A 72,089-nucleotide genomic window follows, 5' to 3' on the forward strand; every position below is an offset into this window, starting at 1 on the left:
ACTTGTGATTCAAGGAGGCTGTGCATCCTTCTCTATGTATTTTTTCATAAAGAACCAATGTTCAAAAGAGTATTGGTGGAAAATAGCTGTTCTCAGGCATTTATTGCATCACTTTGTGTATAGATCAAGTGTTGTAAGCAACAATGGTTTCATTTTTTCAAGCATGAACACTTCCTACTTTTCCTAGATGCCCTATATAATGCTCAGTTTTCTGCAATTACATCGTCTTCTGCTTTTACAAAAACTGCATGGAATGGGGTTTTGAAATTGATAATACATCAGCCTTCTGTGAAATGTGAAATACTTGTAAGCCAAGGAAATTTTCCATGGAAAATATTCTATATGCTTGCCTTGCCTATAGGCATATAGACTAGAAGATGCCAGACAACATTTCTCTTCTGCAGTCCTTGACTGCAAAGCAGTGTGAAATCAGGCTAATTTATCAAGAATTATCTTGAAGTGTGAGTTCATTGATTGCCAGAAGTACTGGAAGTATTTTAAGAATAGAATTTAAGAAGAAAATAACTCCTTTTAAGAATAGAACTTTTATATATAATCCTGCACTATTTACTCCAACTGAACAAGCAAACAGAGCAATTAAAGATAGATGTTGCTTACCGAAGACACCCTCCTGACTAAAAGATCATAATGTAGCCGCTCTGTTTTTGCCAGGAAAGCCTATACCCAGATTCCTCAACCCTCATCTTTTCTGCTTTGCCTGCCTTTTTCCTCTTGTTGCACACAGGCCACACTGAAGAAAACCTTTCTTGTTTACAGCAAATATGTTGATTTCAAATAGCACAAAGGGTTTAGACTAAAACAACTGCAGATCATTTTTTAAAATAGCTGGGGAAATTCTTCTTTCAGTTACAGAAGAGGGAAGGATTCATAATAAAACCAGATATTTTCAATGTAGAAAAACAAATGCTTCAGGGATCTCTTTCCTCTTTCTCTCTGTAAAAAGGTTTTAAAACAAGAAATGTTTTCAATAGTTTGGACAATATAATAAAGAGACATTAATTTTAAAACCTTTTGATGTGTCAGGTTAATAATCTGTTCCTTGTTAGCACAGAGATGCTTCAGGGGGTGTGTTAGTAAGCTATTGATTTTTTTTCTTCAGGTTGTCAAAAGCATTGCCATTCTGGCCTCTTGTCTCCCACCTTAGGTGTGCTCCGATAGCGTACTACAGCAGCCAGCCACTTCAGGGCTGGAAACAGGCTGGCTTCGTATGACACTCCGTGGGATTTAAAGGTGATCCTTCACAGAACGCTGTTAAAGGAAACCAGCTACCCAATGTCTGGAGGAAATGTGGGTCAGGCAAAGATGATACCATCTTATCAAGCAAATCAAGTAGGTCAGTAATCACACTTTCCTCTTGAAGATGAAAGGATATTTCTTTTGTTTTCTTTCCCTTTTTTCTTTTTTTTTTTTTTTTTAATACTAAAGTATAAAGAAAAGTATCTGTTGTCCAGTAGAATGATGGTAAGTTGTCCAATTGAAATAGGGCTGAGAGGAAGGAGGGCAGGCTTGGAAAGATTTCTTCCAGTACAGGACATAAAATTATCACAGCAAGCAAATTATGTCACTTCTATGCAAATTCAAATCTAAAGCAGCCAGATCAAATACACAAAATCTTGATTTTGATAACTAATTCCTGTTTTCAACAGTATTGCTGTAAGAAGGTTCTACCATGATCAGTTGAGGCAGAAAGGTGCACAAGAGTACCCTGTTGCTTTGGCTGGAGAGTACATCTCCTGCAACAATACCAAATACTGCACTGTTTCAAGATGGCACTGTTCTGTAGTTTCTCATGCTTCTTCTAAAATAAAATCTGCATTTACGTGACTAGGAGCAGAAAGGATTCTAAAAAAAAATATCCCTTCACCAAATACTACAGGGTGGAGGAATCCCAAAGCAACTCGTTCTCCTTTCTTTTATCCACTCCTGAGCTACTAAGTACTGCATTGATGTTTATCTAATAACTCCATTCTCCTTGAGGCATATTTTCTATTAATAGTAATTAAGTATGACTTATAATTTGTCTTGAATTCTCCTTACTAGTGCAGCACTTGAACTGATTATGTACTCCCACTATTAGAATAAAAAATGATGTGACTGCATTCTTAATAACAGCTGCATATAAGTGTGTGCATAAAAATATCGTATCTTCTGAAAGTGAGAGGTGTTTCTACCCACAGTGAGGTGGATGAATGTTCACCAATTGCAGAATAAGCAGATGAAGAGGCTCCTGACATTCTCTTTAACAAGATAGAATGTCTCCTGACATCAACTTTCATGATGTGGAATACTCAAATTATTCTTAGTGTATTTATATATTGTGGTAACTCAGAGAACAATGATGGTTTTGGTACTTAATTGGGGATTTTTGATGTAATAAACGTGTAATAAAGCAGACCCTGATTTGAAGAGTTTACGATATATACAGAAAAGACAGAAATCATTATTGTGTAGAGTCCCAGATGTAAATTCCAGAGAGATCATGAACTTCTCAAGGTCATATGTGATACTTTTGACAGAATCAGGAAACAAATTTAAATACCCTCAATCTTGGTTTAGTACATGTACTGTAATGTTCTATATCTTACTGAAAACTGGGTCCACATTGTTATGCCTGTATGTGGACTGTGGTTGAAAACTGTATGTTAGCTCTTCACTACTTTGAATGTTTGAGCAAATCCTTCTATCAGGTAGGTGAGTCCTATCCTTTGCCTCTTTAAAATAGGAATTCAGGTTTTGCTGAATACATAAAAGTAGGTTGGAAAATTACAGCTAATAGAAGAGCAGGTGGACTTTATCCCTCTGCAAGATGTACTACTTTGCAGTTGTACAGCTCTTAGTTCTTTGTATGGTTATTGCTAGTCTATCAGTAATTATAAAACATGCCACAGAGGAGGAAACATGAATTCTCATTTTGTTCTGTCTTGACACATCTGACATTGGGAAGTTGCACTGAGATCCTTAAAAGCAGTCTGTAATTTGAATGTCTTTTGTCAGCTAAGTTGTACATACAACCTTAAATGAAATTAATGAGAGTTAGAATTTTCTAGTGCATCTGGTGCTGAATGTCATATTGAGCTGGTGACCCTGCCATCTTAGTTTTCTCATCAATTTAAAAAAAATCTAACCAAAACAAAAAACCCCCAACACATCTGCACTCACCTCACAGAAATGATGTAAAATCAAGTAGTCTACCTTGAAAAGTCTTCTAAAAAATCTATTATTAAAAATAATTACTGTTGTAAAAAAGAACAATTGCTCTAATTTTAAGCATTCTTTAAAAATACATATTAGGAAAAAGTACTTTGGACCTAAATCTTTCAAGTTTTATATTTTTAAAGCCCCTTGTTTCCAAAATAGATACGAATTTGCATTCCTACATCTGATTTATAGGCACAATCAATGCCATATTTACAAAGAGCATTGCTTATTCTCATTCATTGCAGCTACAGGTGTGGCAGTGGTTGAAGAAAACTCAATATTTGGATATGCTGAATGAGGTGAGGGGTGAACAATGCAAGCCTATTTGAATATCAATAGGTATAGTATTCTCATGGGGAGAGAATTCAGTGATGTTGAGCCCACCCAGCAAATTAAACCAAAGAGCATGAATTTGCACAAAACTGTCTTGAACAGATGTTCATCAACACACTGCAGGCATAGCTTTTTTTAATCAATAAGTATAGTACAAACATTAGTTTATTGGCTTGGGGGAAGCAGGGATGCAACTCCATACCAAGACTTACACCCACTAAAAAGGGAGAGACAACAAATCAGACAACACTTCTTTTTCTTTTGAAACAAGTGACCAGTAGAATCTGGACAGCAACAAACAAAATTACATTTTATTTTGTTAAAGTAAATAGATAATTCATAAATGAAAGTGAACTAGTAATACTACCTGTAACTGCACCATCTGGTGCTACCTGTCATTACAGTATGTTCAAATTACTATTATATTCAATACATGTATAATCTTGCATGGAACATTGTATTCTCATTGATAGCCTCATCTTAAAAAAGTTTTAACAGAAAGGCAGGTTTTCAGAATTACATAACAAAAGCTATGTCAGGTGGAGAAAGAAACAGAAAGACTGGAGCCTATTACAAGAGAGATCATAATTACTTAAAAGTAATTCAATAGCATGCAGAATTTAGGTTTGAAAACTTTCACAATTTTCTCTTGTGCCATTGGAAACAAGATGGTGATCTATACAGCCAGCTTCCTCCAACTCATTTGGAGTTCTTATGCTCTAGGTATATGAGTGAACAGCACTTGACATTGCTGAAGCCTTTGGAAAATCCCTCCTAAATATACAGTGAAAGTGGCCTATGTCACATTAGAATTTATTGGTGAATATACAAATATTTTTTTTTTCTTCTAACCCTTGAAAAATTTATCAGTTAAATCTCAGAACTGCTGAATACAACTAGCAGATAGGTGCTCACCTTAGTCTTTGCACCTCTTTACTAATAATAGTGGTACCTAACATTTTAATAAGGCCACTAAGTGAAAATTTATCTGCAAGGTATGTTTATATATGAGTTTCCATAATTATCTTTTCAAGTTAACAAGCACCTCTGTCAATTTTTTATATTTAGAAAAATGAGTGAAGCCCCCTGAGCTCTGTGAACATTGTTTTCTGTTAATTAAAGTAGGACTTTCATAGCAGATTTTAGCTTTTAGTAGGCAACTGCAAATTTTGCACACCTTGCAAGGAAGTAATGAGATGGAAATATAAGACCAAAAAGCCTAAAGCAGGAACACTATTCTCTTTACAAAACTCTGTAAAGTATAGTAACCTGAGTTGCTTAGAATCCTTGGGAATTTCTTGAGAATTATTTTCCCAAATAGTCTTTGTTTGGTTTTGGTTTGGTTTGCTTTGGAAATTTTGAATATGGGCTGATTTCCTTAGAAATACTGGATATTGTACCCTCTTTGTCTCATTCCAAATGGCAAAACAATGCTGCCAAGAGGGTCTCTATAGTTAGTTTAGGATTACCATACAGCTCATTGCCTGCTCCATTCCTGCAATGGTGGGGAAAGTCACCCTTCAGAAGCATTATGTGAGATGCTAAATTGTGAAGTAATTCTGCAATGCTATTGATCCTCAAATCAGACTTTTATGAAGTTGGCCTGTTTGGTTTTGGTGGTTTTGTTTGGGTTTTTTTTTTTCATGTGTGTGTGATGATGACCACATCCTCCCTCCATTTGCTGCCCCCCCTCCCCCCAATCCTGAAGTAAGACTTCAGGAATTAATGTGAAAATACTGAATTTTCACTGTCCTTGTGTCCTCAAATTGGGAATGAAATGTCCCATGTTTAATTTCTGCTTAAAGATGTAGAATTAGAAAATGATGGCTGCAGAAAATTTATTTTCTGCCAGTTTTTTAGCACTATGGAGACAGTTTAAGTGTACCTAAACAGAAGCAGGAAAAATGTGTGTCCAGTTAGTTTTGCAATTCAAGTGAATTGACTATAAATATGCTTATATTTAGAAATTATCCCATCGCACAAAGGCTATAGCAATTTAACAGGTTTAGAAAGGAAAATAAACACATGATATTTTTAAGAAATTAGGTTTACTTGCTAGAACTGGTTTTGGTTAGTGATGAACTGCAGGGTTAAGCTGTCACAGTACTCATAACTAGAATAATAAGTTCAACTTAAAAAGTGCTGATAAACTGGAGACACAGAAGTGCTTTCTCTAGAATTACAATTACACTTAAAGTATCAAGCAGTTTAGTTAAGAAATGTGCAAAATGTATGCCAAGTAGATCAAAATAAGATATAACAGATATGTTTAAGGAAATGCTTTCTTGGATCTTCTTCAAAGTGACCTTTGCAGCCAGTAAGTTACCAAAGGCTCTTTCTGAAGGAAGACATTTTGCTCTTAGCAATAGAAAATGACAATTACATTTTGAAATTTCTTGAAATATTTCCAGTGAGAATATACGGTCATAAAGAGACCAAGTAAAGTTAACGAGTGTTATTTAGACCCAATTTATCTCAGTCTAATCTGATAGCTAACTGGGAGCTCAACAAGACTGAAAATCAGGTGATATCTTAGTGCTGAACTTTGACTCACTGGTGTTTCATGATGGACTTGAATACACTTTTATATCTTGCATTATATATATGATATAACATACAATCACAGTAATAAAACTAGATAGCCTTGGTATGTTTAAAATTTACAAATATGTTTCTGACAATCTTGTAACCAGTTATTTTTTACAGTAAATATGCATTCAAATTTTTGCTCTTTGTTGAAAATTACTCTTTTTTCTACCAGCTATCTTCTCCTCAACCTGTTCATCACAGATTAGTCTACATTTTTTATATACACAGTATTTAGATAAACAGTATTGGAGAGTTTAAATACAATTGTTAATCCAGCTGAGCACAATGAAGCATATTTGCCTGTGCAACTGTTCTGACTGAAACATCTCCTTAAATACTACATTTTCTGCTTAATTACTTTGTTATGGGATTAATTAATCTGTGTGTTTGCCTGGCACACACAGTACAGAAAACAACTCTAGCATCATTTTATTACTTAAGTGCACCAACTCTTATTGACCTGAAAGACTGTCTGGGTTCCAGCAAACAACTGACATTTTAGTCAATAAACCATGCATTATGGGTGCTTAATTGTGTACACTGAAACAACAGATGAAGACAAGTGTGTCTATAAGGTAAATAAAGGTTCTATAAATTACAGGGACATCATAAGCATTTTAATCAAAGCATTTAAAAGTGAAAAGGTAGAAATGAGCTCTTGAAGAAACTGTTGTGGGAAAGTATCTTTAAGCCATTTGTACTGTATTGCAAGACAAAGTGCCAACATCCACCTGATCTGAGACATGTACAAGGTTATGCAATAGTGAATGTACTATAAATGTCAGTATTTGGAGCTGATCAGTAAGTGACTTTCACAGACTTCTCGTTTTCTGTAATAGATATGCATTCAATTGACACTTGTTTATAATCTTGGGATTTTTAAGTGGCCACTTCCTATTTTAGATAATCTTGAAATATCTTTGCCTACTATCTTCTTTTAAGTTGCCTATCTCCTATTTAGAATTTGCTATGAGATTCAGTAAAGGTAAGGGCTGAAACAGTGCGAAAACTGAGGGTGTACGGTGCTAATGGAGAAAGTTCATTGGCACTATCACAGGTACCATATGATAGAGTTTCTAGTAGCAGATAATGCATGTTTTAACAGTTAATATAGTGATAGAGATTAAATAAATGATGCAGCACTTTTTATTTCTATACTGCGTGCCATAAAAAGTAAGGACTCACCTCACTCTCCCCAGGGAAAATAGCACTATATTTAAATAATACCAAAGAGGTAAATTGTCTTTTCCTAAGGTGTGTAGTCTAAGGTGGACATAAACCACTGTTTATGTGTTTTATGTCCTATTGTACTATTAAAACCATGTTAATAACCTTGGATGCAAATTGTAATTAAATTAGTAGTAAGATGATAAAAGGCTTGTTTAAGATCTCAAAGTAATTGTTGTTAATTTAGCTTATGCTGGTATTACATACCATCACGCTTTTGCAAAAACATGCGTCCATAGTACTTACAGTAAATTAATGGTTTGACTGAATTGTGTGCCCAAAAAGGACTGTAGGATTTAGGCCCAGGGTGATCACTTGCCTGCCCTTAACTACATGGGTGGCATTATATTCTTGAATACTTTCTTTCGACCTTTAGAATAGCCGACAGGAGGTATGATAGTCTTCCAGCCTCCTCATGGGAATGCATCTATGAAAGTGCTTTGTAACAAGAATATATTGCTCCTAAAATGAACACAGCATATTGGATTAAAAAAGTAATATACTCCCAAATTATTTTGCTTTAGAAAAATAAAAGGCACGATAAAACTGTTTAGTGGACCTTGTTTCACTATTTGTAGAGCTGGTTCAGCAGTAATAAATATGTATTCATTAATAATATATTCTGCAGTTGACAAAAATGTCATAAAGTAGTGATTTGTATTACTCAGCCACGTGTAGAAAGACTTTTTAATGTGAAAGGTAGTTGGTAATAGGTAGTTGGTAATAGGTAATTGTATAGAGCAAGTTTAGGTTTTCAACATTATGAAGAAAATAGCCTTGATATTTTGGAAGAAAATTCTGTGAGTGCTCTTTGAAATAATGAGAACAAGATTGTGGGAACCACACTTCACAGAAATGAGAAAAAAATGCAGATACTGACTGCCATGGGCTTGAGTGGATGGTAGTGGGTGATGGCTACAGTCTTGTCATAAAAGCCACAGCAATATCTCATATAACTCAATGAGTTGCAAGTGGGGTTTGCTATTTTTATCATTTTATTTGAATGAACCAGAAAAACAAAAAATAACCAACTGCTGTGATCTTCAGCAACCAAAGAATCTGTGAACCAGTTCATTTCACAGGATTGGGACTTTCCTGGACACCTTCTAAGCACAAACTTTTTGGCAGATTCAGCAAGATAATGTGATGACTGAAATAGTCGAGGCTGTTTCTTTCACAGTTGTGAGAGTTGTGAGAGAGTTGCAGAGCCCTGCCCCTCTTGTCCCAGCTAGCAGCAGCTCATCACCTATAATGGAGCATTCTGGGAGTGTCTGGAACAGAAGACCTTTGGCTGTGTAAGTCAGGCTATAGCCATTCTCTGAAATTAGGTCATAATTCCCTACTGTTGTGCATGAATATCTGCCCTGCTTCCTTTTATCCTTGGACCAACCAGATTACATTGCTGGCACGTTCATGGTATTTTGTTTACTCAGTTCGTCCCCTTCCTGGAAGTCGCTTGACAGTCCTGAATGTATTTTGTATCTGTATCTTTGGCAGTATCTGGGATGTCTGCCATGGTCCTCTAAGTGTACACTCTTCTTTTAGAGGCCACGTGCATTTTTGCATTACAGTTGGTGCACTAAGTCTGGTATGTGGAGACTGTATTTAATGTTGAGAGTGCTGTCAGTTTTCTTTGTTTCTTCTTCAAATTTACTGAGGGAACTGTTGCATTCTCACGAGAGAGTGAAAACTCCTCCCAAAGTAAAGGAGTTCCTACCCTCTGAAGTTCTTCATAATAAAAGGCATGTCATCCAAGGGATAGTATTCTGGAGTTGTGTCCTGCATTCCACTGTGAACTGATCTTTGTACAATTAGGAAAGAAGTAACTTCCTTGAATGTCACTTTTTCACTTTCCCAACTCTTTTCCATCTGGGATACATTATAGACAACTAAATTCTGATGAATTTCTGTTGAGACTGTTTTTCAGTGAAAAATTGGTTTCTTCAACAAACAACACTAGAAAATGTTTGGGGTTTGGTTTTTTTTTTCAGTGGAAAATCATCCACCTTCTTTAGGGAAGGTGCGGTGGGGATGGGGATACAGTTTAGACCCAAGCCTAAAACATTTTAGCAAGAAGGGTTAAAATGAAGAAAAAAAGATAGTTTGGAAAACTAATGCTCTGATTCTAATAAAACCACAAAATAACTTATACGAATTTTCTGGTTTGATCTGTAATGATCAAAATCTCACAGGGAGGGAAAGTAGGATCATTTTTCTGTCTAGTTCTCCAGTTAAGCTTCCTAGTGCAAGAATCACTTTTGCTATGAGTCTGATCCATAGCCTTTTTCTACTGGAGAATCCATCCAGCAGCCTATGTCCCTTCATACAGATCTAAAGTGAGCCTTGACATGCGACACACTGTACTTCACAGAAATAAAAACCCTACTCAGAATTCCTCCTAGACAGAAGAACCTGCACTCCATCTAAGGAGTTTTTCTATTAATAATAGTTTAAGTGGGGATAACACATCAGTGGTGTCACTACTGGTGGCCATATATTGATCTAACCTATCAAGTTTTTATTTAACTATCTAGAAATATATGCAGAACTGACAGAGGAAAACCATTCCCTGATAATCTCTGAAGACATTTTTTATTGTCTCTAGAGTGAAACTTTTTTTTCCCTGAAAACAGTGTAAAGCAGAGTTGTTCTGCTTACCAATTTTGTTGATGCTAATTTTCATGTGCCATTTTGGCTTTCATGAACCATGACATGTCAGATAAAGTACATTTAGCAGCAAGTGTTTGGATTGCACTCAAGTCCAAGTATTACTCAATTTTTGCTGATCTGAAGGAACTAGAAGGCCCACTGTCCTTCAACATCATAAAAAAATTGCTCTTTGATCCGTACTTTCTCTGTAATCATGCCAACAGCTTTACCATCTCTTCAGCCTTTAAGGCAATGTTAGTAGTGTGGCCAATAAGGAATATGGCCCAGGTGGTGAATGTGGGTCTTAATTTGTCTGTTATTGTCAGTGTGCCTTCTCAGAGACCATTACAAATGACATTTATTTGAATAATCTTAATAGCCAAACTGTCCCTTGCAGAAATATGTAAGCAATAAAATCCAGTTTTGCCTTCTCCTTTTAGTACTAAAATCAGAACAGTTTCCAATTACTTTTTTCAATTTAGGGTCTCCCAGAAATTATTTTTTCCTTGTGAGGGTGTCATGGGAGATGTTTTGAGATTGCTGCACCTTTAAACGGAGCTTGTAGAGAGAAAAAATGTTAGTTTGCACATCAGTGACCTGAATATTTCCTGGTGATTTCAGAACATAAAGGTGATCACTTATGAAAGTCATGATTCCTTGATCAGTCCCCAATGAAACGATACCTTGTGAGTGATGAATAAATTACTTTCCAATCTTAAAATAAAGGTAGGATGTTGGAGTCATGCGGATCTTAACTTCTAGTACAGCTGGAATTAGAGTTTTAAACTTGTTTAGCTTTGTTTGCTGCTTACTGGTCCTTAATAGTGCACATTTACCCAGTGGTTTTAATTTATTTCAAGCACACAATAACTCTCCTGTGACTGCTCTGTAAAGAGCTCCTGTGACTGCTCTGTGAAGAGCTGTTAATGAACAGATCTCAAACACAGAAAGTGATTTTCTGATACAGAATTTTTGTATGCCTGCAGAATAGCAATACAAATAGGTACACTGTATATAGAGCTTTTTATAAAGACATCAGTGGTCTTACTGGCTTCAAAATTCCTGCACCCCTGAGGGTTTTGTCCCTTATTCACTGTTATAATCTCCTCATGTTGCCTTCACAGGGCACATAAAGGATGGTTTATTTTTTGTTTTCATTCTTTAAAAAAAGGATTATAATAGCCATTCCTAAATATAACATTTCAGGATACATTTGCCTTAATTCATGTAATTACGGAAACTTGTAGACACTCTACTTTTCTTTAGCTGGTCTTTTAAAGACATCTTAATATATGGTAAATGGATTTATGTGATTTTTTTGTAATAGGTTGGTCCATATTAAATTTAAGTAATATAGTACTATTACAACAGAGCTATCACATAGGCTTAAAACCTGATATTTAAAACAGCTTCTTAAATATGGCCCCAGTTAGTCTCAGTTATTTCTTTTCATTTTGGTCTTACTCAATTCTGTTTCAGTAGAATTACTCCACTTTTATGGTGTTGGAAGTAACATCACAGAATCACAGAATCATCTAGGTTGGAAAGGACCCTGGAGATCATCTAGTCCAACCGTTCGCCTAGCACAGTTCCCACCTACAGCATATCCTTAAGCTCTAAATCGACCCTACTCTTGAACACCTCCAGGGATGGGGACTCCACCACCTCCCTGGGCAGCCCATTCCAACGCCCAACAACCCCTTCTGTAAAGAAATGCTTCCTAATATCTAGTCTGAACTTTCCCTGGCGCAACTTGAGGGCATTCCCTCTTGTTCTGTCACTTTCTACCAGGCTAAAGAGACTCATCCCCAGCTCTCTGCAACTGCCTTTCAGGCAGCTGTAGAGGGCGATGAGGTCTCCCCTCAGCCTCCTCTTCTCCAGGCTAAACCCCCCCAGTTCCCTCAGCCGCTCCCAGTACGACCTGTGCTCCAGACCCTGCACCAGCTCTGTTGCCCTTCTCTGGACACGCTCAAGTCATTCAATGGCCTTTTTGTAGTGAGGGGCCCAAAACACAGGAATCAAGGTGCGGCCTCACCAGCGCCAAGTACAGGGGCAAGATCCCTTCCCTGTCCCTGCTGGCCACACTATTGCTGACACAAGCCAGGATGCCATTGGCCTTCTTGGCCACCTGGGCACACTGCTGGCTCCTGTTCAGCCGGCTGTCAATCACCCCCCCAGGTCCCTCTCTGACAGGCAGCTCTCCAGCCACTCCTCCCCAAGCCTGTAGCGCTGCTGGGGGTTGTTGTGGCCCAAGGGCAGCCCCCGGCATTTGGCCTTATTGAAACTCCTCCAGTTGGCCTCAGCCCATGGCTCCAGCCTGTCCAGGTCTCTCTGCAGAGCCTCCCTACCCTCGAGCAGATCAACACTCCCACCCAACTGGGTGTCATCTGCAAACTGACTGAGGGTGCCCTCGATCCCCTCGTCTAGATCATCAATAAAGATGTTAAACAGGAGTGGCCCCAAAACCGAGCCCTGGGGGACACCACTCGTAACTGGCCGCCAGCTGGATTTAATTCTGTTTACCACAAATCTCTGGGCCCGGTCGTCCAGCCAGTTTTTTACCCAGCAAAGTGTGCGATTGTCCAAACCTCGAGCAGTCATTTTTGCCAGGAAAATGCTGTGGGAAATGGTGTCAGAATAAAGCCCTTAAAGTAGTAAGGGCAAAACTTACTGACTTATCATACTGACTTAAAAATCTACCTGAAAACTCCTCTAGTTACTATTAAAAGCATGAAGTCTGACTCCAGCTGACAGACATGTACACTGACTTCTGTCAGCAAAGTCTCTGTCTGCCTTATCAGAAAAGGACATTTCTAGGGGGAGGCAGATGTATAAATGTCCAAAGCTTTTCAAATCCAAGACTAGACAGGTGATATGCTTGTTATGCCTTAAGTAATAATCTGAAGTAATAATTTGAAAACAGGAATACTATGGTGTCTGCACCATGAAGTGTTTTGAACTATTTGAGAGACCATGTTCAGTGTTATTAAGGCCTGTGACTGTTTCAGCAGTTTACTCCTTAAAACAAAACCTGCCTAGAAATGTAACTAAAGAAAGTAAGATTCAGAAAAATCCAAAAGTAACACTAAATGTACTGATTTTCCATGCTGGGTCTGCATTTTACAGGTACGAAGATGAGGTAATTTCTTGCCCTCAGTCCATGTTTTGAGCCCTGGCTGCCATTAGTGGAATCCATTTCAATCATGGATGGCACCATATACCAATCACATAGCACTCTGGTCATAAGCTTTTGTTCACATTGAGAGGTTTAATGCCATTTTTTCTTTTTTTTTTGTACTGTTGTAATAATGTTTTCTTTTTTCTGTTTTGAATTAAATTGCTTAACAAAAGAGAAATCGTGCTCTTGGCAGCATGTAGTACAGGAATCAATTCAGTAGATCATGCAGTAATTCAGAGGCTGCACTCTGAGTTTCTCATGTATGTATTCATAATATTAAAACTACTCTTTATTAATACTTATTCAGGTACTCCTTCAGGGCTGTGTAGCTAATCTGGTGTACCTGAGTAACACCTTACAAACTTCAGTTATTCAGATAGTTTACTGCTTGGTTCTAAAAGGCCCCTGTCCAGGTAGGTTCATTTAGTTCACAAAAATCTGTAAGAAAACAAAAGAGAAGGCTGAAAGAGTGTGTCAAAATAAAGTGTGCTTGGGTAAAACCCCAAACTGATGAAGCTTTAAAAAAAACCCTTATTTTTAATTGTGAATAATTTGAGTTGTAAGCAGATATCTCATACTAAGCAATTGGCTTTTATGTGGAGACTGGATCAGAAAGGAAATACAAGCTTTTACTCATATAAAATGGGGGGGGGGGGGGGGGGGCAGAAGCATACCAAGTTTTAGCCCATAAGGAATGTATAACTTATTAAAAATTGAGAGTGCACATTGATTACATTTATTGACCCAAACCCATGGTTTTGTTCACACAAAGCTTTTTATAATAAATTCAATCCAGTGAAAGTCAAATATTTAGATAAACTAGTCTATTGCTGATCATTTCTAGTCTGTCTCACCATCACAATCCAGTCTTTACCAAAGACTCATCTATGGAGCTAACAATTCTTTAACTTCCTGATGAGATTGCAATTGTTATGCATTGACTTAAATACTGGTTGAGTCGGATCACTTGGAAGACACAAGGAAGATGAAAGCAAACAATAAAGGGCATAATTTGAGCTTTAGTATTTGTCTTTTACTATGATTTATTTCACATGCAGATAGAACCTGTGACTTCTTTGGTGAAAACCCACTTTTAAATCTCACTTTTAAATCCCACAGCTCCCTCTGGGAACACCATGTCTCCATGGAGTTTAAATCAGCACACTGAGTTTAAAGACCTTAGAAAAGTCAGCTTCTAACATTTGCTATTGCCAAGTCAGCTTCTAACAGTTGATATCTCCTAACTTTAACCAAAGCAAAGCTGGCATTGTTATAGTAACTATGTTTTTTTAATGTACAGGAATAGCAGACATAAGTATTCCAGTAAAGAGTTTTAAGCTGTTTTTATTTAAAAGTAAATAAAACTTATTTCTATCTGCTCTATGAAAGCATTATAAACAAAACAAGTGTGACATGGGGAGAAAAACCTTTGCAGTATTGCTTGAATACGTAACTATCTATGGCCTAAAGAAGGCTTATTTGCTCCTTAAGGCAAGTAAAGAATTTAGTATCTTATAACTATTAGAGATTACTCTTATTTATGGAGTAAAAAATATAGTCATAATTGAGGTCACATCATGCTTTCATGAACTAATGATCTCTTTATTAATGACCCAAATGTGTTGCACAGTGATTTAGCAAAAATGCATGTTACATGGTTTATGAAGTTCTGCAATGACTTGTGTTGTCATACTTTTATATAGCTACATTATATATACAATTTAGGGATTTTTCCTCAGCTGTGTTTGAAAGATCACATATATTTTGGTTTTGGACAGGATTAAGAATAGTTTGGTTTGTTGGGTTTTTTTAAGGGCTCTTAAGATGCATGGAATTTTGTGTCCTACTTTACAACTGTGTGCATGGTACTGGTTTCTTTGGATTTTTTCATTTCTCTTGGTCAAATTTTGTTTTAAGACTTGCATCTCAGAAAGCGCGGCTGAGTCTCATTCATGTTCTGTCACTAACTTCTGCTTCCAATATACTTTGCTGACACTCAATTGCTATCACTTGCATCAAACTGCTGTCTGGAAATGAACTGTGGATCTTTATTCTTTGTACACAAGCACCATTCCAGCCGTGGCTGACTGATGATTTTGTTGAAGTAGAGATGCAGAACAGTTTACTCCCCAAGTCTCTTCTCATTCTGACTGTGGATAAGGACTTTTTTCTTCACAGGTTTCTCCACAAAGCCAGGTGACAGACAGCATTTATGTGGAGAGTTGAAAGGCTTTGATTGCTTACTGATTAGAGGAAAATCCAGCAAGAATGACTTCTGTAAAGAAGGCAGATGAGGAATGATGCTCTTGTCATGAGCTGGAAGACAAACAAGAATGTAATGAACTAAGCAATAATGAAGTCACCTCTGAATTTTGTTTGCCTATGTACAAGAGAAAGGCCTTGCATCAGTAACATGACAGGATGCATCAAAATATCAAAACACTGGACAGCACACTGTATCAAAAGAGTGGAGGACTTTGATCTTCACATTTCTGGGGTTTATTCAACTCTTGCTTTAGCTTCTGGTGAGAGCTATTCTTTGAACACAGTAGCAGATGATCTCAGGGCTGATCTAGTGTGCCATTGCATAGTTTCTGTATCTTAAAACCAATTTTTATTTGGTTTAGAAATCATGAAAAAACAATGTAGGGGGAAGGGAGTAGAAAAACCCAGATCAATAATAAAGACTAATATATAATTGAGGTTTCTATTATAGTATGACATAATTCTGTAATTGTGTTCTTAGTTCTATTTTTTGCACCTCTGATCAAGCAGAACATGCTAAAGATGAATTTAAGCTACACTCTGTCCCTTTGAGGGGTTTGTGGGCTAAAACCAGAGCATCCTTTCTACCAGAATACATAGAAAGTTAGGTCAGTGTTGAATAATGTATTACCAGAGTATGATAGCTCAAGGTAACTGCCTATCTTCTCCCCCCCAGTGTCCTGTTTTGCATGTACAAATTCTCATCTTATAGCAACTTTAGCTCCTCCTCTTCCAATTGCAATACAGTCAGAAATACTGGAAGAAACCCATATCTCCTAATTTCCTTTAAATTTGAATTAAGTAGAGAAATATTTATATTTTCTACAGAGATACATATGTATATATGCATACATAAATACATACATATAAAGGAACCTTTTCTATTTATCTATTCTTTTTACTGTATTGTTTGTTGGTTAGTGTTTGACCATAATCAGGACTGTTAAGAACTGACATTATTTGTAAGTATTTACATTTATCCTAAGATATAACTTGACATTATTAACATTATTGTTGGCTACACCTGTGTCTCTACAAAGCAGGTAATAGGAAAAAATACATATTCCCTTCCTACCATTCAAACAGATGTGGAGAACCAACCCTTATCTTCTCTACAAAAAAAGCTCCTTTAAAAAAAGATAAGCAGTCTTTGTGGTCATGTTGAAGTATGCTGTTGACTACCAAGAGCTGCTAAGCAAATTTTTAAGGTGCTGATATAGTTTCCTAATCACTATTTTATACCTTGAAATACTCCAAGGAAATAGTGACTATTTAGTAACTCTCTGCATCTGCTATAAAATGCATGTTTAGATTTCTTTTAAACAAAGATCAGATACAAAATTTAGCTTCTTCAGTGTTGTTTACCCATAGCTTTTAAACATTTTCATTTTGTGCATAAACCAATTTTAAAGTACCCTGAAAACTACAGATATTACTGTACTCAAAATAGAAAATTAGTCAGTGAAGCAAGAATGAGCATAGTTATACTGAAAATAACCTCTGGATCCCTACAGCACATTTTTTTGCAAAGTAAGATGTATTTACAAATTATAAAATACTTGCCCAATGTCCATATTTTAATTTTAAAAAAAATAGTATATAAAAGCTGAAAATGGGAAAAATTGTCACAATTTTAGTTTCAAAGCAAAATGAAGAAAGAATTCAGTGCACTTACAAATACAACCAAGTGTGCCAGCCTGCAGCGTCAGGAAAAGCAAACTGCAAACATGACATTTCTGTGCAAACAATAGTTATTATTGACTCGAATCTACTTAAATTGTCCCCATCTAAGCTCTTCAGAGTTAAAGGACAGGGAGCACAAAAACTGATTTCACATGTTCAATCCAGCTACCACACTAGTAAAAGCTATATACCCCTCTTGAAATAGCAGGAAAACAACTGCACATAGGTCATCACATAGTTAAAATTGTTATAGTGACAATAAAGCAGCTGACAACTTACTGGAGTCAATTAGTTAGTCCCTAAATATTTTCTAGAGTGACTAAGATTTTGTTTAGACAAAGCAAAAGATCCTGAATTTCCTGAGTCAATGCAGCATTTAATATTTCTGTTAAAATTAATTTCATTTTAATTTAGTAAAATTAATTTCAAGATAGGTGTCCTTAATTTTTATTTGGCTGCATGTAAAACTTCTTTGTGTGCTTTTGATTCCCACCCACATCCATTACACCTGCAACAAAGCTGGCTTGGGTTTGATTTGATTAGGCGTATCTTTCCTAATTACATTCTTAAGAAGGGTGATGGAGATGAAGAATGTATATACAATAATTTAAATAATAGGTGACTATGAAATATGAGAAAGAAATCCTGTGACTGCTTCTGTTGAGAGTGACAAATAAATTAAAATATTACTTTTAAACTCTGGATATGCTGACAGTACTTTGCCTCTAGAAATAAGTTCTAGGGAGATCGCTATGGGCAGCTCAGTAGAATCAGCTTGTTCCCTATCAAGACTTGCTTCGAGGAAGTTCCTAGAGCTGGAAGTTTGCATTTAGCTTGATGGGGAGCTGCAACTTTCTGTCTATTCATCTTTAGACCTTAAAAACACCCTGACAGGTCAGTCCTGCATTTCTAGATCCTGCCAAGAAATTGCTTATTAGTCTGGTTGTGCTTCCATGGTCATTCTGCACAAACAAAGTTACACTATCATAACTAACTAGCTAAAGTACATTAACAATAGTTTCTATTTCCTTTTATCTTATATCTTGTTGTTCATAAATGTTATCTCAAATTAAAAGAGATGAAAATGAAATTAAAGAAAATCAGAATTCATCACATCTTTTCTATGCAAGGGTTATGAAAATATGATGGGATTGTGGCTCCCTTTCACAGGATTTCTTAACATTATTTTGCGTCAATTTTAAGTGCTGCAAATCAGTGCAGCTCCTAACCTTGCAGTGAAAGCACGACAAGTTATACCAGTTCAGAATCAGGCTTATTTTAGCAATTCTTATTGTATTTTTAAAAAATAATCCTGTTATTGATGTTTTATAGCAATGTAAACATTTGATTGTTTATAACAGAATTAGAACAAATGCACATTATTTTCTTTAACAACTGAACAAAATAATTTAACAAAAACTTTTATAGTAGAGTCAATGTAAGAAATCTTAACAAAAGTATTGTTAGAACCTTGTGTTATTTCTATCTTTTTCATTTGTCCAGAGTTTGTTTCCAGGTGATGTCCAATATAAATAGTTCCTGTTTTAAAATTGAGAGCACCTGTGGATAGACAAATCCTGTGAAGTCCCTTCAGCCCTGCATGACCTTCAGTGATTTCTTTGAAACCTTGAGCTGTTCTTCAGTTGGACTGATGGGCATTTCGAAGATGCATTGCAGTAGGTTCAAAAAACTGGAAGAAAAGTTTAGATAGAAGTTTAAGGTATGTGTTGTTATGAAGTTAACAAACAAAATCGTCTGATTTCTAACTGTCAGCAGACATAAACAGAATTGCATCACAACGGAGAACCCTCTTAGAATATGATGTTCATTACCTGGATCATCAAAGCTCAACTATAAGTATATATGGCAATATTTTCTCCTGAACTTTATTTTTCCAGTGTTTAAACTTGTACATGATGTAACAATAAAACACACTGCAAGCTTTATGAATATTAGCATACTGAAGCTAAATACTTTTCCAGTTTTCTCCCTTCCTTCCTTCCTGCCTGCCTTCCCTCCTGCCTTCCTTTCCCAGGACTCAACATATTTAACACATTCAGTGACTTTGTACCTTTCCCTGCTCCCAAACATAAAAGCTGGCCTCTGCTTGTTTTACTGCAGTTTATCATCAAAACTTTAATATAATATCCTTTTTTAGTTTGATTCACTCCATCCTTCTGTGTTTCATTACATTAAAAACTGTAATGCAACATTACATATAAAAATTTATGACTGGTTACTTTAGTAAGAAGATGTGTAAGAAGATGTGATAACAGCATATTATTGTGAATGATATGGCAAAGGCAGACTTGTATTCTTCTTATTATAAGGGCACTCTTTGCATTCTAAATCAAGCAAATTTTAAAATAAACTAAGCATGCAATTTACCTACCAAGGTCACTGTCATGAAATGGTGTTCAGCTCAAGGGCTTAGCAAGATTTAAAAATAAAAACAAAAGCCAAAGAATGCTGTATGACAAAATAAAAAGCTAGAACAACTTTTTTCATCAGATAGGTTTGTTCTCCTTTCAAGAACTTCTCTATTTGGCTAATCTAGACAAATGTGTATTGTTTGTTACTGTATAGAGCTTTTTATGGATGGCCAATATTACTGTACTCTACGGAGTAACACACACCATAGAAACATGCCTGTTCCATTTTGCATGTGTAAATCACAGAGATGTCACATCTTCAGAACTTCCATCTAAATTAATTACAAACTGACCTTACGAAGTGAGGGAGTAACTCCTCTTGTGAGTAACTTTAATGATTTTTTTTCATATTATAAATGGCAGTGATATTGCTTTAGTTAAGCATCTGCCAGCATTACAGTTATAAAACCTGAGAGAAAGTAGGGCTTATCATACAAGTATCAGCATTTTCTGTGGTCTAAAAACTGGCATCTGATATTTCAACTGGGAGTTCCTTTATATATATATGTTCAAGTACTTCCTTTTTTCTACTTTTACGTTGTCCTTTGGTTATATTAGGTTCTAACAACATGCTGTCTAGCAAAATGCAGGCGGAGAACTATATTAGCTTCCTTTCTATATTTTTACCAATACAATTGTTGTCCTGCAACACTACTGCTACTGCACAATGCAAACCAGTTTACATTGAAATGTCTTTTATGTTTTGGGTTGCATGGTGGATGACTGCTACTTAATAAGAATGTCTTCCCACTTGTTCCAATGAATAATAGAACTACTTATTTAAATAGTAAGGCCAGAAGATAACTTTATCCCCATCCATGTATAAAAAGCATTAAATTGAAGCATTTAATTTCATACGGGATTTTTTTTCATTTTTTCATTCATAGAATGCTGCCATTTTGCTTTAAAATGTAACAAAGATTAATTTTACAATGAAAGTTTGCTACTAAATTTCCTGGTTTGCTGAGCTGGACTTGATTCAGTATATATGGAATTACAAATACAGAGTTCAGTCTAAGATACTTTTGCTATCTGCCCAATCCTGGCTTCTCTGAAAAATAATATTCAAATGTTTAAAGGCATACATTTTATTAGAAACATCTTCTTCGTTATACAAATTTCCAAATCCTAAAAATTCTCTGTAATTAACATACTCTGAATTTACATGTATAGTAAAGAGGAAGGGTGATTAACCTGAAGTCTTCCAAAAAGAAAATGATTAAATGGAGGGGGAAGAAAAAGGTACTCCAAGGAGCACTTTGAAAAGTACTCAAGCCTCAAGATTCTTATAAATATTATCAGATACAATCCACAAGAATGACTTCCTCATTTCTGTAACATATGGCCCATTACTTAAGCCATAAGAAAACTGCTTAGGAGTGCACAGAAATACTACCAAATAGCTTAGGAGAGAGCTCCTCATTTCACGCAACTCTGTGTCATTCTAGCTGATACTCTGAATCCAGAACATGAAATAAAAACCAATTCTTGCACTTCCTTCAAGGTCAAAGGATGGGTCTGGCCAGAAAATAGTAATATGCGTTGAAAATTACCTTTTATTCTAGTGCTTATAACCTGCTTTTACAAACAGATTAATGAAATGCTTCTTGATTTATTCTATATGCACTGTCCAAAGACAGGAGGTGGCCGTTCAGTTTAGGAGTCTCCACAATGACAGACTTTGGTGAATGATGTTCTGCACTCCAAACTACACTAATCAAAATCCTAGGAAGCTGCACTACATGAACTTGTACACAGGAAATTTGGTTATTTCAGTGAACTGATTAGATATTTTTTTCCATTTTGTTTTTTAAACAAAAGCCAAATTAACTCAAAGAAGTAACTCAAAAAAGAAAAGTTAATATACCAGAAACACTGCATAAAATGAATGTTCTAAATGAAATTAAATTTCTTTACTAAATAACACTGTACCAATATTTCATCTTTTGGGCTTGAGCCCGTGATTTGAGTTGAACTGGCCTTGAAGAACACCATGCTTTGTTCACCTAACTTTTGTATATCCTCTGCTTGAATGGAAAGGCTACATACACAAAAAACATTCTTAAAGCAAAAACAATCCTGGTTTTCCTTGAAAGTACCAACTGGCAAAGTGATACAACATATTGAATTAGAAACCTAGCAATGTATATCACTGTCATTATTAGTTACAACTGAGTACACAAACAGGTAAAATGTAATTTATGAAGAAAAGTTTGATCAAGACTTTAAGTAATTTTTTACATTCTTCATAATTCAAAACACCCTGGCTGTCAATACAGTTCTGTATTCTGAATCTTGCTGCTGGATTTCTGTCATTTTATAAGGCTACTACAGAACATAATTTCTGAGTTTGTAAGCATGTTTGTGAGCTTGCACAAGTGGCATTTTAGAAGTCAGCACTCTGTTCTAGACTTCAGAAGTATTTTAAAAGCCTTGTTCTATTATAACTATTAATATACAGTGTAAATATTTCATCAGTGCCGAGGGAAATGGCAACCATGTTTCAAACATCACTAGATCCAAAATGTGAATGGTTCAATGAAATCACTGGAGTTATGGCAAGCTACACAAGCTGAGGAACTGGCCTCTAAAGAGAAGCTGTAATATTTATCCATGAGCTTTTCTGATACTTCCCTTCTCCGATTGAGATAAGTAATTTGCGCACATAGTCAATATTTTAATAGCAGGATCAGTAACTCTGGCACAAATGCTAAATTTAGCACTGGGCAGATTTTGAGTGGCCAGGAGTTAGCAGCTGTGACCTCTTGAGAGAGACATCTGCAGGAACATTTGTAAGAGGTAGTGCCTCCTATCTTCCTGCCCTCCTGCTTTTGTATAAACTGCTTGGCAGCACACTCCATCTTTGAGAGACAGCATTTTCCAGATCATACGAGTAGCAAAAATCAGCAAAATTAGAGGCTAGTAGCCTCTGCTTCAAGCAGAGGCAAGATGCCACCAATCAGCTGATCAGCACTGTCTTGTTACTTTGAACTGCAACATCTCTCGGCTGTCCATGAGATTTCCCTTGGCCTGCTTTACCTCTCATCTAGGAAATAAAGGTACAATCTGCTCACCACTCACACCAGATTGCCAGCCTCTGTTTTTATTGATGTAGGGACTTTGTGCATTCAGTACTATCTAAATACCATCATTATCTCTCTAGCTGTCCTAAATAAAGCTAAATGTACCAATCATATTGACTGCAATGTACAGTGAGATTCAAAAACTCTATGGCAACGAGGCAAATGAACGTATTTTTTTACCAAGGAAATGGGACACCATTAGCTGTATTTAGGCAAAAGGGAGAAATTAGAGAATTAAAGCTTTGAAGACTTAAAGTTTAATGACTAATCACTGCCTGATTATTCTAGACAGGCTCAATTTGCAGGGCACATATCTCTTCTGGACCTCATGGATATGTGAAGACATGATCACTCTCTGCCTGATTCAAACAAACTTAAGCAAAGGATTCAGCAGCTTGATCTGCATAAAGCAGTTCAGCTATATGAAGAAACAGGAAAAATCAGTGTTAAAATGTATAAAAACAGGGACTCCTGATTCACAAACTGTATACTGCAGTTCTCAATTCTTCACAATATGGATAAATGTTTAGAATGAATAACAAACTTTTCTGGGGAGGCTGTTATCTTATTAACTCACTGGGCAAACGTTAGGAGATATTAAAATTCTTATCTCCTTCACTGTGTTGCTTCAGCAGATAATTCTACCATTCTGTACTGAAGATAGGAAGATTAAGAAATGGAAGATTTAAGATTAGCTTGTTTGCTGAGAATGGCGTCATACGTTGTCTTACACAATGTTTTCTGCTCAGTGCAACATGGCATAGAGATAAATGTTTACATTTCTCATCTTCAAATAGCCTTTTTGCATTGTACTGAGTGCTGCTACTACTGGAAGCCACAGCTTATTTTTTTAGAGAAATCTATTACCAGTAACTTTTCTCAGAAAGGACTGATTAACTGCAGTTACAAGAGTAAATGAACAATTAAAATAATATTAGTCAAGTAAACACATTACATATTATAAGCAAGTATTCAGAAATTCTACTACTCACTTCCATTGTGTCTTTTGAAAGATAAACGACCCAGTACACGAGGTTGAATCCTGCAAATGCCACTGGAAAGAGGATCCTAGAATACTGGTCGATTTTACTTGTGCCTCCAATAGGAGGTGGTGGTGGTGGGGCTGGTGGAGGAACAGACAGTGGTTGACACTGGGGTGCACTATTTGTTATTATGCTGGCTTCAGGAGACAGATCTGCCTGAGATGTTATGGTGTTTACTCGCTTCTTCAGGTTACAGTTGGAGTCAGAATGCTGTGGGAAAAAAAACGAAAAAGAAGGAAAAAAAGAGTGATTTTTGGATACAGAGTCTTAGGTTTTGTGTTCATTAAGCTTCTCTCTACCTTTTCACTCAACTTTCTGATTTTATTGCTGCTTCTCTGCTACAGAGCAACCTAAGGAAATCACAAAAATAATGCAAATATACAGAGGTACATTTGTGTCCTAAAGCTTTGCTATAAAAACATAAAAGAATATTGCTTTCCATATTTTTAACATAGTAACAAAAAGAAGCTGTAAGAGAGAAAGAAAAAGACAAGATGGAGCTTGAAGGAAAAGAAGGTAATGGTGTATCTAAATTGCAATATATTGGGATGACTGAAGTTTATATAGCTATGAATCAAGTTTAAACAAAATAGGACATATGGTCTGGCTCAAGTGCAGTCTTCACTGTGTGAGCCCATCGATGAATTCTAGTAAACACTCACTGAATACAGTCAAACTGTCATGCTGTTATTAATCCCCAAACTCGCTGCTGATGAACTAGAAAACTGCTGCACAAACGGAAATGGACCAACTTTACAGGTGCTGAAGACATGAATGATAAATTGTCCTGTAGTTTTTTTCTAGGATGAGATTTCATTTTCATATATATCTCATGATTCCCACAGCAGATTCATGCATACCACTGAAGACAAAAACTCATCCCAACCGTAATCGAACTATTTTAATTTTCATTTATAGTAACATGAAACCAATTTTTTTTTGTGCAATATTCATAGCCAGCTCCAATTATTCTTCAGAAAACTCTACAAAACTCTTAAAACTTTAGCCAGACCTCAGAAACATTTAGAGTTCACCCCTTAGGTGCTAGGCTGACATGTATATTCATTATATACACCTATTTTATTTGTGTCTAAGTTGAAATTATTTTTACTTTCACAAGAGTAGAATGGATTTCTTCCTTGCAGAAATGGCATAGGAATAGGATCTACCGCATGCTCTAAACCTGCTCTATGGATATATCAGTTACCCACTTTCACAGTAGTATCGAATGGGAGGAAATTTTCAAAAACCTTGCTGCTACTGCCACAGCCCAGGACTACCATTAGTAATGTGGATGCATGGTAGCAGCCATTAGATTAATCTGATGGCTGAGAAAATACAGAAGAATTCCTAGAGTGTCAAGCTGGTTTTTATTGTCTTGATATGAAGTACTCAAGTTTTCTGTTAATAGGGAACAACAGAAATACCTTAGATTCTAAAAAGCAATGCTAATTTACAACATTTTAGGTGAGTATAAAGCTTCACCAATGAAGGACTGAAAAACTTATTTCCAGATTATTGATGAAAAATCTTTTGCACAAAATTGCACAACATATGCAGCTATTCTTAGGTTTCAATAAGCAGCTTTTCTGGTCAGCAGAACTAGATGACAGAATGACTGAAGCTGATGAGGGAAGTCTTATAACTTACAATACAACAGCATATTAACATTTGGAGCAAGTGCTCCAGCTACATGGCCCAAATGGCAGAAGGCAAAGGCAGGGACTGGGACAATGAAGAACCACCCACAACAGAAGATCAGGTCTAAGACCATCTAAGGAACCTAAAGGTGCACAAGTCCATGGGACCTGATGAGATGCATCTGTGGGTTCTGAGGGAACCGGCAGATAAGTGGCTAAGCCACTAATCCATCATACTTGAGAAGTCACGGCAGTCCCGTGAAGTTCCTGCTGACTAGAAAAGGGGGAACATAACCCTCATTTTTAAAAAAGGAAGACCCAGGGAACTACAGGCCAGTCAGTCTCACTTCTGTGCCCAACAAGATCATGGAGCAGATCCTCCTGGAAACTATGCTAGGGCACATGGAGAATAAGGAGGTGATTGGTGACAGCCAACATGGCATCACTAAAGCACACTGTGCCTGACAAATCTGGTGGCCGCCTATGATGGAGTTACAGTGTGTGGGAGTGCCAGCTCTGTGCAGCTGTGGGAGATTCCATATGTTACTGGTAAATGATTAAGAGGCAAGTTGGCATTGGCTTGTCAGCCCTGCACAGCTGTGAGAGATTCAATTTAAGAGGCAAATTTACATTGGCCTGAGAGCTCTGTGCAGGCTGGGAGAAGCACCAGTCAGCTCTGTGTAGACCTGGAGAAGAAGAAAGGCTTGGAGAAGAAAGATAGGAAACTGCTAGGTAGGTGGCAGGGAGAAACAACGGACAGCTGCAACGCTGAGCTCCAGAACAGTATGGAACTGTCTGATGGGAGAGAGGATTGATGGCTGTGTAGTTGCTGATTTGCTTATTATGAAGTAAGAACTTGAATGAGAGTGTAAGTATGTATTATTGTATAAGTAGTATTATTCTAAGATGAAAAACAGATATTAAAGAAAATAAACGGCCCCTGCCCTGCAGAAAAAAGAAAGAACACTTTGGCTTGTGATTCTGGCTGTCACTCATGATTTTAGCTGCTACAACTGGTGACCCCGATGTGTGAATTATTTTGGCTGCTGCAATAGTGCTGGTGGATAAGGGAAGAATAACCGATGTCCTCTACCTGGACTTGTGCAAAGCATGTGACACTGTCCCACCTGACATCCTTGTCTCTAAGTTGTGAGACATGGATTTGATGGATGGACCACTCACTGGATAAGGAACTGGCTGGATGGTCTCACTCAGAGTTCTGGTCAACAGCTCGATGTCCAAGTGGAGAGCAGTGATGAGTGGCATCCTCACAGGCCGGTGCTGGGACCAGCACTGTTTAACATCTTTGTTGGTGACATGGACAGTGGGCTCGAGGCACCCTCAGCAAGTTCACCGATGACACCGAGCTGTGTGGTGCAGTTGACACGCTGGAGGGAAGGGCTGTGTCATCCAGAGGGACCTGGACAGGCTGGAGAGGTGGGACCATGTGAACCCCATGAAGTTCAACAAGACCAAGTGCAAGGTCCTGCACATGGGTCGGGGCAATCCCAAGCACAAATCCAGGCTGGGTGAGGAGTGGATTGAGAGCAGCCCCAAGGAGAAGGACTTGGGAGTATCAGGGGATGCAAAACTGTCTGTGAGTCAGCAACGTGCGCTCACAGCCTAGAAAGCCAACCGCATGCTGGGCTGCATCAGGACAAGTGTGGGCAGCAGGGCGAGGGAGGGGATTCTCCCTCTCTACTCTGCTCTCATGAGACCCCCCTGCAGTGCTGTGTCCAGCTCTGGGGGCACCAACAGCAGAAGGGCACGGACCTGCTTGATTGAGTTCAGAGGAGGCCTCACGATGGCCAGATGATCAGGGGCTGGAGCACTTCCCTTATGGGGACACGATGGGAATGTTGGGGTTGTTCAGCCTGGAGAAGAGAAGGCTATGGGGAGACCTTATAGTGGCCTGCCATACTTAAAGGGAGCTACAAGAAGGATGCAGAGGGACTCTTGATCAGCGAGTGTAGGGATAGGACAAGGGGTAATGGTTTTAAACTGAAAGAGGGCAGATTTAATTTAAGGAAGAAATTCTTCTCTGTGAGGGTGGTGAGAGACTGGCACAGGTTGCCCAGAGAAGCTGTGGCTGCCCCCTCCCTGGCAGGGTTCAAGGCCAGGTTGGACGGGGCTGTGAGCAACCTGAGCTAGTGGGAGGTGTCCCTGCCTGTGGCAGGGGGATGGGACTAGATGATCTTTAAAGCCCCTTCCAACCCAAACCATTCTAGGATTCTAAGAATGGTTTTAAGATAGCAAAATTCTGATACATATGGAAAGTCATTCATTGGGAGTGATTTAGTGACAAACATTCACTTACATGAAGCCCACTGTTAGCATTTTTGGAATTTATCTCACAGGATTTCTATTCACGGAAACAGATTTTAGTCAATCAGATAAATGAGTAGGTCACTAAAAGGAAAAGCAGAATTTTCTGAAATACATTGCCTATACCCGTACATGGGCCACAATTTCTAGATAAAACACTAGCCTAACAGACCTGGTATCTCATGTATGACTTAAAATAGAGTTTAACAGGAATTATCCTTTCACCGGTCAATGTTACTGCCAGAGTATCAGAACAAGTGACATTGCTACAGTGTGATGCTAAGTTCTACTCATGGATGAATGGACTGGTATCCAGCTGAAATTAGGGAGAGATGGATTCCTCACAGCTGATTTTAGTCTAAGTAAAAGGTAGAGACATCTTATTTGGGAAAAAAAAAAAAAAAGAAAAAAATGCTTTTTCTGAATGTATCTCTTTTACCTATTGCCCTTTTTCTTCCCCTACAACCTATCAACACTTCCAACTTTCCTTATGCCTCTTTATTCCACTTTGCCATCTACACATTAAATGATTAGTACCATGTTTTGAATAGACATTAAATGGCATTCATATTCTGGGGCTGTGCCTACCTGGAACGCAGATGTTTGCTTTTGTATTTTCCAGTAACACAGCAAGCCAGAGACAGATCTAAATGCAGGACTGTTCACTGGTGTGTCACAGAGTTATCCATGCCCACTTGCACTAATCATAATAATAATCCCAATCTATAAACAACTGACCGAGAGAGCCTGGGCTCTGCTTTCATTCAAGCTCCTATTCCATTCTGCTTGTATGCCCTGCTTTGAACTGAACTGTAGAAGTCATAAGGTAGCTTGGTTTTCACTTTACTGCAAGGTAGTTTGACCTTTTGTGGAGAATGAGTGGTTCCTAAAAGTATAAGTGTAAGGTGAATCTTAGCGCTTTTTATCTGTAATATTATGTTATCAGGTGGATCATTTAAGCATGAATTAGGAATTATTGTACTGAGGTGATGGAGTTAATAGTAGGCAGAACAGATGTAGCGTATGGTCTGCAGATGATGTTCAGTACTGAACATATTTGGAATGTAGAGGTAGTAAAATCATTGTGATCATCTGAATAGGCACTTGAAAAAGTGTAATGCTTGTCATTATTTATAATATTTATTAAATCTCATTCCTATAGAAGGAGGATTGTTATAGGAGAAGGATTATCTCAACGTGATTTCATCTCAAGTTGGAGACAAGAAGAGCTAGAGTCAGTGTTAGTGAACTCCCTCAGAGCTTGGGGAGCGCACTAACTAACTTTGGGGCCAGTTTAAATCCATTTCTATCAATGGAGTGCTGTTAGTAGCTTCTCGTTACCTAAAATATCCTGTTCCAATATTTGGGAAGGACCAGTAAATTTTACGGTCTCAGTAAAGCCACAGGTTTTTTGTCATGCTCTTCACCTGCTGAGGAGATGATTTAGAGTTGATGTAAGTCGTTAAGAAAGTCCCTGAATAGTTCTTCACACTGTCTTTAACACCCTCGTGTGCCAATCCAACAAGTCAGGGTCAAGACTATTTTCTTGTATACTACACCAGATATGGAATTCTAAGTCCAAATTTATCTCAGATGTGTAACGAAGATGTTTCTCAGTGTGGCAGCTGACTGTAGACCAGACTTGCTTGACCCCAGAACCACAACTCATATTTTTCATTGAAATTCATTGCTAAACCAAGAGGAGGAGGCAGTGAGAGAAAACCATTTAGTTTCTTACTACAGTTGAGTTCTGAACAGCAAGCACAATAATTTGTCTTCTATATTTAAACTTTTGACAAAGTTTACCTACAATGACATCATGAAACTTTAGCAAAACACAGAGAGGAAAACAGGAATGAATAGCCTATTTTGCATAGTTCATACAGCCAATCACTCAAATAGTAAGGACTGTTTTGCAAGCAGCAAGAGCAACAAGAAGCCTGAGGTGAGGCATGGCACGCTGTCATAATGAAATAAAGTATTTTGTTAAGTTACTGAATCCTGATTCAGAGGAGTACTCTTGCACTCCTGTGGAATGTTAGTCCCATCAGGTAATTAAACTTGTCACTGTGTATGACTACACAGTGACACAGAACAGATTGCAAGATCACTGTTTAATGTGAGATATCATAGAACTGGACTAGACAGACTGGTATGTATATGGGCTAGTAAGGTCTAGTCTGGCTTCTGTTAAGCTGTTGCAGCTCAGCTATCTGATCCCCTAGAAAGCTCCCAAAGCAGTCTCATCTTGTCTATAAAGGTGCTGCTCTCCCACAACTCTCATCAATATCACCAGAATTTGCTTATGCTCAGAATATCTCCGGAGACTCTCAGCAAATTGCTTGGCTTCCATATTTAAAAAAATACAGCATATATAACCTTGGAGTAAATGGAATTCTTTCTCTGCTTTTTCTGATTTTTATATGGATGCTAACTGTGATTTATGAATGTGCTTTGTTCTTATGTTTCCTTTCCTCAAGAGGTTTTTGTAATTTGTATTTGTAAAATTCTCCACTATTCTCTGTTCCTTTGTACTGCAAATACATACTCTCACTATCAGTTTAGTTTATGTCCTAGCAGGAACATGAGTATCTTATGTATGCACTCAGATACTGGCTAACTTTAAACAAATTAATATCTGTAGGTCCTTACTTATCTCTCTTTTACTCACTTATGTCTCTTTTTTCTGCGGGCAATGCAGTAAAAAGAGGTTTGTGAGAATTAACTCTGAAAGTTTAGACAAAAAAAATGTGTTATTCCCCTTTTTCCTTATAATTTATTGGATTAAGGATATTGAACTTTGCTGACATCACAAAACACACACACAAAAAAATAAACAGAAACAGAAAACCACCTAGGACCAAAACTCAGTGTCTGTACAAGGCAGAATGCTAAATTAAATATGTAACATTCTTTTTTCCTGCCTATCTCATTAGTAGGTGCAGTTTGAGTAATTTCAATTTTTATATACACATAAAATCACCTGCTAGTGACTTAGCTCCCAAAGAGAGAGCTAAGCATTGTTTAGCTTCTACATTCAACAGGGTGATCTGTAAAAACTCTGCTTAGCTATTGAACAATCTATATGCAGCATCGTGCAGCAGGAAAGTTCAATGCATTATGTAAGATCTCCTTTTGGGCATGCAGTAAGGTACCTTAGTCTTTACAGTTCCATGCAGTTTATGTATCCATCTCATGCCAGAGATTCATTAAAACCTATAATTTAGACATGTCTTTGTCTATCTCATCTGTGGGATCTGATTCAAAAAAATGTGTATTGCAAACATCTACAACAGCGTTCTGCATAATTAAAAGCTGAATATAGTTTAGAAGTCATTAATAGTCCTAGCTTTAGGCATCTCTTGAGGAATTTTAAGTTTCCTTTCCTATAAATATTATGAGGAATAGCATGCAAATTTATTTTCTTTGTTCTTTACCCTAGTAAAAAGGTTAAATCACGCTAAATTACTCATTTGGAGCACAGGAAAGTTTTGTTCAAATTCTTTCTTAACCTTCAGGGATTGAAATTCACCTCTCTCATCATCAGGTGAAGGTGGTTAGGGGGAGAGGCTGTTACCTTATTACTTCAAAGCTGTTTTACTTTGCATGGAAAATCTAAAAAGCCATTAGAGGCAGAAAGCATAACTTTGAAAAATATACCATGCCCCTTGTGTTAGAACTGCTGTCATATAAAACAGGAAGCACTAAGAGAGCAGAGACTGGAACCCTAGTCATTCGCTTTTCAATGTGAATGTACTGTGGTATAGTCTCTTCCTAACATTTATATGTAGCGTATCAGAAAAATCATATAATTAGCGCAGAGCCTCTGTCAAAATATATGCTTGTTGAACAGATTTAAATGTTCAAAGTCACATGCGGCTCTGAAATTTATCACTGTCAATCCAGAACAATCCCTGTGTCTACACTTTGCTGAATTTCTGCAGCATATAGAAACTACTTTGGGTGTCTAAATGAGACAGAATTACGCAAACAGCAATAGAGGGGCTTGTTTGGGGGTTTTTTCTATAATTTAACTTATTTTCTTTTGTCCTCACTGTCTCTCTGAAGAAAAGGTACTGAGATTAGACTTCATTGTTGAATTAAAAATTGTCTAAATCCAATTAATCTTGAATTTTTCTATTTTGGTGTGTGATATCAGCTATTTCTAAACCTTCCTTACTGACCTGCATTGGCTTTGTCAATCAGACAAATATTTAACTCAGGCAGAACCAAATAATCAGCATCTACTCTTCTTGTTGGTGTGACAAAAAGTCAATATAATTGAAAGTTGTTGTTTGTTTTTAATAGTCTACTTGATAATCTGCAGTTGTGGAGGAGTAGGATGGTCTCCCTAATTTGATTGAAAGTGCCATGTTCTCAGACAAGACTTTAATGCATGTAGCTTTGTCTAGGATGATCTCATAAAGGGTTTTTGATAATCCAAATAGAAGTGCTCTCCTTTCCGTTATACTAGGATGCTCATTAAACATAATATATTCTGACATAATTATAGAAAACCAGAATCTGTATACCGACATGACATACGGCTGCTCTGCAGTTGGGCATGGTTGTTAAAGAGAATCCTTTTCTGCCCAAGCCATGTTGTTATATTTTGAAACACAGGTACAAGGTTGTTTGTAGGGAGAAGGAAGCTCTCCCAGCAGCATTTCTCTGCTCTGTGCTGTTTCTGTTAAACAGGTCTTTTAGATCATAACTGTAATCAAGCTACCACCCTGTAACAATCTTCTGCCTTTTACATATAGTCTCTCACATGGAAAGGATGTCTTTTTATCCATGGTGTGTACTCCCTGACTATCTTGCAGAGTGTGACTTCAAATGCTGCACTCCAGACAGTATCACCAATTCCCCTTCCCCTGCAACTTCCATTATTAGGGTATTCCTGGATAAAGGAAGCCATAATGATGTAACAATATGACTGATATAGAAAATACACATTTGAAATGGATTAAGAAGCTAAATGCCATAATGTTTTTTATAGGTATGTATATATATAATGTTTGGTTTTGACATGCTAGAACAAGCTTGTTCACCATATGAATAAAGACAGGTTTCTTTTAGGGTCCAGATGACTACTCAGCTTGTTGCCATCATATTTTGGAGTGGAACACCCATAGTTTTGTATTTCACACAGGGATTGCCTGCAGCTGACAAAGACAGCAAGCCAAATTCTGCTCTCAGTCAACTGAGGGAAACAGAGTGGCTTTCCTGGAACCTGAACAGGCATGCTGGGCTGTCATCAGTTAACTGAGCACATAGTCGGACCATTGTCTCTCTTACAAAAACCAGTGTAGTCCAATGACTTAAGCAGAGATTCTCCTACTTTCATTAGTACAGTAGAGAAGAATTTGGTCTTCTGCCACCTTTCTTTTCTGAGTATACAGCTTTTTTGGCTACAGTATAAAACCCCATGAAAAAAAGTTTTATTCATTTGAATAAAGCAAGATTTTAAATAACATTAACTAGATTGAAGGGGGAAGAAGGCTTTCTGATAGTATTTTGAAGATTTTTTATTTTTTCTTCAGGAAATATAGTTAATTTGGAATTAAAAAAACCTGAATATATTCTGTAAATATTTTTATCTTGATGAGTTTCGGACCTCAATCAGTCATCAAAAGCTTCTAACTGGCTGTCCTGTAACCCCTTTGAATTTTCATTTATACCAGAACTGTCTCCCGTATGCAAAGCAGGAGAATGGGTCTCCTGGCATACAGAAAGTACTAGTTCAGACAGCCCAAGACTATTCCTGCCACAGTGTTCTGTAGTCACTCTTCAGCCAATTTTAAATAATCCATTATTAAAAACATACAGTCTATGTTGTTACTCTTAATGTTGCTACTGGTAGCAGTTTCATTGGCCAACTGTACAGCCATGAAAATTTTCACGTACATCTCACTTTTTCACTTTTGTTTTTACAAATGAACTCCCCAAAACTAAGTAAACTTTTAGAATCTTAAGAAATTTTCTCAATGTAAAAGTACCATCTGACTGGTATAAATGTAGGAGACATTTCTGACACATTGTTCACTACTCTTCATCCTTTTATATAGCTAAAATACCGACAACTTCCGTGCACTTAAAATCTCAAATAAAAATACTGGCATTACAAGTGGATGAAGAATTTTACTATCCTATCTGAAAAAGCAAAAATAAATGAAAAAGAAATCACATATTAGAAAAGACAAGGTACCAAAGTGCAGGGTATGAGAGAAGGGAAAGATTTTTAATTTTTTTGTTTTTTAAATCAAATAACACAGTTTAAAAACATTTTATAATGTATAAGACATGGATTCTAACAGATTTATTTTTCTAGTGAATTAGAAAGCAAATTTTAAGAAAAGAGGCAGAGTAAATAAGGAGAAAAGGTAAAAAGAAGAGCAGGAGAGTTAAGATAAATTATTCAAGGTGTAAAGGATATGAATTGGGCATTGTAGCAACCAAAAAAAGAAAAATTTGGAAGGCAAAGTGATGGAAAAATGTAGAGGGAAATAAATGGAACAAGTTGGGAGTATGGGGCAACAAAGAGGAAATTAGGACCTCAGAAAACTTCCTAAATCTACATTAGGAAAGAAACTTAAGTATTATGCTGTGTGCCTTATTTAAGCATAATTGCCCTGAGACTGGTAATGTAGCTATAGAAGTACAAAACTCAGTAGAGGATGATAATCCTGTGGAAACGGTCATACACTCATGCAATCAGCCTGTGCTAACTATACTTTTAGCATTCAAATTGGGTAGTTCAGGTCTGTTTCAGCTGAAATTGTGTCACTGACGGCAGTACATCCATCTAGGTGACAACATACAATCGTTCTTTCCCCTTTACCTTCACCACACAGAAAAAGAAAAAAAAAAATCTTAAAATCAGTTATTCTATAATTACTTCTTACTCCCAGCATGCCTTTCTGGAATGGGACCTTTTAAGTCCAATAGTTAATTCTTCTAGAAGCCATTTTGACTATACCATCTTTACTTCAATTGTAAGTACCCTTCATTTTTATGATATTGATTTTGATTTTTCTATTACTGCAGAAGTGCAGTCTCATAGAGAACTGGTACTAGAAAGGTACTGGATTTACAGGGCTTGAAAATTACTGTCTCGGATAACAGAGTTTTGAGAAAGATCAGGACTGTAGAATTCTGTGGACACTGTGAGCTGTTTTAGAGACTGAGTTTATCTTGGGACCTTGGTGTTACAGGGTTTACTACTCTTCTAAATCTGTATGTTGTTAGCTAGTTGTAAATAATTTTCTTGAGGAAATGGTTGCAGTGTGCTTCCTAGATGTTTATTTTATTCCTAGATGCTTTTTTTTTTTCCTTGCTTTTACTTGAAAAAGCTAACAAGTAAGTATTTACAAAATGAGGAAGGTATGTCTTCAGTTTGGCTCTGTGCTTGTTTGTGGCTGAAGCCCTTGGAAGTCTTTTAATTTCTTTTATTAATTCATTCAACAGCAATTTTGTAGTTTGTGTTTAGCTTGGTCTGCAATGATCATGACCATGTAAATCTCACCCACAAGTACTGGAGGAGCCACAATCATCAGGAGTATGTTCTAAGATATCTGGGCATATGCAGAGGGTTATTTTTTGAAACAGTTGTCTTCTAGAGATTGGGGAGAGGAGGGAGGTGGTGACGGTGGCTTTGTAGCACCTGCTGTGAATTCACTAGCAGTAGCACATGCAAACGGACCAAATTGTTTTCATATCACTCAGCAGGGATTTCAATGAAAAAAAAGTGGCTTTTCTTTTTCCCCCTTTGAAACCTCCCTATGATTAACTCAAACTTGAATAAGGAAGTGTGTGTAGGGAAGATCAGAGCTATTGTTCCTCCATTATGTAGCAGCTATCAATATTTTCCTCATGCTCCATAAAGCCAAGTGATCTCTTTAGCTTTTTTTCTGATAGCTTGCCCTCAAAAAGAAGTCAACAAACGAATAACAATGAAGCTTTAGTACATTTTAAAGTTCCTTCAGTCTTAACAGTATTTTCTTATTTTACACTATTTTACTGTTGCAATCTTCTGCCCCTTCAGCCCAGAGTACTTCTCAAATATCATGGAGTTGGGGAGGGTGGGAAGTATGTCCTAAATATTGGCAAGCGCATATCCTCTTTTCCTCTCATTGTTTTTTGTAAGGTTTCTATATAATTATAAAAGTTTACTAGTTAAAATAAATGTAGGTATGAAATTGCAAATATTGCCAAAATTAAATCAGCCTTTCTGCTGTGACTTCAAAATCAGTGTAAGATTCTACAAACATCTGCTTCCAAGCTCCTTTTAAATTTTTTGGATGGACTTTCTTTTGTATTTTCTTTACATAACTGTGGGTCAAAAAACAAACAAAAATGCTGTGGATCTGAGTTAATATGTATAAAGGTTTGTTCCTTTTTCATTTATATATTTAGTGAAAATAAAATGCAATTATTATAACTTACAATGTCTTCAGGTTTTTTTCAATATTCATAAAACTGTAAGCAAAACACAATATGGCTTACAAGCACAATGCTTCCCAGTTGAAGTGAAGAACATTTGTTGATTAGCTCCAAGAGGACCAGAAGCAAGATGCTGTTGAGCTTTCATTTCGCTATTATATGGAACTTCTCAATTAGGAATTTGACATTTTGAATGTACCTAATGTTTAACTGCTGTTTATAAGCAAATGTGAAAAATTACTATATGGTGGGTAAGGTGTGGCCCTGATATTCAGTAACTCTTAGATTGACTCCCTAATTCAACTACAGAGTCAAAGGTTTTGCAGAAGGTCATTCAGATACTGTTATTCCTCTCAGAATGGGAAATGTGGTGGTAGTAAAACTGATTTTGAAAACAAGAGGGCTATAGTGATAAATATATTAACATATGTTGTGAGACAGCATTCATTACTTAGCCCAAATGCAAGGAATAATATTTACAAGCAATTCTGACATACTTTTTTTGATACTGGAAAGCCTTCCTATCTTTTGCATGTAGTAAAATTTATCCTTAATCTTTACATTTATGTTTTTTCCCCAAGCTTCCACCAACACAGATTTTTATGAAAGTAACAGATGCGAAGTTTATGTAAAGGCTAATTCCTCTTCTTCCAGATGACCCACTTATGGTATGTACCAGTGTACTACACTGATCCCATAATCATCTGGCCAATGCACATGTTCATTCCATTGTACGGTGTCCTACAGATCCTGCAAACTTACTGAGAGAACCACAGCTGCCTGACCACACCGCCTACAGCACTGCTCAAGGGAAGTATTATGGGTAACAGTCTAATGGCTTTCCTTAAATATCTTACCAAATAAACATCTCTCTAGTAAATCATATCTCAATTTAAATAAACAGTATGAATAAATGAAGTCTTCATTTTCTGAAATAAGAACAATGTCTTTGATAAACAGACATGACCTGGTTACATAATCTGTTTCAGGTTAAGATCACTTTAATATTGTTTTGCATTTGCTACTTCAGCTGCCTCTTCCTATATGATACTTATTATCAGAAAAGCAAGCAATTACCGAGACAATCTCGTCCTCTGCCGGTACAGTTGCTGCTGATAGTGCTGCTGCCAGTGCTGCTGCCCTGGCTGCCTTCCTCATCGCTCTCTGAGTCTGAAGATTGGTAAAGTAGTTGACAGCTGCAAACTCAATAAGTGCAGAGAAGACAAAGGCAAAGCACACAGCTATGAACCAATCCATGGCAGTAGCATAGGACACCTTGGGCAAAGAATGGCGTGCGCTGATGCTTAAAGTGGTCATTGTTAGAACTGTAGTGATTCCTTGAAAATAAGAGAAAGAAAATGGGGGCATTAGAACTTTGCTTCAACCCTGCTACTCTTAAATTCATACATATTAAAAAAAAAAAAAGCCTCCTTTTTGGTTTTAGCTGTCATCCTATGTACCAGCTAATCAACAAGACTGCTAAGTATTTGGTATTCTTAAATAATTCACACATACTGGCTTCAGTACCTAAAGACTCTGAACAAAACTTCTTAATACATTGAACAGCCTGAAGGTTAAGATTACTACATACTACATGGTGCGGCTGCTTAGAATTGTGATAAATATGGGTGTAAGACAATTCAGGCTCAAACTATGAAAGATGCTTTACTTGAGTTAGTAAGTGGAATGTTTGGCAGAAATCCAGATTAACATACTGTCATTTCTCAACAGCGATCCACTCTTTCTCCTGTTGTTGCACAAGACAGATCATGGCTTACAGAACCCTCACTGAATCAAATTCTGCATTAAAATCAGTGGTAGGCTACGATCCAAATATTTCAAGTAATAAGAGTTTGGTCCTCTGTGGTGTTGTCTTTAATCACTGGATACATTAAGATTCACTAACTGTATCTTAATTTGAAAGTGCCCGTAGTTAGAAATACGGAAGGACAGAAAAGCTACTTCTCTAGAGCTGCTCATCTATTTTCACAGAACAAATCTGGTTGTGTAGCTCATGGGCACCATGGTGTTTTTTACACTAATTCATGAATTTATTCTTTCTGTTTTGGAGTGTACAGCATTAATAATGTAGGAAATATACTTACTTCCCACTGCTGCCCGATACAAGCAAAGACTGCAAGAACGAACTCATTCATTAACATATAAGCCTTTGTGACTCACGTTTACTTATAATTATGCCTGCTAGAATGTGAAAACTGAAGGTATTTAAAGACTGTAAGGTGGAGAATACCTTCTTCTGCTCTTTTCTGCAGTTGTGAAAAGGTAGGTGGGAAAGTAAAAGGTGTTATAATGTCATGTTGTGATGATAAATCAATATGCTCTGAATGATGCTCAGTGGAAAGGATGCAGTGTCATTGCATACTGCAGCACCAAGACAGGGTGACTTGGTTATTTTCAGATTTTTTTTTTTGCAACTCTTTCACATGATGTAGCTTGCCAGCTGTCTGAGGTTAACTACGTCCCAATGTCATTATTTAACATGTTTTAATGAAATGCAAATAGGAAATGGTATAAAAATATGTAGGATCCCTACTTCTCCCAAATCTGCCAGATTCATTTTATAATATGAATACAAGTATGCTGAGATATATTTCAATTTCAAAGGTCCAGAATGAACTTTTCAATATGATGTGTATTAGATTAGAATCTGTCCATGTGCTAGTTAGTAATAAAAATGATATATTCTGTGTCTGAATAAAAACGTACTGCAGCAGGAATTTAAACTTAGGAATAGGACTCCTATTCTATTACAGATATAGATAAGACTTCACTCAGTGCGGACTGAATATTGATGAAATGCTCTGCAATGTGGAAAACTACTTTATCAAATTGAATGCCAAATTACAGTTGGTAAACCGTGTAACTGATGATTGTTTACCCTTGTCTTTCCACTTTGAACACTTCTTGGTAAGTTTTGAAGAATCTGTTACATAATACAAATACTGAAATATGTTATCTTTTCTTATTAAAAATGAAACAACAAATAAACCCAAGCACCTTTCCTTATCTGAGACTTTATTGTAAAGTTTAATGACTAGATATTAATTTAGAATTCCCAGGGTGACCTGCTGGGAAGGTAGAAGCTGACTACTATCTTTCTGCAAAATAACAGATGAACTTTTTGCCGGGAATAAAACAGACTAGATATAAGCACATAAAAATGTGAAATAATAGCCATTGCTATATGGATACAGAGCATACTTAAAATTAGGCCTCTGATAACCATGTTTCTGATTCTATGTCATTTCTGATAATGCCATGCTTCATAAAACTTCACATATATATATATGTATATGCGTAGTGACGTACATAACACACATAAAATAAGGAATTTCATACTAGCAATCTGCTGTTCTTTCCAATGACACAATTATAAAGAATACAGAAGTGCCTCTTCAAGTCTTTCTGTCTCCCATTTTTCACTTGCAGGTCTGTAAAGAGTAGGTACTTATGACCATTAATTTTATCTTTGCAAATGTTCAGAGTATTTATTGTAATATTACCAGCAAATGATAACTGGCATCTATTTTGGAGGTAAACAGAGTTGCTAAATGAATTTGTTCTCAGAAACTGGATTGGGCATACCATTGTTATTCTTCTACTATTAATTTCTCTTCTCTCAAACTTACAGTTTGGAAACATAGAAGTAAACCTGAAAATTTATAATTAAATTATTTGCAGTATGATGCAGAAAGGAGACGTGCTTCTCCATTTTAAACCTTCTCCATTTTAAACCTTTTCTTTTTTACTAGGGCTTGGAAATATTTTATGTTACAAGGAATTTGCCCTCTTTTCCTTAGATGACAGTATTCAGAATCCATGGGATTTTGAATTAATAAGGACTATAAATTCAAACTGTGCCTGGGAGAAATAAGAATAGAGTAAGGATTGAAATATTCTTTTAAAATGCCAACATGTCTGATTTTCCACAATACGGAGAAAGATGTTTATTTTACTATTTTTATAAAATATTTTCTGTTTCTAATTCTGTATGACATTTAAGAGTTGTTATTCCAGGGTTTGGGGTGTCTGTGTAATTATTACTGAACCAGCTAAAGACCTGAAATTACTTCAAGCATATAGAACTGAATTCCACTGCCCACTACAGAGCAAATAAGTTTTACTCAAAATGTCGAGGATGTAACTGTATAGTCCAGAGATGCATATAAAGCCAAATCAGGTAGCATCATACTTGGTGTACAAACCTCTTATATATATTATATGCTTCAATTGCAATAAATATCCTTGAAAATCTATTGCCTCATACTTTAATATTTTTAAGCACTTAAAAGAAATCCCCATTGCCAGAAAATAATACTTTAAGTGCTTAATGATACCAAACTGCATCCCAAATCCCAGTGGGGATTTCAAGAACAGAAGTGTTGATCTTCCTTCAGAGGCACATGAGGAAGCTGTATTCACTTAGCATTCCTGAAAGTTTGTAGTGCTTTTATGAATACCACTCCATGTAGGTAGGAAATGCCAATTGACTGAAATCAAATTATACAAATTCTGTAGCCTGCTTACTACAATTATAGACTCATTTTGAGTTATGAGACTTGCATCATTTATGCTTAGGGAACATATAGCTGCCTTTTTGTTAGTGAGGACAAGTCTCACAAAGCGAATGTTCTGTACAGAAATACTGGGTTAAGAGAAAATACAGCAGCAAAACGGCTATGTATGGGCAATGGATTCATGAAGTTTTTGACAAGTTTTATTATTTTTCCTTAGTATTTTAATGATTGTTTTTCTAGAAACAATTCAGTCAGTGAAAGTTTACCTCTTAACAAGTGCAGTTACAGAACTTATCAATACTGAAGTGGGAGGTGTGTGTCGAATTTAATAGCAAAGCATGCACTAAAAATTAAGGAGACAAAACTCACAGCTTTGGAAGCATTAATTCAAAGCACTGGAAAGAAAAAAGGGCCTTGCTGTGCAATATGGACACACCTTTCACATAACAACTCCAACCTGTTTTAGTGACAAGATTCATCTCATCTAACTATCCATCTAATGTCCTTGCTAGCTGTTTAGAAACCTTTTTAGACAAGGGGAAGAGAGCACTTCAGAATGAGTGTTAGATGAGGTATCTTATGTCAGAGATAAATTCCATCCCATGTGATTTTTTTCTTTTAAAGCTTTAACTCAGATTGGTTTCACAAGACAATAAATCAATAGTAAAATTCCTATTTAAAAAATGGAGAGATTGACATTTACTCTGAAATTGTCCCTTCCTGCATATGAAAAAATATTGAGGGGAAGAAAAACGTCACAAACAAGTCTGGTAACCAAACATTCTGAGTAAAGAATTTTGACCCTTGTGAGCAGATTGAATATTATTTGGTTTAATTTTAGTATTTACTTTTGTTCACTGAAACCTACTAGCTGTCTTTTCCAGTCCCCGCTGGATTACAGTAGCTGTTTGATACAGTGGATTCAATAAGTGAATGAAGTGAATGATAAAAGAACAAAACATGAATACCCGCCACGGTTCTTGCTGGAACAGATTCTTTGTTGATCCAAAACACAACTTGAGACAGGACTACAGTCATGATGCATGGAATGTATGTCTGAATGAGATAGTAGCCTATTTTCCTTTGAAGATGGAAATAGAGCAGCTGAAGTGAATATTCACCTAAAACAAACAAGTAATGAAAGTAATGAATGAATGGTATATGTGATGCTGAGCTGTTCAAAGACCTTAATGCAGCATACCAAAAACTGTTCTGGCTGGAACAGACTCCTTGTTAATCCAGAAAGACACCTGAGAAAGAATGACTGTCATAATGCATGGAGTATATATCTGTATCATGAAGTAGCCCATCTTCCTTTGCAAATGGAAATAAACGGTCATGATTACATATTCACCTGTTAAGAGACAAGTATGTCAGCACATTTTAGCAACATCTGAGTAAACATTATTGGCTTAAGCCCTACATACTATGTTCTGAGGAAAGCACTTACAGGCATCCTAGTGCATAATAAAAATAAGCTGATTAAAAAAAGGTAAAGTGACCACATGGAAACAGAGGAGAATAATATTCATTTCATGTTTTGTTTTTACTGGGGCAGGAGCCAGGGGGAATTCTTAAGAAATGCACAAAAATTGTATGCTTAAAGGGACTGTATTGAAAAGCTATCTTCTAAGAGACAATGGTTAGATTATTTCCAAGGGCTTTAGTTTTTAAAATGGCAAAAGATAATTAAACTAATTTGGTTCCATATGCAAAAAACCACAATTTATTTTCAAGATATATTTTATAATGTCAGTAGTTTCTACATGGCTACATCTTACCTGTGTTAGATTTAATTGTTTCACTAGATACAGTTTGTCCTATGAGGTCATACTGGAGGAGACTGGAAGACTCCTGTGGTACTTCTACCGAATGCAGGGGTCCTTTTTTCCACGTGTAAATTATTTCACTTTTTGGATAAGCATCTGAGTAACAGAGGGGAAAAATTACTATTATTAATTATGTAATAATATTAACTTTGTATAAGCAATTGAAAAAATAAGTAGCATGCTCCATTTTGTGGCTCAAATGCCCATAGAAACATGCATCCTGCTCCAGCAAGTTCCTAACCCCATTAATGACAAAATGCAAAAAAATCAACAGGAGAATGGCTTAGATGGGACCTGATAGGCACTAACTTTTGTTTCTTAATTTGCTATAAAACGCATACATTGATTACCACAGACCAATTAAATGTTTTCAAAATTGATTACCACAGATCGATTAAATATTTGCAAAACTAGAAGTAATATAGTAAATGTACCACAGCTTTTATGCCTTGTTGAAGGATGCACTTTGACTACTAGATGTGAAAGAATAATAAACAATAAAATATGCTTCAACAGTCACTCTTCAGAAAATAAATCCATGTTGTTAAGAATGGTCTGAGTCTCAGCAGAGAAAGTAAGATTCTAGCATAAAAAAAAGCTACATCATTAAGTAGTGTCCTAGGATCTCAATTCTGATCTCACATACATGTAGACCAAATGTATTACTATAAAAACTGAAAGACACAGAAAAACTTACAGCTTCCAAACTTCAATGGACAAGCATGTCCATCCATAGGGAAGTTCACCAACCGCATAGGACAATCAGCATTAATGGTTAGTCTAGAATATATTATAGTAGATGACAATGAAAAAAAATTATATGCAGGAATACTGCTGAAAGAATCAAAAATAAAGGTCAACCAAAAGCAGAATAGTTTCTCACCTCATTGTGTAAAGAATAGTTCCATTCTGCATAATTCTGAAAAGTTTGTTAGGAGTTGTCATATTATGAGCAATTGATTTTTTTCCATTTCTAAAAAATGTGTCTGGTGTCCAAATTTTACTGACCATTAAATTGTTCAATTTCAAAATTTCAGTTGGCCCAGTAAACTTTAACCTCTCATCAGTCCATGTCTGCCGAAAGAAGACATCCATTGTGTATTCCTATGGAAAATAAATACATGGTTGATTTATGTGTGGGAGCCAGCAGTCCCAAGTATGTACAGTAACTCCATGAAAGAACCTAACACACATCGGTGGCATTTCATTTACTGCTTAAACCTTAATCCTATTACCATTAAGTAGTTACTAAAAAAAAATTGTCTATGAAAACATATCCTATTTTCCTATTATTTAAAGAGTAGTTACAAATTAATCAGTGAACAGATAATTTGATATGCATAAGGAAAAAAAAACATCTCATTGTCCTCTCAGAGATAATAAATTAATTCAAAGTGATTGAGGTCTAGGAAATACAAATGTCTAATTTAGTATCCTTTCAAACTGCAAAATCAAACTATCAATGTTTAATTGCCAGGAACAAAAAGACATGCTCAGTGCCTCTTCTGCAGCTTACTTTGGATATTCACAAAGAAAGGACTGATCTGAGTGAATCACATCACAGTAGGATTATGGTGTCAAGTCAATATTAATCTAAATTATTTTTGTTAAGGATTCTTTGTAATATTCTCGCAAGAATTCTTTCAAGGAGTTCTCGACAGAAGTTGCTTAGGAAATGGAACTAACCCTTGGCCAGAGGCAAATTTTCTAAGAAGGCAAGGTTATACATTCTCTTAGATTGACTGATGCAGAAAGGTGGAAAAACTTTTGGTTGTAACTTGGGGCCCAGAGCTCCTTGTCTGCAAACTGGGCTGCAGGGTCAGGTGAGCAGGTATCAGAGGAAGTGTACAAGGGCAAAAATCGTGATCAAAGTAAATTTCCAGAATGAGAACGGAAATACCATCCTGACTCCGACGGCGTAACGTTTTCCTGGGGCTGCTGCTGTTATTGACCGAGTTCACCCAAGCCTGCAGCCACCTGAATTTGGGGGCACTGTGCATGGCAAGGGGCGGCCGTCTCAGAAATGGCACCATTCCCCCGCAGCTGCTCACGGGGTGTTCTTCTACTCACAGCCTTCCTGCAAACGTGTGTTGGGCCACAGGTGCTTACAGTCTTCCCACCGAGGTTAAAGAGGCTCCCGTGACCATCCATGTCCCCCCCCGGGGCTGGCGGGCCTGGGCCACCAGTTGCCCAGGAGGGCTCTGCTGGGAAATAGCTATATGCGGCTGCAGCCAAACTGCTCTGCGGGGCCCTAGAGATTGTCAGGAAGATTAAGCCTCGTAATCTGCTTTAATGACGATCGACTCGGATGTCACCGTAATGAATCCGGGAAATGGAGGGCAGGGGTGGCAAGCGGGGCCCTTACCATCTCCACGTCGGACACCGGCCCGAAGCTGGTCACGTAGATGTCCGTTTTGACTTCGGTGACGGCGCCTGCGGGACACGGAGCTGAGCTGGGAGCGGCGCGGGGCCGCGGCTGGCGGGAGCGGGAAACTTTCCTCCGCCGCCGCCTCCCCCCGGCCGGCTCCGGGACGGGACGGGACCCTCCCGCGCCCGCCCGGGCCACCCCCTCCAGCGGCGGCCGGAGAGCTCGCCCGCCCCCACCGAGCCGCGTCCCCCCAGGCTCCCGAGGGGACGGGAGTTTACCTCCAAAGCCCGGCCGGAGCCTGTTGTCGTAGCCGTCCAACAGCTTGTCGAGGATCCGAGTGATGTTTTCCGAGTAGCGGTCCGGCCCGTCGCCCTGGGCGCCCAGCGCCCTCGCTGCGCTGCGAGGAGAGGCCAGTCCCGCCGTGAGCCCCCTCGCCGCAGCCCTCCCGCCAAACTCCCGCCTGTCGGGGACCCGGTCCCAGGGGAAGACGGGGGAGGGCAGCGGGCCCGGGCGCCCCTCGCCTGCTCCTCCGGCTCCGGCCGGGCTGGAGGGCGCCGCCGGGGGCCGGGGGGGAGCTCACTCACCTCACGGCCACGCACAGCCAGGCGATGAGCAGAGCCATGCCCCGGGGCGGGCGGGGACGCTCGGGTGCCCTCAGACCCGTCACCTGGAGCAAGTGCGGGCGCTCATCCCTTCGTCTCCGCCTGGCCGGGGGCTCCGTCGGGTGAGGCAATCGGAGGGCCCGGCCGGCTCGCCGCCTTCCCCGTGGGCCTCGGCCGCCCGCTGCCCGGGGTGGGGCGGTGGGGGGTGCCTGTGCCCGGGCGTGCCCTTCGCATTCGCCACCGCCGCCCAGGCTCGTCTGCCCGCTCCAGGGCGGGAATTAGGGTTGGAAGGGACGGTGAGCGCTCGGAGAGCAGTGACAATAATCGAATAAGGCATTAGGGGAGATTAAAAGGAAGAAATCCACGGCTAGTTTTGGCATGGAATTAGCAGGGACCCGTTAGGAAATCTGGAAAAGCACTGGCATCTTGCTGATAGAGATTATGTTAGAAATGGCCTCAGCTTTTACTGTGTTTATGGTTCACAGGGAGATTATTATGCAGTTTCTGCATCCTTAGAACTTCGGAAAAAAACCCCAAACCCTACAGTTTCCAGTTTACTGGGTTTTTTTGACCTTTCTCAACAGATTTCCTCATGATCAATCCTTTCTAACTGTACAAAGGGCTTGAATATCTAAACATATTCATATATGAACATTGAACAGTAAAAGTTTGTTCTGGTTCAGGTTTGGGGATTTTTTTTTTCAATAGTAAACTGTTTCGGAGGGTTACATACACAGACTTCACTTGGACTTTAAAGCAGGGCATTACTAGGACTTTTGTTAAATCTGAGCTCCGTTAAACCACAGGGATTGTATGTTTTACTAATTTTGTCCTGATAAGTACCGATGGATCATTACTGTCCCCTCCTTCAGTAAGTGTGTTACTGTAGTCAGCTCTAATGGAAAATAAGGCTGCTCCAGCTATTTCTGTGACCTTATTACTTCTTATAAAGCCAATGAATGATGCAGCACCTGCATCACTTAGCTACACTGTAAACAAAGCGATCAGGTCACTTTTCTTTCTTCATCGTAATACACAGGAACAAAAAACTAGACCAAAGCAAATTAACTGTTTTCATAAAATTTTGTTGCATAAATCACATTTGTATTACCAGCTTCTAAGCAAATATATTTAATTATCAAGCAATGTAAAGTAAGTATTTTCATGAAACTAGGAGAACAATGTATTTATTCAGCTGTAAGACTAGATGAAGTCCAACACTGGGGTTCTGTGCTCAAGTTTGGTGTTTAAGAGAAACTGTGATCTATGAAACCAAGAGAATATAAGAATGTGATTAAAAATATAGGCTATTCTCTGTCATTGAGTCCCTTTCCTTGTTGTCGTGGGCAGCAGTGTCATGTAATCCACATAGGTGGACTGGCTGCACACAGACAAAGCTCTGGCTCTGCCTTTGAACAGTTGTGAACCCAAATTTCTATGAATATACCTAAGATGTGATCTCTGTGAATCTGTCATGAGGTAGTACAGCTCAGTGGTTTTGTTGATACATTGATCTGCATGATTTATTCACAGACAATAGCGTTGCATCTGTGAAAATTCAAAGGCTTGTATGAACTACTAGGTAGAAAAAGGAAAAATCAGCAGATCAGAACCTTCTGGGGGTTATGTTCTTCTATCTGGTCCTGATTTAAAACCTACTGGTTTGGAACTTTACCCCATTTTTCAAATATGTTTGATCTTACTGACATATTTGAAGCCTTTGTGTGCATCAATCTTCAATCTTTAGCATATAAACACCACTAATAATCATTTTTGCAAACATGCTTTCATTAGTATTAAATATGTAAACACATTTTAAAATATTTTTTTTATTTTTCTGGCTCCATTGGATCACTTTATTCCCTGCTAAGAGATCTATGTTCTGTGGTCTACCTCATGTTTCCTCTTGGAATAATGTCCTTTTTGTTTTGAATGAAAGGAAAAAGAAGTCTTGGCAAAATATTAGCAAGAGTATTCTAATTTAATTCACAAAATGTGCAAGAGGAGCAAACTTTTTAAAATTAAGCCCATGCCTTGTCCAATCAGCATCCCCTGGTTTAATTACACACATCCAATTTGTCTTCTTTTAACAGGTTTGTTTCAGCAGCTTCTTTTAATAAGCATCTCCTGGGCATTAAAAACCCGGTGCTACATTGGGCCACCAACCACTCCTTATTTCCTTTATTTCACTTTGCTTTGTTGTGAATTAGACAAGAACACATTTTCTGTTAATCATATAATTTACAACTGCCTTTTGTTCAATAGCACCCTGTTCCAAATTAGACTCCTATTGTGTAAAAAGACATTCTGTCTTATTCGCTAAGAGATGACTAGGATGTGAGTCAGAGAAATTGAATATTTGGGTTTTTTCCCTCGAAATTGGAGGAGATTAATACATGTACTTTTTGGACCAGGTTGGACCTACAGTGTAGCAGCTGTTCTGGGACATCTGTGATCGTCTTACAGATAAAGCATCTATGTAAGTGCAGGGTTTAAGAAATCTGGGGTTAGATATATGCCTATCCATGGAAGCCTACTTCATAACTTACTTAGACTGAAAAATAGGTGCTTTGTGGAGAAAAAAAAGAAAACAGAGAAGAGAAACACTATGAATTTAAATGTTTTAGGAGTTCATTGTGCTCTCTTTATCTTTTTTACTTAAGGCAAGCTAAAGGGACAATTCAGACAGATAAACAACCGAGTATTTGCCTTCAAAATAAAAATATAGATCATGACACTTGTCCTCAAACAGGACAGTTGTGTTGAATCACAGCCAATAGCTAAGTCAGGTCTAGCAGTGGCCTGTTCAGTTACCCGAGCTTAGTATTGCTACTGCAAGGAGTGTAGCACACCTCTCGATGCCAGCTTGCCCTGCTGAAAAGGATAATTTACAGGAGTAAAACAGTAAATTATCATTTACCTTGTGTAAATTCTGTGCTACACAGCTATTCCTTTTTCAGTCCCTGAGCTAGCTTTCGTTCTGCTACGCAGCATTGGGCTTTGCTCTGTTGTTATGCTACTGTTGAAATTAATTAATGAATGCTGTAAATAAAGGAATGTAAATTGCAAGTTGGGACCTGAATGTGAGTCCAAGAGCAGTGAATCAATGAGAGTTTAAAGCAGATCTAGCTGACTGTAATCTGTGTATTGAAGAAACTAGAGGAAAGCATACATGTGCATCAGCTGGAACACTCTCTGCACTCTCTTAGTTGCCTATTATTATCTCACTTCTGAGTCGAGCCTAGCAATTCTTGCTCGGCAGCATGGATCTCTGATGGCAAGGCAGATAACTTGGGCAAGTGGACTGCAGTGTTTGTATGAGTCATACAATTTCAGTCTGGGATTTCCCTGCAGGAAAATGACATGATAATATTCTTTGTAAGGAATTTGCAGGGAAGAGTCAGAGACAGGAAAAAAAAAAAAATCTCAAAGCCATTTGTAATATTCCAGCCTGCCTTCTAAAATGCTAAAAACAGTCTTTGCATGGTAAAGGCAGTAGAAGAGTCTTTACTGTCTATTGCAGAGCTAGATGGTTGCATGAGCTGAAATAGGCTATGGGTAGATTTTTTAATCCAATCTTGAACTTTCAGTTAATGTTTTCTTTTTGTGGATTTGGAATTTTCAATAGTGAAACATATATTCCCTTTCTCAGCAGTTTTCAAATTCTTCAAACCAAGAAGTTATGTACTCTTCTGTTTTCTAATTATGAAGAAAAATGCTCACAGTATCAAATGCACAAATTCCTTTATTAGAGAAGATCAAACCACCAGCAAATTTTAATGAGACTGTGGCTATCATGCCAGCTTGAGTATAAACATAGCTGAGAAATTTATTTGGAAATCATGATTTTATAAGTGATCTGAGAAAGCTCTATGAAGGAATAGTGATCACGGAGACGAGAAGTTTTTTGGGAGACAAAGCTCTTGCGAGAATAATGAAAATGTTTATCTTATAAAAGGCTTGTCAGCAACATATGCTTTGGGCATTTAAGCAAACAAACTATTTGGAAATTTGTTGAGAAAGTGGCATGAACTGGACAACAGCTTGGAAGACGTGAATGGCACATTGAGAAGTGTGGTGGCAAGATTACACTTTCCAGCTGCTAATTTTGTAACCTTGTAGGATGTCATTAGCACTGTGAATGAAAGATGATATTTCTGATTCATTTGGGAATACTATTACTGAAAATTAGACGAGTTTTGCAACAGCTGAAAACTCCATGAGAAATGTGTTTGTTTTCTTCTTGAAACTGAGGAATTTTGAAATGAAAATGAAAATGTGGCAACTAGCAAGTTAAAATATGACAGATTTGGCACAAAGGCTACAAGACTGCAGTTAAGTCTCTGGTATTTGCAATTAATCTGATATGTTGTAGCTGTTCAGCCCCTGACAGAGATGTGTCGTCCCACTCTCCATTTCTTTTTCCTCAGCATCTATGTATTAGATAAGAAGAAATAAACTTCTATGATGTGGATGTGATTACTAAATTAATTGAAGATATAGGGAAAATTTCTTTTAAAAGTACCCTTACTTTGTGGAAAAAACATGGATATCAAGGTTTTGGGGTTTTTTTACTAGTTCTATTTATTTGTTAATGAAGAAATTCATTTTGTAGATGACATACAGTGGAGATATAGGTAAAATAGTTTCATCTTTGTACAATTCTGTCTCAATGAGTTGTATACCGGATTGCTATTCCTTCATGGTTATCTTCCTGTCAAAGGACAGTGTTTACTCTGTTTGCCCTTTCAGTATGTTTCCTCTGCCTTCAAAAATCTTCAGGGAGAATGTATTCACATATTTCTACCTGTGCTGCTCACCTCATCCTGCCACTGGTAATATTGAGTGTGGATGAGTCATTTGTGCACAGATTGCCTTATTGGTACCTTGCAACACGGGGAGCTGGCACAGGACGGAGCAGCTCTCAGAGCTGAGGGAGCACGCTCTGGTAAAGGTGCCTTTGTCCTACTCATTATTGTCTTGTGCAAAGCTCAACCACAGTGAAAAACTCTTTTCTAATAGATACATACAAATTTGAGTTATGCACCTGCAAACACATCTATAAACATACATTCTTATTTTTGCATATTAAATGCTTAACTATTTGAGCCTGTATGCATAGGAGATTGAAATTTAGTTTCCTTTTATATCCAGGAAAATCAAAGGGCCAAACAGACAGAAACCATAACATATTGTTCCAAATCTCAGGTTGATTCTTAGACATTATTCAATATGCAGTCTAGCATAAACACTTCAGTAAAGGAAGGGAGCTTGCTTTTGGCAGATCTACTGGGCAGCAAATTAAACAAATTCTTCATTAAACATGTTTGAAGGATATGGGACAGACTGCTGTTCAGTTAGTGTTTGTTCCAGCTACCATGCAGGTATATATAAATGACATTTCAAAGTACAGGTGGAACTGGCTGTGTAGTATTTAAATGGATACAAGTACTGGGTGGTTTCTTGGTTTTTTAGAGATTTCTATCAGTCATAATAATGATTAAAGCTTTCTGGGAAATGTGAAGCTATGGAAGCCAATGGCTCTCTCTAGATGCCTCATACATGTGCCATGTACAGATAACCTAAACCAAACCCAAGCCCATAGGCTCCTTCTCTGCTGTATAGAGGTGGAACACTACAAAACAGACATGGTAGGAACCACGTAAGGGTAAGCAGTGTAGTTCTCCCTTGCCTCAGTTTTTGAAAGACCTTTTCTTTTGTTGGCATTTTTGCCATCTGCCAACCAGCTGCCTTTCCATATCGACTGACGAGAGGGCTCTTAGCTAATGGGAGCAACTGTTTCCTATTCTCTGTTGCAGAGGGAAAGGAATCAGGGAGTGATAGCAATGCTGTTTAACAGTCTGTGTCATCCTGCACTTCTGCATGTTTCAGTCACCTTTTTTTAAGCACCATCACCAACAGTAGACCTGATGGCTGAGTGATCATTCTGTAAGAGAATAAGGGAAGGAATGCTTTACTTTTTTGAAACCTTGCTGATTCTCCAGATGATCTCATCTATGTAGTCAGGTTCCCATTTTTTTTAATGCTATTTCAGTAGTGTGTGTTCAGAAGACAGCCCTGTTTTAAAAGAGGATGTTCTCTAGTACCTCAGAGATACTATATGGAAAGCAAAAATCTGATTCACTAGGTTATGTTAACTGTACTTAGTGTTAATCATCCATTATTATTTCAGTATAGGTAATCTTTACAGAGCCATTCCCAACTAAAGAATGAAGCTTAGTGTTAATTCATGAGGAAGAGAATAGTATCCTTTGTCTCAGGACACGTGGTTATAGTAGGGAGAAGCAGGTTCCACTGTATATTCTTTGTTTTTCTGAATTTTGCATAAACTTTGCCATCTTGACTGCATTGGCAAGTGTCCCAGTCCTAATCTAGAAGTACTCTGTATGTGACTGTCAACTCAGCACACATTGGTCCTACGATTGTTTGGGTGTGTTTCCAGCACAGGTGTAAGGTGCAAGCTCCAGGTGAGAAGGAAGCCCTTCTCCAGCAGCAGCACCTGGGGCAGGAGGCCCTGGCAACTGCAGGTTCACTGCACCTCAATTGGTGTGAAGTTTAGTGAATTCAGCGGTGTTAATTCATAGTCATCCCTGTCATTATATAACAATAATGATGGTGGTAGTTCTGTCCTTATAGTGAACAGAAACTGATTGACAGGAGAGGGATGGTTTCTAGCCTGACATCATTCTCCACATATCAAGAATCAGTGAACACAGATTCTTAAGTGTCAAGATTTCTGGTTTTTTGGAGGTCAGTCTTTTTCTATGTTGTCTAGAAAGAATGCTAATCCCAACTGCACAGTGAAAAAAAGCCCAGTAAATCTGTGCTGCCCTTCTATTAGTTGTGTGGTGGTAGATAAATGGGTTTCTATTCAGTCATGTAGATGGTAAACTATCAAAGATTTACAGACAGAGCATAGTCACGTTATTGTTGTCTTTGATATAAAGATAAAGCTGCCTGGGTAAAAATCTGCAACACTGCATAAGATACAAAAGTTAGACAAGTGATTCAGGAGATTGTAATATGCTAGTTAATATTCTCTCCTTGAGCGTGTTTCCTTAGGAATACACATTTAGAAATTAACCTAAAGGAACAAACCCACTTTTCAGGTGTGGATTTAATAAATCTGTTACCTAATGAAGTATATTATATTGTAGGGTTTTAGAATTAATTTTAATTTACTTTGTTTTCACATAATTTTTGGATAAAGATAACTTTCTTATAAATTTACTTCTCGTTGGCTATTGGCTATCTCTACACTTGATTTTTCTTCCAAAAGTATGATTAAAAACCTTCAACTCGATTTAGACCTGAAGGAAGGTGAAATAATGAACTTTCTATTTAATCTTTGAGGGGGGTTGCTTTTACACAAGAGTGAAATACAACAAAAGAGAGAGTAAGAGCGAGCTTGTTTGCCTCCTACTCAGTCACTTAAACCACTGTATTGCCTGCATGACTTCTTGTGTGTCTAGAGAATCCATATTTTTCTCTCAGGATCCTACAGTTCTCTGTTGTTTGGGGGGTATGTTAGCTAACAAACTAATGTAGAAGTGTTAATTTATTGCAGTAGCTCTTAATAGGACGAATACATGTTAGATCCAGAATGCTTTAAATATATATTTTATTACACTGAACACATTAATATTTCACTCTGAAGTAACTGTGGAATACACTGATAATCAGTATTATCCCCTCTAGCTCACACTCCTTGACTGTGATCAGCAACTGGATTTATGTCACTTCCCTGTAGATACTCACCTAAGCACTTTAGTAAAATTAATTCATCTATATTTGTCTCTGTTTTATACATTCTCTCGGAAAGTTTTATATAATTGAAATACATAATTTAAATGCATGAGTTCCAAAGTCATGCACTTGTATCTTTGTACGTTTAAGAACATGCTGTTAGTTGCCTACTCAGGTAAACAGAAAGCAGACACCTCATGTACGTTGTTTGGCAGTCACAAGTTAAACCATCTTTTAAATATTGCATACTACAGAACACCATTTATAAGAACTCTATTAAGATAAATATATGAAGTGAAAAATTTTAATTGTCCCTTTTAGTGCTGCAAATAATTTTAATTTATTTATAACAGTCAGTCTTTCCCCTCCTTCCCCACTCCCTCCCAGGAAAAAAAAAAAAAAGGGGGGGTGGAGGGAAGAAGGAAGATTTCTCAAATTGTTACTTGTGGATTATTTGATAATCCTTGAAAGTTTCTCCTTCTTTTCCTTTCTTTCACAATATTGAAATTTCTTTTACCTCCCATGTTGGAGATTACTGTATGCTTGCATAAAACACCCCTTCTGACATGTGAATCTTTCCCTCTTGTTGACTGCTTAGATAGAGTTAAGCCGGCTAAATGTTCCTTAATTAGATTAATTCTCAACAGTTGCTTGAAGTTATTAGGAAAGATTATATGGTTGCATTATGGAAACCGGTAAGATGTATGTTTAATGCTCTGTATTTGTAAAAAGAATAAGAAAAATGTTTTATTCTCAACTTTCCCAACATATTAAGAAAAATACAAATTACAGTTATGACAGATTTCACCTGTGGAGCTACAGCTTCTTCTCTCCCTTGACCTTTGTATTCATTTAACCTACATATTAATCATAATAGTATTGAAATGGTATTTTACATCAATCTTATATTGAAGTATCATCAAAGTTACAGTACTGTAAAAGATTAGCCTTCCAAATGTCTTGAAAAGTGTAGTCTGTCTTTGTAAATCTCTTTCTGAGGTATTTTATACTCAAATATTTTGCTTACTTGTTTGCAGACACTTTAGACTATCAAATGAAGCATCAAACTATTAATTGCTTGTACTGCAAAAATCTATATGCCCTTTCTTATGTTGCAGTGAAATCACCATATTTTTACGTCCAAGGTGCTGCATTTATTTCTTTTCTAACAAATGTTGGTAGGCCTCCTAGAGAACACAAAATTTTTAGTTACTTTGCTGTACACTTCTGTAGTGATTGTCCCTAAATGCCTTACTACAAACAGAAGCTAGCTAGCTCAATCCATTGACTCATGTATTTGAAGGCTTCAGATGAAGCCTAATATCATACAGTTTTAAGACACAAATTTATATCTGTTTTTGAACTCTCTCCTAGTATAAAAAGTAAGCATTATTTACATATAAATATTTTTTCGAAACAACAGCATGAGGGGGGGAAAAAAATTCACACCACACCACAGCAGAAATGTGTAAATTATTTTCAATAACTATATTAAGTAACCTCTTCTGATGAAATCCAGAATAATATGATAATTTAAAGATGCAGGTTGATCTAAAAAATTCCATGCAGAATTATTTATATAGAAAATTATGTGAATCAAAAAGATTATTAGCTTACTCATGTATTTGCTAAATATTTAATCTAAAATAATTTATGATGCATTTCACAGAAAAGCCATATAAGCTATTAATATTTTAATCATTTGCTATTTGTCTCACAAGAATTTTGAATCATCTGCCCCTCTTTTGCAACAGCATTCAAAATTGCAATTTATTGCAGATTTGTTTCTATCTTCAAAGATTTATGGTACTGTATATACTATTCTTTACTAGTATTTTTACAGTATACACAATCATACTTCTCAGATGAGCATCTTGGAATCAGTAATTTGTCACTGGTTATAAAATACAGAAACACTAATTAGAATAAGTGCTTTCTAGATATTTATAGCCTTTACTAGAAAGGGGATCTGGCAGGGGCTGAAATGAACGACACAGAGAGAGAAAATGGATAAATTGTTTGCTTCAAATACTTGCCAGATGTTCTTTGACATGATATGTGGTGAAAGAATGAAATATATTCTAGAATAATTCTATTATAATACTCAGAGGCTTCTCAAGTTGCTAACACTTCTATCTTAATGAAAAATTGTTCCTTTCAGTCTTGAAATAGAAAGATACATAAATAAACACAGTGTGAAGAGCTGGATTGAAGTGAATATTTGATAGTTCTTCATCTATAGATGATGTTCCAAACAAATACTCCAGCCCTGTTCGTATTACTTAGTGAACTCTCCCATCTTCTATTATAATCATCGGAACTCTTGCAAATAAAGAAACATGGGCAAGGATTATGAAATCTGATCCTAAACATTAGTTTTATGTATAGACTTACAGAGGGAGAGACATAATACAGAATTCTTGGTTTTGCTGAACGTGAAGAGACGGCAGTGGACTCTTCAATGCAGAAAAGCTCTAGACCTGAGGTACAATGACTGAGAGTTGGGTTGCTGCTTTGAGCCTTGGTGAAAGAAAGTATTAAGTCAGCAGTTGCATTATGTCACAAACAGATAAATATAATGGGTATGTCTACTTGCAACTACAGCAAAAAAACCCCATGTGCTTTTTATCCAAAGGCTGCACAGTGTTAATTTGTATAGGGAGTGGCTGTAGCATAATCATGGACATTGTATTTGCCAATCAAGTGAGGCTGTAGATTAGCAGATTTATTCGAATGCTTGCTATCAAACCTACAGATTCATGGGATGGTGCCTGTCTGTTCCCCATACATTCAACTTGTTCCACCTCACCATTGGTAATTTACTTTCCACAGCCTCATTCAAATTTAATAGTGAAATAACTTAGTAACTTAAAATTAAATCCATCTGAAAGTATATAATTGGTTCACCTAAAAGGTTTGCATTTCCTCCACTATTTTTGCAGCTTTATGTTTATTAGTTCTTATATATAGTAATATCTTTAAGAATACATATTTCTATGGATATATATAATCAGCTCTGCCATCTCTTCCTATATATATTAATACATGTTAATGTATGAGACAAAATAGTTTAGGCAGTGGACAAAAAACATTATGTTACAGGACAACTGGAGGGAAAAATAACAGTTTAATGGCAGCTATTTTTATCCTCTTTATCCTATTTCCCAATATAATTATTTCTGGATCAGTGTCCTCCTTTCTGCATGCAGGCTTCTGTGAATACACTACTTCTTTTTTTTCCTTTGCTATAATTTGCTGTAATTTTGTTTTTCCCAACTCTTATAGCTACCCTTTCTCCATTTCTCACAAAAGCATTTATACCATTTAAAAAAATCTTTCATAATGCTTATATTATTTTGTAAGCACATTAGTTCCATTTAGACATGTCAGCCCTTTCTGACAGTATTGGTACTTCTCACTGAATCTTACACATGATTTCTCTATGCAAATGCTACAGTTGTAGATTATAAGATACAGGTGCTATTCTTCTCAGTTTAATTAGTGTGTTGGGTCATAGTGGCCTTAAGGTCCCAACAAATTAAGCTTTCTAAATTCTAAGTGTTTGAGTATATGGGAAGAAGATGCTGATTCCCTTTGAAAGGCCCCGAGATCAGTGATGAAACTGGCAATCAGTGGATGAAAACTCTTGCATATAATTTATGAACTGGTGAGACTGTAATATTGTGTTTGCTATGTGACATATATGGGAGCTAGACTGGATAAACAACAGTTTCCGCCAAATATGTATTTTCAACAGAGAAGGCAATTCCACTATTTCTACCATGTATTACTGTGCTTATTTTTTGTGTAATTGTTACCCAGAGTTTAAGTGAATAGAATTCTCTGTCACCAAACTCTAAATTTTTTTCCAGGTAGCCTTTGCTTTAAAAATAGTGTTTGAAAAAATGCTGCAGCAGTAATTTTAGATTACCTGACTTAACTTTTGCCAGCTTTCTTTGTGTCCAGTGAGTTCTGTACATGTACATATGCCAGCTAAACACAGTGGCTCTCTGAAGACTCATCATTTTACATCTCTGAAGCCTCAGCTACTTCTGGTTTATCTTAGCTACCCCAAAATCCTAAATTATTAGTAGTGTCCTTACTCATGCGTACAAGTCTAATGATATGTTTAAGATCACATAAATGCAAGAATACTGATACGTGAGAGAGAAGCAGCAGCATATATAAACCTTGTCTTATGAGAAGGCTACAGCTGACAAGAAGATGGCATAGTCTCATAAAGGCCCAGTTCTTATTAACATTTGTTTCTGTGTACAACTTTTTATAAAAGCCCACACCTGTGATGAAGGAAAAATTATGACAATAATAGAATTGCATATTGAAATCTGTCTGTCAAAATAAATGTGCTGAGGGAAGTTGTATGTTTTGTCTCGAGCTGCAGAGAACTTCCTGATTCTCCCTATGAGGAATGTCTGTAGCTTTGTGGAGTTTTTCTGACCCAGGTCCTCAGCAGTCACGCTGTCTGTTAAATAGAGGAGCACGATCTAAGCCTTTGGGCTTCTGTCCTTCCAACAGCAGCTCTGGCGAGGGTGGCCACTTGCCATGTCTTATTATCTGAGCTCCTATTATCCGCAAATCAGGAAAGCCCTCTTCGAATCCTGCAATAAAGTGGAAGTTTTGCAGAGAATGTCTGTGTTTCTGTATTTTGCTGTCCATCACAAATTCAAATGTCAAAATCCATTGCAAAAAAACCTTTGCCTTTTCTTAATCAAGGGTAATGATGATACTACCTTCCTCATCCTTCCTTTCTCTTATGTGGTTATTTTACTAATTTAGATTATTTAGCTTGAGAAGTCTGTTGATAATCTTAGTTTTTACAGTGCCTAGTACAATTCGATCTTGCAGTGTTACCGCATGACAGCCTTTACTGACAGGGTAACATTTATCTACTGAAGCTTTGAAAATTATTAATCACATACCTCATGGGAATTGCCAGCTTTCCTCAATAATGTATTTTTTAAATCAATGGCAGCTTTAACAGCTAAATTCCAGCCCAAAATTCTTCCTGTGGGAGTACTGCTGCATGTCTGTCAGTTTCAGCCACCGAAGACTACCAAGTAATTCCTGTTATCACTGTCTGACAAGTAGCATTTTATCAACAGACAAAAATATTAGTTCTAAATAATCTATCTGTAAGTAAGATATCTTCAGACCTTGGTCCTCTTCTGCTTATTTCCAATTATGTCCTAAAAAATTTAAAAAATACTAAGTCACTTTACTTTTTCTTTATGCTAATATCATGATATGATTATGATTTTTCTTTTGGTATATCCAAGATAAGAAAAGGAGCAATGTACTTTAATGAAATCATATAATAATTTAAGTTGGAAGGGACCTCTAGAGATCATCTCTTCTAGCACCCTGCTCAGAGATTGAATCCAGCTACAAAGTCTAATCAATTTGCTTAAATTTAAATCCTCATCAGTTTTGAGTTTTTACAAGGATGGAGTTTCACATCCTTTCTGGGTAGTCTGTTCCAATGTTTGACCTATTTTCCTGTGAGATTTTATTACTGTATCTAGCTGGAATTCCCATTCTTGCAGTTTGTATCTGTTTTCTTCATGTAGTGCATTAATACTGTTTACCAGAAAGTAAAGAAACAATCCAAATCTTCTCAATGTAAACACAAAATGTATCTAGAAAGTGGGAGGAAGTGTGATTTGAATTCAGTTGTCTTGTACTGCGTCAAAGATTAGTCCTGTCATCAGTGAAACTCTCACTGTGAAAGAGTACTTACTAAGTGAAACTTAACCTTCCCTCTCATCCGCTCCAATCTACCTCGTGCATATTGCTGCTGCCAGTCTACCCAAGCTAACTGAGATGACAGAAAGCAATACAACTACATAATCAGCATTTGACACTGTGAACAACGGGAAATAATAATAGTCTATGTCACAGAGTATAACAGAGAATGTGAAATTGTAGATAAAAATGGGAAAGGAGCGGAATGGGGTGTAATAATGACAGAGTAGCAATAAACCTTTAGCCCACAGTGCTCTATCACAATGCAATTTCAAAAGTACTCCTACTGAAGGTAGTCCCAGGACCTGAAGGAGAGAAAGTATTCTTAGAAACAGCATTAATGAAAGAAAACGCTGATCTTGGTAGGTTTTGCAATGGTTTTGACAAATGGAGATACTTAACAAAACAATGAAAGTTCAACAAAATTTGAACAGAAGTTGATTGCTATGCATCAGTTTCATTTGTTTTCCTATCCCCATCTACTGGGAGGAGGCTATATTACACAGTTGCTTGCAACAACATGTGTTGTTACCTAGACTTTAAGACTACTTTACCACTCAGCTAAATTTTTGTTATGCGTCATATTAAATGACCGCAAAAACCAATTCAAATAACATGCATAAGAATCAGATCTTTTTTTCTTGCAAATATTGTTAGTAATCCTATTTTCAGATTCCTCTGCCTATAATTTATAGGCATAAAATTTTGGAGAGTAACAATAGAAATGAAATATATTGATGATGAGTATTAAGGCATCAATTTTTATTAATTTGGGTTTTTGTTCATAGCACTAATTAATTGTATCAGTAGTAATATGCACTTATTAAATCATTCACAAAAATAGCAGACTGTAATAGCAGTCTACAAAGTTTAACAGTTCAGTTATGACCACAGCAGCAGATCTTGTGGAATTCCGCTGGTAAATTTCCTAAAAGTAGAGGCATTAGTGCTTTAAAATTGCCTTAATAAAATGTGTATTATTTTTCATACCCTTCTAAAAGTTACTTTACCTTTTATGGCCATTATGTATTTCCACAGCTGTGGGAATATTGGTCATATTCTCTCATTTCTTTATCCACAATGTGCTGAAATCCTTTTTTGTAAGTAAAAAAAGTAGGGCTTGACATCCTTAGCTCATTGGGCCCATTGAGATTTACATGACTATTCTGCATGATTATTGCTGATCACATGTTCTGGAGGCACTAGAAATTCCTAGCAGGGCAGCTGCTGCTCTTGAAGTTTCCTTTTTCATGGTACACCAGAAGCCCAATTTCACCAAGTGTAGTGTATTATTCAAGAAAAATATCTTTATGCCCAGCCTTTACTCTGTGCCATATTTTACTAAAATATTTTTATCTGAGCAGAAACCATGTATACAGATGTTCAGTCAACTGAGTGTGAATCCAGCCAGTTATTTTACTCAACTCTTGCTTGAGCTTCCCAGCTTATTTTTACTTTTATCTGAACATGGTTACATGAGTAACTTTTGCTCATTATGAGGCCTGATCCTGATTTTTTTTTTTAATTGGAGTAGTCTGAAAATACTACTATTTCTTTCAAGAGAATGATCAGGCTACTATTTATGTCTTTTCTTCTACCTGAACTATGATCAAACTGAAGTTTTGATGTGCATTCATTATATACAAATTTGTTAATTTTGATCCAAATTCATTAACAATGATATAAAGATGGTTATGATATGAAGAAAATTATATTGGTCTATAATTATCTTATGCTGAATTCTGTAGTTTATTTTTATTTCAACAATCACGTAAGATGGATGTTATATAACCAACTGAAATGCAGATTGTCTTAATGAATAATTGTTTCTTGACATACTCAGCAATAAAGCCTTGATTTCAAGGCCAGAAATCTTCATGTGCATCAAAACTGTGTTTAGAATTCTATTGTATTTCAAGAATTCGTGCCAAATATTACAACTTACCTCAGCTGGCCCTAGCCAGATACAAACACTACATATGAAAGGGCTATGAAGTCCATGGATATTGCTCTCTGAAGTATGGAATATATTTTCCCAAGGAAAGGAAATCCATGCCTTTAAATTTAGAATTACATATCTACTGACGGAGCAGGAGCCTTAAAATGAGGCTTTCCTTTGAAAGGACAATGACTTAAGGTATGATGGATTATTTCTTTCTATATGATGTTACAGATTCTCACTTAGGCAAATATAGAAGACAACAAAAGATTAAAATGATCAACCAGTATTCAAAAAGCAACTATTCACAGTATGATACACAATAACTGGTCTTAAACAGCTGAGAAATATATGATTGAAGTATAAAAGCTTTTCTAGAACTGTGTGTTTTGTTCAGGAATTCATTAATGAGGCACAGCTCATACCTTCTTTAATGCATACCATGTACTGTGTTCCATGTTCTGTGTACTGAAGTCTAGTTATTATCTCTGTTATATAATTTTTATTTTATTTGCAGAATTTATAATAACCCTCTTGAGATCTGACCCCTGTCAAATCAGCAAGGTATGAAAGGATAACACCTGTGTAGTATTACTGTTCTCTGAGGTACTTTTTATAGATTTATTTTTAGTTTTGCAGAGTGTAATTCGTGCCTGTTATGTTGAAAGTCGTACTTGAAATTGTTGACAGCTTGAAATTCTGAGTCAGTCAACAGCAGCATCTATGCACATAGCGAAGTTTTATACACTGAGGAGAGTAATTGAATTTTAGTGTGGAGAAGTCTCAAAACAGAATCTGAATAAAAATCTGTTGTGTATTCCCTGTTTCTAGGAGCTATGCAGTATATATGACAGCTATGGACAATTTTCTTGCTCTCTGCAAAACTTGCTCCATCTAAACCTGAAACTGTCCTTTGTGTAATTCCTAAAATCCTTCAATGTCATTCAGCACGCAGAGTCACAATTCTGTGATTACCTTGCTAGCAACATTTAAATAATGAAACAAAAATGTTTTTAGTAAGCTTTTATGATCTATTTCTTCTAAATCTTATTACAGTCTCTAATTTTTCCAATAAGAAATGGGTCTTTAAAATTTTTCCAGGATCATAGCACGAATAAATCATCGAATTTAATGAAACATTAAACACAGAGCTTAAATGCGGTTCAGTAAAACCATTAGCTGATCTACACTAGAGATATGATATGATAATGATTTAACTTGGCATCTGTGGAGTCCTTTTAGGAACTACCTTGTCTTTTTCGGTACAACTCTACCCAAAGAACTGGAGTGGTGATGTTTGTTTAGTTTGTTTTCCCCTCATCTTTCCAGTTATTCAGATTATGATTAGTACATAAAATGCCTACATTTCTTGAATAATGTCGGTGATGACTGAGGAAGGAAATCAGATATTTTGGAATAGATCTAATAGTGCATGAAACCATGATTAAAACTAGAAGGAGGTTACAGGTGGACTGAAATAAAGATGTATTACCTTTTTGGTATATCTTTAACAGTTGTAGTTTACAGTTACACTTATGCAACATGCATACTTTGGCTCCTATAAAGACAGTTATTTCTTTCAGAACACTGATATATTTACGTTCAATACAGGTGAATGAGCATACTTGTATGTATTCAAGTTAACTGATTTTTCTCAGCTTTAGTATCTCAAGCTTAGTGTCTTTTCTTGCTTCTTGCAAGTGATAAATTTGTCAGCTTTGTCAGAAAAGAGTGTTTAGGTACTGAAATTTTATTCTTGAGGGGAATGAGAAAGCTTTTAACTTCCAAATCTGTGTTAATGGGACAAAAGGAGACTTGAAAATTCAGATTAGCTTTTCCATATTTAAAGAACACCTCCATTACTTGAGAATGCTTATAATTCAGGAGCCTTTGCAACATAAGCAAATTCTCCTAACAAATCTCTTCCTCATTCCTAAAACAATGACTAGACCACCTATGAGAGAACTCATTAGGGTAAGATAGCAAGTATTGGATGTTAGCATTGCTTTTCTTTTGGAGCTCAGTAATATAATCACCGGAATGATCAAAATTGTCTTCTGCTTTGAAATGTCCCAACTGAAATGTAAAATCGTCTGGGTTTTTTAGAGAACATGCAGTCACTTTCAGAAAAATGTTCTAGTTTGACTCAGTATCTTCAGAAACTCAGTCATAATGTGAAGATGTTGAAGTAAACCTCTCCAAGGGGTCAGTGTACACAAGTTCAGTACTCCTGAATATTTCTAACAATGGTTTGAAAATCTGTCCACAACTTTTCTGTGGTTATAAGCAAACTTATAAGCTATTATGAAATACTTATCATGTAATGAATCCTTTAATATATCTTATTCAAGAGAAAGGAGGAAGCTAGGAAAAGGTTTTAAGCAAGGTTTTGGATCTTGCATTTTAGAAAGGGTAATTGGCAAACCAAAATCCAAATAAGAGACTATAATTCTGCTTAATAAATAAGGAAATAAGTAGGATCTTGTATGTGACCTGATTCTCACTTTTCCTTTAGAGTTACTGCAGAAGGCGGTAAGGTAAATACATAGTTTACTGTTATATAGAAAGTTTAATCCCAAATTCTTGAGGGGAGGGAAGGAGAAAGGAGGGAGAGAAGAAATCCAGATAGGTAGTGGAGAATTTTCTTTTTTTTTTTTTTTTAAATGTCATGTATTTTCAAACAAGAATTTAGTCTACAAATAAAAGAAATAGTTCTATAATGCATCACAAAGAAATTAATCACTGAAAAATTATAAGTTTAGGCTTTTAGAAAGTTTCCTCTGTTTCTCAATGTTCTCATCTCCAACAGAGTGTAGTAGAGGAACTCACTTGAAAACTTATTAGCACAGTAATACAAGTAGCTTTCCAGGAAATAAGGTTATTAGAAAGTTCAGTAGTTTATGGCCTAATTTGAAGCCTGTTGAAATGTTTCCCTTTTGAGAATATGGATCAACCCTTAATATATCTTATGGAAGTCAATTCCCCAAATTCCCATTTTCTTTTACTGCAAACAAGCTTAAAGCCGTATGCTTTATTCCCAGACAAAACAGAACAGCTTTGAGCTTAATTCCCTAGTGAATTGGGAATTTAAGTAAATATTGTACATAAACTTATTTATTAATGTGATAAATATCCAGGGTTTTTGCCCTCCAGATTGCATACATAGCGCTACTACACTAAAGGAACTAAAGCCCCTTAGAATATTTTATATGTAAGATGTGCTGTCCTGAACACAGGAGCCTTTCACTCCAAAATCTAGAACACTTTGAGTGCCTTCAGGTTTCAAAAATATTTTAATTAATACGTGTTTCTAAATTTTTAAGGGTATTTGGATGTGGAAATTAAAATTAAATATCACCCATCTCTTAGATGCCAGTTAACCGTTTATTCACATTAAGTGCTACCAAATACTTTGGCCTAAGAGAAGAAAATATTTTTTCTTGTTTAAGATTTTTTACCCCAATTAAAATTGCTATACATCTGCTAACATGGGATAAGTTCCATAAATCGTAACTCAACAAAAAACTACCCTTACAGTAATTAAACTGTAATTCTCAACTCCTATCATCTTACAAAGGTTTTGTTCGAGATTCCAGTTTGATTCTTCTGATCATTAAAAGCCTCTAAACCCGTTGCTTAGAAAAAAAATGAGGTAATGCTTCCCCTACTGGTTTATTTTCTTTAGTAATAGAAAAAGGTTAAGCTACAGATTCTTTGTGCATGTAGTTATCCTGCTATTATGATTTGAAGTGTTTTTTTTTTTTAATAAAAGAATAACCTGAAGTTCCAGGACTACAATTCCAGTTCTTGTATCAATCAAATGGATTGCTGATGCATTATCATCCTTCCCTTGCCAGACTGTGGTAGCTCAAAGGTGTCCAATTCTAAGTGTCACTTTTCTCCCTGGCATGATCAGAATTGAGCACATTTGTAAGTTGCTAAAGGTGCCACATTACTCACAAAGCTCATTAATGGGCTTAAGATGAGCATTACGCAGATTTACTAAATTCTTGCTGCATCACAAGAGTATTTGAGGTAAATAACAAGACGATTTATCAGTAGATAGGGTCATAAAATGTGAGTATGTGGAAACTTCTCCAGTGCTCTGGTGCATAATAGGTTGTTGTTTTAAGATCTTTTATTTGAAACATTCTTATGACTCACATTTTTACAGCAAATATCTTTTTCTTGATATGGGGAAAGTTTGATAGCAGAGATTCACCTATGACAGCAAAATTTAATCAGGTTTGGCTTTATAAGCTGTAATAGAATCACCACTTCCTGGCAGTATTTTTTTGTTGGAATTAATTTAGTCAGTGTGCAAAACCTGCAAACATTTCCTTAGATCTATATAGTCATTCTTTTCTCAGATGATGGCCAGCAACTTATTTGGAAGCAGAAATTCCATCTGCTGCTGCCAGAACTATCTATGGTTGAGAAAGATGAGTGGAAAAAGCTAGGCCTTTTGGATGAATGTGTAGTACCAGAACTTAACTTTGAATTGTTAACACTTTCTTCTGGAGTTTCAGGGAATGTTAGAAACTGACTCTCTACCTTTCTCCAAGCGAGAATAAGAAAACCCTTGGAAGGGAAAGCAATAAATTATAACTAGGGTACCTGAAGAGTATGCATTTTAGAATCTGCTTTTATAAAACGAAAACATATTTTAAAAAAATAATTAAAAAAAAAATTAAAAATACACCTGACAGTTTTGAACAGTTTTCTGCTGCCTTTTGCTCTTGGCCTCAACTCCCTGTAGCAAATTTGATCTTTTATCAAAACTTGATGGGCAGGTGACTGAAAATTAGTAAGCTTGTTAATCACAACTCATTGCTAAGTGTCTATTTTACCTATCTTGCAAGTAGTCCTTTCTCTGAGTAACACACTTGATTCTTTTTTACACAATTTTCGTATGAAGTGTTGACTCTGGGTGACCACAGGCTGATGCTGCTTTAGATCTGAAGCTCTCAAACAAGTTTTTGGTAGCTAGAGACATAGAGTCCCAAGATTGGCCACAGCTGAGTCATGTAACACAAGGCAAGGGTACTGTTAATGGGGAAAATAAAGTCTCTTCTGTTGCATCAAATCTGTGTGATAGGAGCATGTGTCCTTACATGTTTCCCATTTTACAGTATAATTTTCTGATCTGAAGGAGACTTTGAAGTGGGAAGTGATGGGTATCTAGCTCTTGTAGCAGGGAGGGAGGAGTGCGAAAGCCATTCTCCTTGCACATGTCCTACCAGCAAGTCAGAGTTCCCAGGGCAGAGCCTGACAAGAAAGATGCCTTATTACATGGTTTTCTGTCAAGAAAACAAGTCCAATATAATAAACCATCTTATTAGATTGTAAATTGAATCTGAATCAGATTGAAATCAAAAGTAAATTGTTCTGTCAGATATATGTGTTATGATAGTCTCACCTCTTCCTTTTTTTTTTTTTCTTTTCCCCTGGGGACATCACTTGGTGTAACATGATCACAGGAAGGTGATGATGAAATGAATGTAATCAAATAATTGTGAAAAATATTTTATTTTATTTTGGAAGTAGTGAAACTAAAGGAAGACTTCATTTTGTACAATGCAGGCTATATATTCAAAATTTGAAAAGATTCTGGGTTTGAATTTGAGAGACTCCAATGGAATATGACTTCCAGGTTGCAAGACACTGTACTTTTTAGTTACTTCAAATAGTGTTTCCACCAGTTGCTTCTTAACATCTCAAAGCTGTTGTGATTGCTAGACAAAAAGAAAAGATATATAACAACTAGGCACATTGTCCAGCAATGCTGAAGACCAAAAGATGGGTTTACTAAGGGAAGATTTATTTAGGTGCTTTGACGATACAGTCATATGTTTAACAGAATTATTTAAAGGCAATTTAGACAGCAGTATCTGCTTCCCACTGAATTTCACTTAGTCACTTCTGTAAATCCCATATGTATCTTCTACATCTTTAGGCACTTTAAATATCTGGCCCAAAGACAGTTGTATAGCTGAAATCTGTTAAAGCTATGGGCAGACTTCTGTTTTCCACTACTGGAGGAGAATCACATTTTTGAGGCTAGTCCTCATAATAAGAATTTCAACCTTAGAGACTGTTGTTCAATGGGGATATTAAAATTGTTTGTAACATTTAGTCAGTGTGACCTGTTAGAAACATCTGTATGTATTACTTTTCACTAACATAATTAATTTTGTAAGAAATGTAACCACAACTGCAGTATTGTCATCAGCTTTCCTTTTTCTCCTCTCTTCTTCCTCTCATTCAGAGATTAAACTAGGAAACATTCCTGACTGAATACCAATTCTAGTATTTTGTAAAATTAACAAATCCTGAATCAAAGTAATTGTTTCTTTGTAGGAACAGAATTTTGTTAATTTGTAAAGCAAGAAGCTCCTAGAGAACAGGACACACAAGTTATAGGGCTTGGTGGTGTTTGGTTTGGATTTTTTAAAAATATATAAGCTTTTCTACTGTTTTAAGCTTATACAGTGGTATGGACCAGGGAATACTAAAGCCCCACTGTCCATGTTTCAATTCTAAAACAAGTATCCAAATCCTTTGATGGATTTATTTAACAGATGACTCATATAACCAACACAATGGGAAATATATCTTCATATACAACCGTCTGTTATGATTCCATGCCAGAATACAGAAGGAGAGAATGGACAGTGGTTTTCTATTCTCAGTTGATATTACCATTTGTTTTTCTTGATATTATCTAACTGAATGCATGGAAGAGGTTTTCAAAAGCATCATATAATATGTTGAATCTGTGCACAAAATATGCATGGCTTCATAATATAAGTCTTCACTCTAAAAAAAGTAGATATGACTGAAGAATAAGATTAGTGAGAGTGCTAATATGGTCTCAGGTCAATACTATTATTCTTTTTTTAAGCACCTATTATAATGAATCAATTCATATAAAAAACAGAAGCTTATAGCTTACAAAAACATATTCATTCTTTAATGTTGAGTTTTCAGGCTAGAGAGGTTTTTTGTTATTAATCATTAAGGGTGTCTGAATGACTTTCATATAAAACAAAGAACATTTCTGCAACATTATCCATGGCTTGTTGGTACTTGTATTTTAGTAAGGAAATGCTGTTTGCAAGATTATTAATGAAAAGGTAGGAAAGAAATTTGCAAAGTAGTATGCCTGGTGCTTCCCACTTGCATGCTTCCCAGTAGGTTTTAGGATACCCTACTCAGGAAGTGAAAGAAATATCAGGTAACTTGAGCGATGTAGCTGAATTAATGAAAGGTGTAAATGGTGAACACATAAAACAGCAGTTACTAGTTTATAAGTGAGCTGGTGGCAAATTTTTTTTTGCATATAAATATATAAAACAATTAAATGGTGATTAAATAGGTGTGACTTGCAAAATTATTTTATGAGAAGGGAATAACAATACATTGAACACTTGCACAAAAATAATGAGTTTAAATGGTATGAGTTGTAAACAAAAGTGTAGAGGAAATTCTAATGAGAGAAGTAGCTTACAGATGAGATAGTGAGTGGCCTTATTAACTCTGTGAACTGCTATTGGATGCTTGTGCCCCTAAGAGGTTCTTTTTATTTGTTTTGTTTCTTTCTCTGCTATATTTTTCTAACATGAATTGAATGACCTTTTACTGGTTTACCAAATGATTCTGTGGCACTACGAAACATTCTGGAGATCATTATTAATAAGATGACACTCAACTCTAAAGTAACTTTTTATCTAACCCAGATCTTACAGCTTTGCTGCACTTGTGTTAGCTAATTATAAGAAGACCGTGGATAAAAGTGAAATAGCTGTAACTTATTGAGACTAAAATAGGCCTTTCTCTCCCCTATGTGCCCTTATAGAGATACATTTAAATGAAAACCTAAATGAGAAATGGTTAAGAAAAAAATTAAAGCGGAGTACAGCAAGTTTGCACCATCTTTGTTGGAGCAGATTGCAATACATCTCAAGTTTGACGTCTTCATAGACTTAAATGTTTTGGCATCTTTGGTACCCAGGGTTTCCTTCTGATATGCAGGATGGAATGTGAGCACTGCAATGGTTTTCAGAGCAAAAGACTTGTCCTATCCTTTGCAATCTACAGCACAACTATATATTATCCTAAATCTACAATGATGAGCTGCTGTACTCTTATGCTCAGTGGTGATTGGACCAGATGCAAGGAGCTCTAGACTGGTCTGTCAAGAGGACACTATTGATCATAGCAACTGTCTATCTGCTAATCTCAGTGATTAATGACTTGAGAGGACTGTCTGAAACTGGTTGGTTTATTTTGGTAGTCTACCAAGAATGATAAATAAAACTCAGTGTTGAAAGAAACTGATTGCAAGAATAGTATTGCGAGGAGAGTTACATTCTGTGCTCATAGTACAAAGCACAGTATTTCTAATGTGCTTATTTTACAGACTTGAAAAAGAATTTGACTTATCCTGCATCAGAATGTATATATAAGAGTTGACATTTTCATAAGGCTGTTGCTGATTGCATGGAAGCAACACACTCCATTCTAGCTAATATAATCTATTTTGGTAACAGACATTTGGGTCAATCTGTTCTCATACAAATTCTTAATAAACACACTCTTCCCCCCTCATGCAGTCTGAATACATAGGAAAATATAAAGCAAATGGGCAAGCTAGAAGAATTGCATCTTTACATTTCCAAGAAATGTTGTTATTGTTTACTACTATATAGTATGAGGACTATAAAAATAAATCTTACTTTTTATTGTATTCTATGAAGTTTCAGGGTTCAATTTCAAAACTGTATTTTCTGAGTCAAAGAATAAAAGCTGGTATTTCTGCAGACAGATGGCTAAGCATGTAGTTATCCTGTCTGCATGTGCAAACAAAGGTTATTGCAGCCTCATTGTCTGCACCTTGCTTTCAAAATTTGGCCTTCATTTTATTTACAGAGCTGTTTATTAAATAATGAACGAAGTTGATTCCACTGTGCCTGTTTTTGAGGAGGGTTGTAGAATATAAATGAATTAGGGTTATGTTCTGAAACCATTTTATCTTACAGCAAGATTTAATATGAAGTACATGTAATTAAAATTAGAACTTGATTGCCAACTTCCGATCTCCTCTATTGCTTATATATTTGGTTATCTTAGAGTGCTAGTGTTAAATTTCTCAATAATTGAAAAGTATTATTGCATTTAAAAATATTTAGCAGCTACTGCACAGTTGTTAAATTTAATAACCTAACCAGTTTGACTAAAATAATTAAAAATCATTTGAGTCTGTAGTACATTTCAAACCACTCAGGCCAATCTGTGAGCTTGAAGAGTCAGTTCCACAAGCATCACCAAACAGCTTGTGTCATTCAGCACTTTATAAAATAAAAGATAATTAAATGCCTTCATGAGGATTTGTCTTCATGAACAAGAAATATTCCTTTCTAACCACCAAATAATTGCCCTGTAAGATGACAATCAAAGAGCAGAGAGAAATAGTTCCAGTGACTGGAGTCTGTTGTGTGTGTTTGCGTGTATTGGTTTGGGCTCTTCAGGGGATTTTTGTTGTTGGTTCTTGGGTGTGAGGGGTTTTTTTGTTGGTTGTGTTGTTTGGGTTTTTTTTGTAGAAGGCAGCCTCGTAGACAAAGCAGCTTTTTCCTGATGCAGAAAGCATTCCTATCTTTTTGGAGATCAAAGATTCCACTTTTGATGAATTCTCAAGAAAAACCAAGTCTCGGGATCATATTAGATTCTGGGGAATCTGAGGTCTGTCTGAGGCTTTGTACTAAGAAACATGACTGACAATCTCTGATCAGGAAAACTTCAAAATTAGAGAAGCTGTGTCAAGATGTCGCTCAAGAAAACCTTTCTGTATCAGAGCCCATTGTCAGGTTATAAGCACTTTATTCTTGATAATAACCATCAAAAAAGGTCCCAATATGTGTATGCACAATGCTCAGTGCTATTGCCACAGAACCTGTATATTGATAAATCCCAATTTTAAGTCTTTATCTAATAGAAAGTCAGTTTGGTTCTTGGAGATTCATTTTGCAAGGATCATGCTTTTCTGATATATTTTAATTAAAAGAAACTAGGACCCAAAATTCTAGTGTCAGCATGAAGGAAAAAACAACCAAATCAAACAAAACAAACTACCCCAAACCAAAAAAAAAACAAAAAAAACCCCCAACTCTTTTTTCCCCCTGCATATTTTACTTTGAATGACAGGATGACATGTGAGAAGAGAGGGGAGGGAGAGCTTTTCTAATGAGTAGTTTGATGACTCCTCCTTTACCCTGAAGTACTATTGATCTTTTTTGTTTGGGGTGGTTTTTTTTGTTTTGCTGACAACTTAAAGTTCTAGCATAAATCTGTGTAAGAATCTGTCTTATACTGCACCATGACAAAGGCAGTTCACTTCTGCATGGATCACTGACAAATATCAATTTAATAAAGTATTTACAGGGACAAAACAGAGAAGGTGTCCTAATTGTGATAATGAGCTGCCACTCTCATTTTCCATGGTTCACCAGTGAAGGGAGGGATCCATACTCTATCTTAAGAGAAGCAGAGCTTCAAGAAGGCTCTGTAGCCCTTCTGAGTCACTGAAGACAGAAGTGCTTCATCACTGTCTTTTAATGCTGCTTTGTTTTTTGCTACTGGTTTTGTCAATACTGATTTAATTTTTTTAGCATTTTATAATATACAATCCAAAGTACTGAAAAAAGTGGAAATGCGGCACCGTTTTTTGTGCATTTTTTCCACTGCGTGCAGTCCATGTCGGTATCTTTGTTGGTTACCTTGGAAACTATCGTAGGGTGAAATTTGATTGGCTGCGTTCTCCAATTGATTATTAGTCGTGGGCCGTTTCAAGTGGCAGACATCTCATAGGCTGCGCAAAGTAAGTAGCACTGAATGATTCACAATTTAAGATTCTTTTATTTTGAAGTAAGCCACATGAAGTATGTCTCTAATGCCTTGAAAGTTTGATTGGAATGAGTAATGGGTAGAAAATTTAATCTTTTTTGAAGCTATAGTGGTTTTTTTAAGTTTGTTTTTTGTTTTTTTTTTTCTCCCCATAGACACTTCTAACTCTTTATTTTCTGTCTAGAGCTATTCCTTGATTTTTAAATTTATTTTTCTGATAATATCTGCTATGGGACATGTTTCTGGCACAGAGAGGAGGAAAAAAAAAAAACC

General features: G+C 36.7%; 1 protein-coding gene across 4 annotated transcripts; it reads right to left on the reverse strand.

Annotated features, from left to right (window-relative positions):
- Window positions 1–13,859: 13,859 nt before the first annotated feature.
- On the reverse strand, window positions 13,860–45,757 carry GABRA6 (gamma-aminobutyric acid type A receptor subunit alpha6). 4 transcript variants are annotated; one of them, XR_012634434.1, is made up of 12 exons: window positions 45,428–45,757; window positions 45,122–45,240; window positions 44,841–44,908; window positions 43,359–43,579; window positions 43,173–43,255; window positions 42,428–42,571; window positions 41,848–42,000; window positions 41,615–41,767; window positions 37,186–37,445; window positions 23,651–23,911; window positions 18,704–18,833; window positions 13,864–15,511 (listed from the first exon to the last, which is right to left on the reverse strand). XR_012634434.1 is itself a non-coding variant. In XM_074916434.1 (11 exons), exons 1-11 carry the CDS (start codon window positions 45,463–45,465, stop codon window positions 18,783–18,785), a joined length of 1,551 nt encoding a protein of 516 aa, XP_074772535.1. In that variant the 5' UTR covers window positions 45,466–45,756; the 3' UTR covers window positions 13,860–18,782. The 4 variants fall into 4 exon arrangements, 3 of the variants coding, with proteins under 3 accessions (XP_074772535.1, XP_074772537.1, XP_074772536.1); XM_074916434.1 differs by having other exon boundaries at window positions 13,860–18,833; window positions 45,428–45,756; XM_074916436.1 differs by lacking the exon at window positions 41,615–41,767 and having other exon boundaries at window positions 13,860–18,833; window positions 45,428–45,756.
- Window positions 45,758–72,089: the final 26,332 nt, after the last annotated feature.

Source organism: Athene noctua, chromosome 12 (genome assembly GCF_965140245.1).
Source record: "Athene noctua chromosome 12, bAthNoc1.hap1.1, whole genome shotgun sequence".
NCBI classification, from domain to species: domain Eukaryota; kingdom Metazoa; phylum Chordata; class Aves; order Strigiformes; family Strigidae; genus Athene; species Athene noctua.

What these genes read in the sequence shown, in the direction of transcription:
- GABRA6 (XM_074916434.1), bottom strand. Translation starts at nt 45,465, where the DNA reads ATGGCTCTGCTCATCGCCTGGCTGTGCGTGGCCGTGAG. An exon ending in TGGCTGTGCGTGGCCGTGAG is followed by an intron (nt 45,241 to 45,427) that starts GTGAGTGAGCTC and finishes CTCTCCTCGCAG; the next exon opens with CGCAGCGAGGGCGCTGGGCG. An exon ending in TTTCAAAAGACACAATGGAA is followed by an intron (nt 18,834 to 23,650) that starts GTGAGTAGTAGA and finishes CTTTTCTTCCAG; the next exon opens with TTTTTTGAACCTACTGCAAT.